General features: G+C 45.7%; 1 protein-coding gene across 1 annotated transcript; it reads right to left on the reverse strand.

Moving 5' to 3' along the window:
• Positions 1–3,075: 3,075 nt before the first annotated feature.
• Positions 3,076–53,814, reverse strand: Ngf (nerve growth factor). Its single transcript, XM_040752139.1, has 3 exons — positions 53,755–53,814; positions 9,728–9,851; positions 3,076–3,965 (listed from the first exon to the last, which is right to left on the reverse strand). Exon 3 carries the CDS (start codon positions 3,951–3,953, stop codon positions 3,228–3,230), a length of 726 nt encoding a protein of 241 aa, XP_040608073.1. The 5' UTR covers positions 3,954–3,965; positions 9,728–9,851; positions 53,755–53,814; the 3' UTR covers positions 3,076–3,227.
• Between the last annotated feature and the right edge of the window lie 18,275 nt (positions 53,815–72,089).

Raw genomic sequence — 72,089 nt, forward strand, 5'->3', positions numbered from 1 at the left:
ACTGAGGAGAGGGCTTCTCCATCCTGTCTGTACACCCTCCAGTAAACCAATATCCAGTGAGTGTTAGCGTGGCCACTCCTGTAAGTCAGCACAGGGTTACTCATAGCTGTGGCTTCTGACCCTTGCCCAGGACTTAACTGGTTTCATGGCTGTACTTCACGCTCACAGCCCTGTGATTATTTTCATTTCACAGCTGCCCAGCATAAAAAGAGCTGTGCTTTGCCAGCATTTACAGATAGGACTGAGGGTGCCAGCCCCAGGACTCGGCTCTGCTGTCAGCATCCCCGAACTTGTCCCATTACAGGGGGCTGCTTCTCTCCGCAATGGCAGCTGAAGACTGACTTTGTGTGGCCCAGTGCCTGCAACTGCTCTGTTCCTGCCTTTGGTAGGAAGATTATAAGGTCAACACTGATAGCAGGCCTCTGCTTCCAGATAACCTGTGCTACCTTCAGATAACCTGTGCTACCTTCAGATAACCTGTGCTTCCCCTTCGTTCTGCGTTTCTTGTCTATTTCTTTCTCACAGAATACAAAGCAGGCATCCCAGATGTGGCAGGACCTGCTTCTATCCTCTACTCCAGGTCTGAGGCAGGTGTCCCCCACAAGGCTTAAAATTTTGGACACACGCCTGTGATCCACAGGAATTAGCCTAGCCATTTGGTGGTGCTGAAGACCCGTGACTATCTCTGCCTTCTGTTAGGAGTGGGAGAAGCTCATGGTCTGCCTAGAGGTGGGGAAATCCAAGAGGCAAACAGGACTCTAACCATGATGAGAACACCCAAAGCTGTCTGCTGCTCCTGGAACCAGGAGCAGTGCCAAAAAAGGATCTTGGAGAGGGAGGCTGGACTGGGTCAGCAGAGGGGACAGCGGGTTTATGCTAGTTTTCTGTGGCAGGTTGGAGGATGTCTTCAGATGGAAGAAGGTGCCAAGGAGAAGAGGGAAACCGAGGTAGAAAAATCTTAGGAAGAAAGGGAGGGCAAACATGGGATGGGCCACTGCTTCGCCAGGAACACAATGAGCTATTTGGAGCTGCCTTTTGCTTATGCTCAAGAGGTTGGGACCCTGGCCATGTAGTGACCTCTCAGGAAAGCCAAGATAGACTGCTAGCTGGAACTCCCCACACACAGGGGAAGAGTTCAAGCTGTGGAGATGTCCTGGCCTGGGGTGGGTTTGGACTGCTTACACCCTGACCAGCCAAACTGATAGCCCCTTGCGCTGTGTGAAAACACTGGCTTCTGCATTGTGACTGCAGTGTTTATCTAGAGAGCAGTTCGCTGTTGGGGGAGCCGTGGTGCTGTGGTGGCAGGGGCCTGTTTCTACCAGTAACTGTAGAACGTCTTTCCTGAGAATGGGGTGCCCTCAACGGCTCTTCGTTAGAGACTGAGGTGCCACGTAGGCCAGGGGAGCCAATGGCGCTCTTTAGATATCCCAAAGAGTCTGACAGCACTGGGCATGGCTCTCTACGTGTGGCTTTGCTAGTGTAGCCACTTAGAGGCACAGCTGCTCTGCCTAGAAGCTTCCAGAGTGCCTTCCTCACCATCACTGACTTCACATCGAGGACTTAGCACGTCTGCATGCCCCTAAGAGAAAGACTTATATAATCTATCTGTTCACAAGAGGGGCCTGGGACTTCTGAGGCCATGGAACAGGAATCCTGCAAAACCCACAGACACAGGCCAGAGGGAGGACTCCCTTTATCTGACAAAGCGTCTCAGCACAGAATGTTCTGGTTTGTGTTTCTTGAACTTAAATCTTTATTCCAATTGCAGTAGCTGTGATAGGAAAGACCAGCCTATTTCATCACACTTTTACCCTAATCAAATGGTTCTCATTCCAAAGCTCTCTGGGTTTCCAACTCGCCCTGGTTGAATGAGAGTGGAGGTGGGGCAGGACAGTGATGGTTGCAGAGGAAATGAATGCAACCTGTTCCTTTCATAGTCAATGGACAATTTGGGATTAATTTTAAAACCCAGAGTAGGCATTATCAGTTTTGGAGGAGAGGTATGGTCAAACATCCCTGTGTGATGTTTTCTATACTAGGGACAAAAGTGAGGCTTGAGGGAAGCAATAACAACAGCAAAACAGGATGAAGGAGATGGTGACTACATAGACCTGGGCCGTACCAGTGGTCTTGAGCACATTCTGTCTTTCTGTTTCCTATTTGAGGAGCAGAAAGCAGCTTGCCCACCCGACTTGGTCCCTCTCATCTCCATCTTCCTGGGCTTATTTGTGTTAGTCTTACTACTTTTGTCTTTGCTCTACACCAACCCCATCTCTACAGGTCTTGTGGTCCCAGCTAGTTCTGATCACGTGTGGAAAACATCTCAGGAAGAATGAAAGTTTTCAAAAGTTCACTTTTGACCGGTTACTGGCTTTCTAGTTGGAAGCAGATGCTGGGGTGCTAGGCCACCGACAGTTGCTGCTCGAGCTGTTGGTGGGTGGTAAGAAGTTTGGAAGCCTTACCGCTTTCTGGGGGTAGGGATGCCTTTCTGCAGGAAGTCACAGGGGAATAGCGGAGAAGCAGCCATCATGCTAAGGTAATCTTAACATGAAATCAGATCTGCCATGACAGGCCTCAGGAGATGATTTTGTTACAGCTCCTTCAGACTGCTCACCTGACAGTAAGCAGCCAGAAGGCCTTCCAAGAGGCCTCCACTTACCCACACAGGGAGTCCCCAGTATCCTCTGAAGACCAGCCTGGTCCTCTCAGAGGTGGGAGGCGGCCTGTGCACATAGCAACCTGCTTTCTGACCAATCTCAACTACCCTCCCTCCTCAAGCTCCTCCAGGTAATCAAGGCTCATGGGTCCATGCTGTGCAGCAGATAATCCCAGGATTTGGTAGACTTGGCTCTGGAATGCAGACCAGAGCCTGCAGGCCAACTTCCCTTGCTAATCATGCTGCACACAGGGTAGTGTCTGAAACCAGTTAGCCTGCCCTGGAGCAGTGCTGGCTGGGAGTAAGGGTTACAAATGGGCTTTGGAGCCAGGAGAGGCTGGGGACAGTTCATTCGGCACTCTCCCAAAACCTGTGGGTGTTCTTACTGAGAAAAGGAACTCACGTGTAGGTACACAGGATGCTTTGAAAATTTAATAAATAATGATTTTTAAAATTGTATAAACGATAAATTACCATGCAGTCCTTATAATTTAAAATAATTTACAGGCTGAGGTAGGGAGGGGCCCAGGAGGGTGTGGAGGGGCAGGTGGGGAAGGGGGCTGCAGGCAGGTCAACCTCTTCTTGCAGCCTTTCTGCTGAGCACACACACACAGGCTGTGTCTATCCGGATGAACCTCCAAGCAGCCTGCTTGTCGTCTGTGGTCAACGCCTTGACAAAAGTGTGGGTTGTGGTGCAGTATGAGTTCCAGTGCTTGGAGTCAATGCCCCGGCATCCACTCTCAACGGGATTGGGGGCTCGGCACTTGGTCTCAAAAAAGTACTGTTTGAATACACTGTTGTTAATGTTCACCTCGCCCAGTACTGTCACCTCCTTGCCTTTGATGTCCGTGGCTGTGGTCTTATCCCCAACCCACACACTGACACTGTCACACACCGAGAACTCCCCCATGTGGAAGACCGGGTGGGAGGATGAGCGCTTGCTCCTGTGAGTCCTGTTGAAGGAGATTGTACCATGGGCCTGGAAGTCCAGATCCAGAGTGTCCGCAGAGGTGGGTGGGGGCTGGGTGCTAAACAGCACACGGGGTGAACGGAGTCTCCGTTTCTTAAACAGTCTGGGGTCCACAGTGATGTTGCGGGTCTGCCCGGTCACACGGGCCGCTATTGATGCAGCAGGGGCGCTGCGGGCTCTGCGGAGGGCTGTGTCAAGGGAATGCTGAAGTTTAGTCCAGTGGGCTTGGGGGACGGAGTCTCCTTCTGGGACATTGCTGTCTGTGTATGGTTCTGCCTGTACGCCGATCAAAAAAGCTGTGATCAGAGTGTAGAACAACATGGACATTACGCTATGCACCTGGAATGACAAAGACAGATAGGTTACTCGGGAGCAGCCTAAGCACTGTCAGGATAGCATGGGGCTCCCTTGCTGGGGCCCTCCCAAGAGGATGCCAGGATGCTGCCCTGGTGGGATACTGGTGAGGAGATCTGGAAGCATAAGTATAGCACTTGGGAGAGGGAGAAGGCATGTTGGCAGCATCACACTGGCATGACTGGCATTAGCCAGAGCAGCCTGTGTGGTGGTTCTGTTCTGAGAAGCATCAGGGCCCTTGAAATCCTGCCTAAGAACTTGGAGTCTCCCTCACAGAGTCCTTTGGGCTCTCTGACTGCCAGCTGTTGCCTGCATCCTGAATGTGATTCCCTTGGGAAGGTTCTGGAAGCACTGCAGGGAACATGTCCCGAAGCCCCAGCACTGATTTTTTTTTTTTTTTTACCTTCACACAGCAGCTCTGAACCAGAAGACTAGGTACTTTTCCAAAAAGTACCACACTGAACTGAAGACGCTGGGGACCATTCTGGTTAGGAACTGCCATCTTTCTTTCACATATAAGGAAGCCACCCACAGGGAATCAACTAACAGGCTTAAAGCCACGCCAGAAGGTAGACCAGAAGGAGGATCCAAAAGATCCCTCACCAAGCTATTCTGCTCGTCTTCCATCCTCCTTCCATTAGCTCTTTCAGTTTTTAAGCAAGTCCTCTCTTTATTGCTTGCTTTTGGGTGAGCAGAGAACAAACGCCAGGCTCTCCCGGGCTCACCCTGGGCAGTACTAGAGTCAGCTCTGCTCTGGGGACTAGTATCCTTCCCATGCTGAGCACCAATCCACATCTGCAGATGCAGATCACAGGTGACCTCCTCTGTGAAGCTCCTCCAGATCCCGGTTGACCCAGAGCAGTCTCCTATACAGTGACTTCCAAGCCCCCAATTCTATCCTTTCTCTCATCTTCCTGCACTGATGGGTCATTTTGCTTCCTCCTCTATGCTTTCAGCCTAGTTTGTATATTTCCCACTTCTTGAAGCTTTCTCTGATAACTCTAGCATAAATGTTCTGTCTGTCTGTCTGTCTGCCTGCCTCTGTCTCTCTATGTGGGTATGTATGTGTCTGCATGCATGTGTGTCTATTCTTTCCTGCTAAATCTATAAAATGAGCAAAGAGCCTTAGCATCAGATCTGAAAAAACTTTGGATATCCAGCCCAAATACTTGTTAGCAGGAAAAAAAAGCCATTTAATCTATTGCACCCTGGTTTCCTTGTGGGCATTAAACACTATTTTCCAGGTTGTGTTGATTCTCTCTTTAAGACAAGGACTTTGTCTTTTTCAGTTCTACTGCTGGCCGCTCACTCTCCGAGCACCTCCCATGCCTGGGCCTTCATAACATATTGCTCTTCCTCTCTCAGACTTCTTTACAGCGTGATTTGGGCTTGTCCACTTCCTGGCTGTGCAGTCTTAGAGGGCAGAGCCATATCTAACCCACCTGGGTGGCAGGTTTCTCCATCACTATGTGAACATCTTTCTCATCTCCCACGCCATACTGTGTTACCTTCACCTGGTGACATGGGTATTCATTCACATGACTTCCATTTCAGGCACTGCATGACCATGTGAAATGCCTGGAATGTTACAGCTTCTCAAGAAACATAAGGAGGACGAGGACAATATTGAATGGAGGTGTCAGAGAAACTCCCCCCTTTGTTTGCTTTCTGCTATAGACACAGGTCCTTTTGAGGGTGCCCAAGGCTACACACGGCCGGCCTTCCAGTCAGCATTCAGCCAGTAAATTCCATACGATACTGTGCTTCTTGGTGGGATCCAAGAAGGAAACAACCACATTCTTTTCCGTTGGGTTCGTTTGAAGAATGTTTTTGTCCCTCCACTTCTCCAGCCACCCGTGCAGAGGATGGGGCACTACACCTGAGTTTTTGATTCCCCTATCACATCTGGTGGCCAAAGGTCTGGCTGATAATTGTCTTGCCAACTCTTAGAGGATTGATCATTCTTTTGGCAGCTAATCCAGCCTTTTATGTTTGCTCCTTTTCCTGTCTCACTCCTTTCTTCTCAGTACACGTTATCTTTCATCAGGTGAGTTAAGGCAGAAGACACAGAACTGAAATCCATACTTTTATACGCAAATTGCTAACACCTGTTAGAACTGGATCGGGAACTGAAAGAAAGTTGACTAGAGGGTAGGGTTTCAATAGAAATAAAGCCTGCCTTGCTCTGCTCCATGGTTCCAATGGTCTCCTCCTGCAGACTTCCATGGTTCCCATGATCTCCTCCTGCGGCCTCTGCTGGGGAAGCTCATCCTCTCCTGAGGGGACTGCTGATGCCTGTAGCTACATCTCTGGACCCCCACCTTCCTGACAGTACCTCTCCATAGATATTGGCAGTCTCAGTACAAGACATGGCTGAACAAAGTCTTCATGCTCCATCCGGCCATCATCCCATCTTTGTCTTCTGTATCAATTGTAGCAGCCCAGTGTTGGACCACTTTGTGCCTTCCAAAATAGTTCTACAGTCACTCTCTCCATTGCTCCTGTTTCTTGTTCTCATAAATAGATCTTCACATTTTGCTTTTATAAATACTAGGACCATTTTGCCTTCATTTGCCAGCTACAAACCTTGGCTCATCCTGCACTGTGTTCCTAGCCCTTCACCTTGTCTTCTGAGTGGTCTTTTGAGTTCTCCGGAGTAGCATTCCTTGAGATTTCCCATCTCACTTCTGTGTCCCTGGTTCAGGGTGTGGGACCTCCTACCTGATGTTCTGGATCTTCATCTCTCTTATTCCAGTGCTGTCTCCCCTGACTTCCCTTAATGGGAAGTCTTAACGCTTCTTAATGCGTTGCTCTGGCCTCATGACCTTGATCAAAGCAACCAGTGGTGAGCCCTTGTCTATGGATCTGAATGGATGGCTGAGCCTGGCAACAGCCCCACCTCCTTCAGTTACATCACCTTTCTTCATTCCAGGCACAAGAGCTCCGGGCCTACTCCCGCCCTGTGCTAAGCCACCATTGCCCTCACTTTGGGCTCCTCCCTCCATGTATGCTCCTTCTGTACCCACTGGACCCTTTGTGCTCCCCATATCTTCTGTCAGAATCCATCCTGTTGTCTCCCAATATCCATCTCTCCAATAGCACCTGACTCTAGGCAGGGAACCCAGTATACTGTCTTATGGTAGATGTGTTCTCTTCTCTGATAGCGGTGGGGAGAGGGGACCTCATAGACAGAAAACTGTCTGCTCATTGCTCTTTTCTATGGCATCTCCACCTCCAGAAACCACCAGGTGTGGTGATGCCTCTTTCTTCTGAGTTCCTTCTCGACATTTAAGGTGTCTATAAACCCTGACTTTGAAGGAATTATCAAGTTTTCTACTCTGTTTAGCAGTGCCCATTCTACATAACAGACTCTGTGATGTTTTAAGGTCTAATGATATCTGTGCATTTGCTGTTGGGCCACCATGTGGTACCCATGATCCTTCAATGGCAATAGAGATTTGCATTCTGGACAGACAGTTCATTAAGAGTTGAAAATGTCTCAAGTAGATCTGTTTATTAAAATGCAATTTAGGGAAACCATATTGATTTACTTATAATGCTGTGTTCCTATAATCTTTAGAAATCATTAGAAAAGTCTTATAGTCATCAGTAAATACACAATTCCCATTCCAGCGACACAATGCACAGGGTAGGAAGGAGCATTCTCTTCTTGAATGAATTGAGCCACCCCGGGGGGTTGATTTATTTATATCAACCTGTAAAGACTGTGTCCTGAGCAGATGACAACCCTCCAAGTAGCTTCATGGCACATGTCCAAGTGGGACATTGAGCTGGGGAGAGCAGCTAGGGCTCACGTGAAGAACATGTTCAGGTGTAAATGTTCTTCATTTTGTCACACTCCTATCCATAATGGAAGGTAAGTGATTGGGAAAGAAGAGACTGTCCTCAGGGTGACTTTGACGCAGCCTCCATCAGGACCCTGTCTCTGGCAAGCAGAATGTTCTGTGGATTAACAGCATTCACCCTCATGGTAGGAGATGTTCCTATACAGGAGAATAATCTTTACACAGGTCTGGCCCTACGTGACTAGGTGATGAAGCTGCCAGACAGAGCTGAATAGTTGATCCTAACTAGTCCTTGTCTCCAGTTGCTAGGAGGCCTGCCAACCAGTCAGGCCTGCAGGGTATGTTATAGACGGGAGGAAGGTAAATCTGTCTTAGAGAAAGGTGTCAAGAGCTAATCACAGTTTCTGGGCTAGAAATCAGATCTGTGAACCTGGTTCACCAGTTGTTGGCCAGAGAGGAAATTCTTTTGACCTAGGAAATCCAGCCTCCTCCATCTTGCTGGTTACAATCTGACAGGGAGTCAGGAGGTTGCTTCTTGCTTTATGCTTAGCCTCTACTCTAAATGTAAATTGGCTTCCAGCCTCTACATTAAGACTTAGGAGTTCTCAGCTGTTGGAGCCTGCATGGAGTTTAAAAGGAATTCTGTGCCTCCATAACTCCCTAGGGAGGGATCCCTGAAGTGTCCTGGGATGAACACAGGCGAGCAGTGACAAAACAGAGTTCTGGCATGGCCCACGCAGCACTCATGAGGAGAAGGCACAGATTGGAAATGACATCAGATACTGAAGTCTAGGCCATCAAACTTCCAGGCATCATATGCACCTGGAGGTCTGTTAAACTGGACAGCTTCGTCTACTTGTGGAATTGTTGATTCTCTAGACTTAGGGGTAGAAGAAACATGTTAGACAAGTGACAGATGATTGGTGCTGATCTGGAGGACACATTTTGAGTTACTAGACTAGCCTTAGGGAGGCTGATTGATTTGGGGTAATGTAGCCAGTATGTACCAGGATCACCCTGTTGTTCAGCCATTGCATCTTTTTGAGGAGGGGGGCTTCAGACAACTTACACTTGGTGATTGATAGGGCATCCTGAGATGCACATACTCTCTCAAATGAAATTATCAGATTATGAGCTCTGCCTCCAAGGTACCACAAATCTGGACACAAGGGAGCACCCTGATGTTTGACTGTGTTTATGCCTGGCATCTCAGGGTTCCCAGCGTCATGCAGATATCTGTGATCCTGATCCAAGCAAGTCTTTGTCAAAAAGTGTATCATATGGCCATGATGGTGACATGTGGCCAGAGAGTTTTAGAAAGCTCTAGACCCTGTGGTTAGCTGGCATTCTTCAGGGCAGGTGTGTGAACTATGGGCATGGGGGAGAGAATGTGCTGGCCTGAGTTCCAGAGTCACATTTTATGTCTCATCAGTCATCAAAACCACCCGAGAGAGGGGCTGTGCTCACTCCATTTTATGGCTGAGGGAACAGAAGACATGGGGATCACATCACTTGGTCCTGGACACCTGGTAAAGTAGAATGTAGAGCCAGGCCTGCCAGTGTCCAGTATAGAACTCTTCCCTGCACTTCCCAGTCAGGCACAAAGAGTGACCACAGACTTTCTACCTTACAAGGTCACCTGCTTGGACTACTCTAGGGAGTGTTTGGAGGGTCTGTCTGATGTTGTCTGTCTACTCAAGTGCTTGTGTTATGTGACTCTTAATGTGTCCCTATAAGCCACAGAGCAAAAGGACTCCTTTGAAAAGCTCCAACTGTAGCAGTGTCACTAAGAGCCTTGGCCTTGGCCCTTCTGCCCCATCAGGTCTGATTCCCCTTCCACAACCTATGAAGATTTTCCAGCCATGTTTCCCTGGGAGCTCCCAAGCATAGCAGTTGCAGAGCTAGAAGCTCCAGGAATGTGGCTGTCCCATAGACACTTACCTCAGAGTGGCCAGGATAGAAAGCTGTGTCCTTGGCAAAGCCTTTAGTGGGCCCAGACACTGAGGTGAGCTTGGGTCCAGCATGCCATCCAGGCCCCTGGACTGCACGACCACAGGCCAGAACTCTGTGGGGGGAGAGCTGACATTAGACAACTTACCAGACTCCCTAGCACATAGGTAGACACTTGAATCCCACACACAGGGGAAGGAATGTACCAATATAGCAAGCTCTATTTCCATAATTCCACTATTTTAGCAACATTGGTGATCAAGAAGGAGCAACAGTCCAGTGGCCAAGATATCCAGAGCCCTGGGCTTACATAGCTCTAGTCTCACATGGCCCTGCAGTGATACTTTTACTAGTTTCCACCTGGACACAGTCCACAGTGGAACTGCCCCTAGTGTAGTAGCTTCCAGATCCATACTGGAGTTCTGCTCCAGTGATGCCTAAATTAAAGTAAAAATTATTTTGCACACAGTCTAAGCACAGCTCCATCCAGCTTTGGTGATGCAATATGATAAATGCAAAGGTCCCGGCAGTTCAAAAACAAGCCAATTCTGTGACAGAAATACAAGATAAGCAGTGGGAATGGGACAAACTGACTACTTGACACATCACTTGGATCTCTCACTGAGACACGTCAGGGGTCTTAGGGTACTGCATTGAAAGTCAAATTTCAGAAATCAGAAGCTATAGCAATAACACAACGAGAAAAAAAATATTATGCTTAATTTATAGCTTCTAGAGCCACTGTTTTCCTCTTACTTCTGTCAACCTGATAGATGCAGGTGCTCCATCCATCCATCCATCCATCCACCCATTTCCTGAGCATCTACTATGTGCCAAACACTATTCTTGGTGCCAGAGACACAGCAGTAAATAAAATGGGCAGTTCTTGACCTCTCTTGTGGACTTCACACTCTGATATAAGTAACTTCAGACTCTGCCCATGGAGAGAACAGGTATGGTGTGGAGAGAAAGATGGGAGTATAAGAAGCCACGTAGACAGCCTGCTAAGTGAAGAGTTCCTTGAGGAAGCTGCCCTCAAGCTGGCAAGGAGTGGAAGGCAGAACATTCCAGGTGGAAGCAAGAGTGAATGCCAAAGCCTTAGAGAGAGGTCAAAGCAACTGCGCTGAAAAAACCAGATCTGGGAAGGGAGCTGGGACAATCTGAGCATTGGGATAAAGCCAGGAGCTACAGTTGCATCCCTGGGGCTGATAGGGAGGGAGTGGGGGCCTTGAGCGGGTCAGTGACGAGGCCATTGTGAAGGATGAATGGATAAGTGACTAAGTCTATGAAGCAAGTTTATAAAGAAAGTTCAAGAATTACACGTTTGCCCTTATTGTCTGTGCTTTTTCAAGTCACACAAACCCTTCTTCGAGCCATGCTTTGCTCCACTGCTCCCTTTTTACCCTGTCAGGAGACATCACAGAAGCCCCTCCCCCAAAGCCACCTGATTGGGAAGACAGGGCAGGGAGCAGCGGAGGTAGGAGGGGCCCTGGGGTAGCTTCTGTGTTGTTGGAAAGCATTTTTCTGGGATGTTTCCATTCCTCTTCCCTCCCCACCCTGCTCAACACACCCCTTTGTGTTTCAAAACTAACAGAAAAACCTTTTCACAACTGAGAATTAAGGCATCGAGAAAGCCTGACTCTAATGCTCTTCAACAGAGATTCTGTGACAAATGATATCTCAATGCCCTCCAGGGTTGAGCTCAGTATAGGGGAAGGAGAGTTGCTTGTGCTCTGGGGTTTGGAGGTGAGGTTACTGGCCTCATCCCTCAAGGGGAAGCTCATCTATTCCCACTCTTCTGCTGGGGGCTTGGCTGAACTACACAGGTTGCAAGATTGGAAGCCATAGTCCCATGTCCTGACCCAATTCCTTCCAATTCTTGATAAGACATCACTCTGCATGTCTCTGTTTTTCACCTAAAGGAAAAACTGCTGGAACAGATGACAACTCAGGTCGCTCTGACTTTAGTTCTCTGCAATTCTAAGACAGTATGAGTAAGCGATGTTTTTTCCTACCCTTACATTGAAGTTCATTAGTTTCATCGATTAAACACTGAAATTTCAGGCCCTGTGGCAGACACTGTGCTAGGCTCTAGAGACATGGAGAGAAATAAGACACAATATTTCCTATAGCAAATCATCTAGAGGGGAGGAAGGGCTGGCAGAAGCTAAGTATTTAAATTAGTGTGACAATCAGGGTGTACATTACCTACGATAGGGAAGCAGAGTGGACCTGGGACCCCATATTGTTCCTTCAGGCTGGTCAGAGTCACACACTGCGAAGGAGGTAACATCTGAGCAGGATGCTTTGGCATCTGAGCAGGATGCTTTGGCATGAGTAGGAGGGTATTGCAGAAGAGTGGAGAGAAAAACCACTACACAGCCTTTGGGATCAAGGGCTGGCTGGAGGTCTAGCAAACGTTAGAGTGTTGGGGAGAGTGACAGGAGTGTGTGACAGTCCTTTATATCAGCAGAGGGCAGCAAGTTTGGTGATCCCACTGCTGTGGCCTGCCCACTTGCTTCCCACAACACACACACACACACACACACACACACACACACACACACACACACACACACACAAACTTTTACTCCACGAAACAACCAGAAAAGAAAAAGTATCTTTCTGTAATTATTCTAGATTCTCCACTATTGGATGCTTCTAATCTAAGTGATTGAAAGCGAGATGTTGCCAATCTAAATTACATATAGTCCACAGCTCCTCAGACTTGCCATCTTGGGGAATGGAGTACACATGACCACACGTTTCCCAGCCACATATCCACAGTTGCTTGCCCAGGTAACCTCGGTGCACACCAGTCTCCTCACCACACATAGTGGTGCCTAACGGCTTTACTTGAGGCTCCTTCCAGAATCTTCCATGCCCCGGGTCTTCTCTCATACATTGCTGGTACAGCAGTTTGCTGCTGGAAAGAGAATTTCCTGCCAAGAATACTGACTGATTTTCATAGGTGCTGTTGCTATAGTCTCATCCTAGGAAAGGCTGGAGCTCTAAAATTAAATCCAATTTAAATATTGCCAGTTTCTAATGTGAATACACCAGGGACAAACAAAGTACACGAACGCCTATTTTTAAACCCCTAACTGTTCTCATAATTACTTATGGAGACATCAGATGGCTCTCACACTTTTGAGAAATGTATGGAAATAGATCACAGCTCATCTATAGAGCACCATATGCTCCTTCTTATAGAACACAGTGAAATACTATTGAAATCAGGTATGCTTCTGCTAGACCCTGGCATGGTCTGATGCATTAAAGCGAGGTACTTGCAATATTAAAAAACTTGTTAAAAATGCAAAATACTGGGCCACGTGCTGAGTGCTAGAAACAAGACAGCTTGTGATTTAATAGCCCTGTTTATTGCATTATTATTTATCATCTAAGTTTAAGAATGATCAGGTTGCATGCTGGCCTCCCTCTATCTCCAACCTGTCTGGATGAAAGTCACCTGGGAGATTGAAATGTTCCTCTGGGTGCCATTGTGAGGGGATTTCTAGAGAGGATTAATTGATGCAGGAGATTTGTTCTTAATAGGGGTGGCACTTATCTAGAGTGGGCCCAGATATGAAGAGGTTCAGGAAACAGCAGCTGGGAAGACCTGCCTTCCTTTCCCCTTTCAGGGCAAGTGTGTCTATCACGGCCACGTGCCCTCTGCTGACTTCAGATGTTGGCCTCTACATGGATTCTGTAGCAGTGGCTCTCCAGGGAACTTCCCTACTTTCTGGCTTGAAGTCCAAGCTTCATGGACCGAGCAGTTACTGGATTCTTTACCTCTCTTGCAAACAGGCATCGTTGGGTTACCCAGCACCTATTGTGTAAACCAATCTAACAAAATCCCCCATAAATAGGACTATTTATATACTATTTATCCTGTCCCACTAGGGAACCCTGCCTAAAGTACTCCCCATAGAGTGAGAGACCCAAGCCAAAGAGGACAAACTCAGAGATGGTCTGCTGCTGTGGACTGCACCTTTCCAGAGGACTCCTCACCTTAGAACTCATGAGCACCCAGCCCAGAATCTTCTAGAGCTGGAGGGTGGAAGGACTCTGCTGAAGATCCTTGGAAATAAGGTTGTTTATCTGGTTCTCTGATCATTGCTGTCCCCGTCTCCCTACCCTCACCCTTGTCATTACCTTTAAGTCTCAAAAGTATTTCAGTCATTTCTCATCAGGAAGTTTAGATCAATGGCAAACTGTTAAAGTCCAATCAAAATGTAATTGAGGACAACTTTGCTTCTGTTGATAATTCATGGGGAGTGGCAGATGTCCCCTGAGGTCCTTCATACTCGACTTTTATGGAAAACTCCATCTAGCCCCTGGTTTCTACTTTCTACTGTGCTCTGGTTCTCTGCAGCAGTGATTCCAACCCTGACCACAGCTGACTCATCAGACCAACTTGACAAACCCACCATGCTGCCTGCATGCTGTCTCTAGGGAGCCTGTTTCACTGGCTTGCAGTGTTGCTTGCCCACAAGGCGTTTGCAAGGCTCCCTAGGAGATCCAGATATAAAGCCAGAGCCAAAGCCACTGATGCACAGGAGGAAGAGGAGGCTTGGCAGTGACTTTGATGAGCCGACTAAGAGCAATTCAGTATCAGGAAACTAATATACCTTAGAGAATATCAGGTGCAGGCACAGTTACCTCATAAGCAACAAGGGAGCATGAGACTATACCAAGCAGATTAGGGGAACGCAGTCTTTACAACCCTCACTGTCTAGATATAAGCTGAGAATTGGAAGGCCTTCTTTTTTACTTTTTGTGGAGCCGCTTTAGAAAAATCTTCAGTGTTGGAGCTATAGTGGAACTGAAAAGTTCAAGATCTGTTGGCTAACACTTTTCATTTCCAAAGATTTTTTTGGGGCAGTTAACATAAAGGACCATACATCTCATGTGCTCCAAAGAAGCAGTGACCAGTTCCTAGAGCAGCTTACACTGTTCCAAGATGCCAGGGACAGCATCCAGCTTCCTTCATCCTCCACCTGGTGGAGTTCTGAGCAAGAAAATCTCCTTTAAGGTCAAGCATTAAGAACATGTTGTGATTTTTTTGTAACTATAACCATTTTTCTTAATTTTATCCACTGTCCATCATTTCTTATGCTGAGCCCACATACAAAGCGAGGAGAGCTGGAGGTCTTTTATGCTGTAAATCTGTTTTCCTAATTCTTAGCCCAATCAGACATTTTCTAGGAAGGAATATAACTGTAAGGTTTGCTGACTAGGAGTTCATTTGTTCTTTTTTTTTCTTCTTTTTTAAACAAATTTCAGTTTGGGCCACTTTGAGACGACTTGATGTCTTTTAACTATTTAGTGGTTTTGGCAGATCCAATAGGAAAATAGTGCATCTGGCACCAAGGACTTAGGAAGACATCAAGGTTCAGCAGAACTGTTATTCTTTTCCATCAAATGGCCTGATGTTGACAATTCTCAAGTGTCTTGTCACATTTCTTAAGGAGAACTGGCCCTTTGGCTCACTGGGAGATGTTGAAGTAAATTACAAAATCTGTCTCAGCATTTCCCCAGAGCCAAAGCAGATCAAAGAAGATGTCATTGTGGTCTGCTGCCCTTCAGCTTTGGCATGAAAAAAACATTTGCTGTGACTGTGAGTGGCCTTCTATGGTGTGCAGCTGCCCACAGCCTGCATCGCGTTCACCTGACTGTAGTAATTCATGAGCTCTGTAATGCACAATGCCTCAGAGAGGCTTTCAAAGTGCAACCAATTACAGGGGCATTAGTGTGGTAGATAAGCTATCTAAACACAAAGCAGCCTTATAGGTCAGAAAGCTCAGGGCAGAATAGTGTTACAAGAAAGGACGGCAAAATATGGTCCATATAGCCTAGCCCATTGGCTTGGTAATACTAATAATATATCTATAATCTATGTTTGAGCGCCAAAAACAATCCAATGGTTTTGCAAACTTCGCTGCAACCTTAAGAAAACATCTCTTTGGTTCCAACTGGCTGATCCTTAAACCACAAGAAAAAGATCTATTTCAGCTATGCTTTTGGTCTTTTCCTGGTCTGTTCCACGGTTCTAACTATGCACAGGCAGCAGCATTTGGAATACAGAGGGCTCTGGTTGCTTGGAGTCTAAATTCATATTCAATAATAACAGTCTCTGGGTCACCACAGATCATGGATGACAACCTGGGACAGAAGATGCGAATGAAATCTAACGGGACCAGCGACTGTTAACTCAGACTGGACCCCTTTATTCTGCTTTCTTTATAGGAGCCCACGTCCTCACTTCTTCTCCAGCTAGTCTTTTCCTCTCAGTGTGTGGCATGTTTTCCAAGCAGTAGGATGAGAAATGTTACAACACATGACTCTCTAATGCAAGTCAGATGTAACTCCAGGAATTAAGCTAAATATCCATAGCTCTGCAAAGATCAGGAAAGATCTGGGCTTAAGAGATACACAGGGAGGGTTCTAAGTCCTTTAAAAGACCAGGCAGCCCTCCCTTCAATCAGGCAAGGATAGTGGAGAGCCAGGATCCTTAGATGTGTGAATTCTAGCAAAATGCCACCTTAACAGGTAAAGTATCTGTGTGAGGGCATTTCCATTTAAGAAACTGGACTGTGGGGTTCACTGCAAGAATGATTAAAATTAGTTACCCCATATTCAAGAAAGCAGGGGTCACAAATGCCCAGGACCAAATACATCACAGTGGACACTTCCAAACAACTCTGGAGTGACAGCTGCCACTGATCCTGAACCCCTCACTCTTCTGCACAGACATTTCCTGGCTTGTCTGCTGACTTCACACCCAGAAAATCCCACTCATGGCATGAAATAGATAACGGCCAGGCCTGCCTAGGCCTGCCACCCATGAAGCGCCTCAGTTACCCCAGGCTAAGAAAGCACTCGAAATGAAGAATTGATTCCCGGGTGTGTTTGGTGGTGTTGGGAGTGGGGTGTGGGGGTGCTGTTTCAGCCATTTCCTGTGTCTGGCTTCAACACCAGTCCCAAGTTGTGAATGGTTTATACTGGAGAAGGGCTCTTGGGCATCCTTGGGCTGTGTTAAGGAGATTCATCTAACTCGGGGTCTCGGGAAGCAAGGTCAGGGGTGATGAAAATCTGCTGCCTGCTGAAGTCACTTGACTCTCATCTAATTATGTTTCAGAATAGTTCCCATATTCTAGTGTTTCTCTTTTTAGGGTTTATTTGACCATGACAACATGCGCAAAAGGAAAACTCCACTGAGGAAATTCACTCCAGAACTAACAAGAGAGCCACAGACAGCATCTGTCTCCAGAGACCCAGAGCATTGTGGGTAATTAGAAATTCCAGAGAGGAGGGCAGTTTTCCACACTCCATCTAAACAGATGCATATGCACGTGCGTGTACACACACACACACACACACACACACACACACACACACACACACTTATCTTAATGCTCCTAAGGAGCTAGTTTGTGTGATTAAGATTCAGAGAAATGGAAACTAACTTACTCTAGCATCTGTGTAAGTCTGTAGCCTTAGCTGCAAAGGGAGGCAAAAGCCTCGAGTTCACTTTTCTTGAGAGACCCGAGGCTGGTTTCCTCTCAGTGCTACCAGAAAAAAGAATCAGAATAAATATCACTTCCACCATGAGTGGAGAGTATTAACAGAATAAATACTTAGCCCACTGCACAACACTAGTTAGTACTACAAATATTACTTAGTCTTCTTTCTAACATTACTAATGACACTTGGCCCAACGGAGTTTGGGCAGATCTAGGTGTAGAAATGATGTGGAGTGTCCATTCTATGTCCCTATCTGGCCCTCTCCTGAGGGGGACAGTTGTGACTGGGGCGGCTGGCCGTGTGTATGCTCAGTGGAACTGAGAGACCACAGAGCAGTATTTGCAGCTGCGTGGCAGTGAGTGGCAGTCAGTCATCTGCCAACAGGAAGGACGCTTAGTAAGAAACGGAAACACTTGCTTTCAGAATGATGCCTTTTCCTCAGCTCTGTCCCAGTCAGTGGGAGGAAGCTGCTTCAGTCACTGCTGCAGTTCCGTGAACAAGGTGACCTGGGATGATTGCTAGAACGTGCCTGACATGGTATGGTTAGGAATATCTTTGCTTGGGGTAATTGCTGCCTTAGAGGGAAAGTGAGTCACAGGAGAAGGCACCAGAGAGAGTCATGGTCAGAGTCACAGTCATTAGAGGCTTGGGACAAATTTAGGCTCCTGCTGAGTTACCAACTTCTTGAGAGTTTAGGTGTATTTTTATCCACAGGGATGTCCTATAGGCATTTAATGAATGTTTATTGAACATAATGGAAAACTCTTCACACAGCTGCTCTAGTTTGTTCAACCAAAGTGAATCATTTTACATTATATTGAGAAATACAATGTGGTCTGAACCCACAATTTCTGGGTATGGTGCACTCTGGTGATACGCACTCAGAAGCATGTCACATTTGTGGGCTGGCATGTGTAGCGCTGAGGAGCTAGGACACAGGCCCTCCTGCCTCCCCTGCAGAAGCGTACACAGGTGCTGTGCAAAGCAAGCCCCTCTCTTATTTCCAGTGTGCTTATTGTTCTTGTCCAGCATTTCGTGGAGAAGGTTGTACTTCAATCTAGCCACTGGTTATGTTATGCAACCCAGGGGGGTGAGCAATTGTCTCATTGTTTAGTTATAACCCAGGAGACGATGAAGAAAGGAGAGAGAAAGACCAGCACACATGTATGTATGCTAGTGGCGATTGTATGAGGGTGGGGATTGTACACTGGTAATGGAAACCAGTTGCTAGCGTTTCACTCCTTTCTCTGTGAATTAGCCAAATTCCTGGTACGAGGCCTGTCTGCTAAGAGAGCTGCACCTCTAAGGCCTTCCACTCATGCCCCATGTCTGGTTTAAGGAGTGTCACCCTGGTCCCCAGGAAGGTAGGCACTTTAAGGACTTTTGAACTGTTTTTACCTTTTCTTCTTCTCACAGACCTGATTTCTGCACCTCAAAAATAAAGGTTTAGGGTTTTCATGGAGGGGGGCATAAAAAAATGAAGAAAATTGAAAAGTCAAACAAAATCTCAACAAAGTTCCAGAATCTTAACAACTAGAAGAACAGTGCACGCTTAAGCATGTTTATTTTGCCTACATTGTCCCTGAGAGGAATTATCTCAACAGATACATGAGGTGGGTCCACACAGAGAACTGTGCTGAAAATTCTGTGCCATTGTGCCTGTCAAGTTCTAAGACCCAAGTGATCCCCCTTTCTCTATTCACTTCTCAAACATATCACACCATTTATGTAAATAAAGTCCCTTATTTAGATTCACAGAGCATAGCGGCACTATTTCCTATAGCTAAGCTAATTGTGACCACCAACATCACTACCATGATCATCGCACATGACTACTATGGTCCTCCCAGCATCACCACATGATCACCTCAACATCACCACCATGATCATCACACATCACCACTATGATCATCTCAGCATCACCACATGATCATCTCAGCATCACCACATGATCACCCCAGCATCACCACATGATCACCCCAGCATCACCACAAGATCTTCCCACATGATCACCATGATAATCCTACATGACCACCAGTAGCTGGGAGGTGGTGGTACATGTCTTTAATCCCAGCACTTGGGGGAACAGAGACAGGTGGATCTCTGTGAGTTTGAGGCCAGCCTGGTCTACAGTGTGAGTTTCAGGACAGCCAGGACTGTAACACAGAGAAACCTTGTCTAGGAAACAAAACAAAACCACATATTATCCCAGCATCCCCACATGGTCATCCGAGCATCACCACCACCAACCCAAACAATTCTTGACTACCATCAGCCATTCATTATCACTGTGCTATCTAATCCCAATTTATTAACATGCCAGGGCACACAATCATCTAGGAGACAAGCTTTAAACTTGCCGTGGGGGATTAGCAAGATTAGGTTAATTGAAAGGTGAGGAGATCTGCCCACTGTGGGTGGCATCATTCCATTGGCTAGGATCCCAGGTTGCACAAAGAAAACACAATTTCAGCATAAGCATTTATCTCTCTCTCCTACCTGACTAAAGAGACAAAGTGACCAGCTGTCTCATGTACCTGCCACCAGGACCTCCCTGCCCTGAGGGACCCTATTCTGAAATGTAAGACAAAAAACACCGTTTCCCACCTTAAGTTGCTTTTGTCGGTGTTTTGTTACAACAATGAGAAATGTCACCAAGACAACCACTGCTCAAGACTTTAACCATTTTGCTATCACTATTTCTAATGCCACCAACAACAGCTCTGTCACGGTTATGACCATCATCACCATCACTATTGTCAGCCTCACCATCTCCCCCCAAATGAAGAAGCCTTTGGAGCTATCCAATTCTGATAGAGGTTCCCCGTGGCCTTCTGTTAGGCCACGCCCTTCCATCTTCATGTGTGCTGTGGCCAGCCAGCTGCCACAGGAGGAGACCCTTTTCTGTCATTTATTCCATCTGATCACTATGATGAGTGTACCAAACTTGGGTCTGGATTGGGACTTGTGGGAAGAGTGTACAGGGAGGGGACAGAGATCCCACAGAGTCACTGAAGACCTACAGCTTAATTGTAAGTGTAAGAATCGAGGTAATGCAGAGTGGTGTGTTAACATGTTAAGTGCCTCACTGGCATAAACTGTGGGTTACAAGGAAGCACATCTAAACTACTAGGAATAATTTCTGTGTATTATCTGCCAATACACAAGGGCTTCCTATGTAAGAATAGTAAAAACTTTTCTGAGGTCAACGTTTTTCCCATTCTACAGAAGAAGAAGCTCATGCTGTCTCTCACTGGTAGCCTCTGGCTGCCATGCCACACCCTCTGGCTGCCATGCCACACCCTCTTGCTGCCATGCCACATCCTGTTTCCACATCTGGACAACTCAGAAGAGTGTAGGTTTCTACAGAGTGTTGATTTCTGCTTCTGTGATATGGATAATGGATAAGTTGGATTTTGTATATTTTCTTTCTTTAAATTTACACGACTTTTAAACAAACAACGTAGAGCAGGTTTATAGAAACCTGTAATTGCACCATTTCTCTGTCATGGGTTTTTCCTTGAGGGAGCCCAGAGTACAAAACCCCCCTTAAACTACCAGAAATAGGGTGTGGGAGGACCCACTATTCTGATAGAATCACAGTCATGGAAGACTGGTGACTTAGAAATGTTCAGTTGCTCTTTACTGAGGATATTATAGAAATTAGAATGTAGCTATTTCATTTACTCCTACATTTTTTTAAAAAACAAAATTCCCTTTCTGTGTCCTTCAAGAGAAACCACAGACAAGATGGGAGCTACTTGCTCTGGGCTGGAGATGTGACTTTCTGTTGGTTGGCTTTTTGGGTGTGAAGATGAAGTTAGAGACTGGAGCCAAGCAGAGTCTGCTAATATTTCCATTCATGGACATGCAATAGCAAACCACTTCATACATTTACAGGAAAGCATCAAATACAATATCTTTGGTGTGCTTAATCAGAACCAGAGTAGAATTCCAGGCGACAAGAATAGAAATTCATCCTAATGATTTCATTTTTAGTCCAAAACATACAGTTTCCTCCCTCTGTTTGTCACTTTCTAAAACAAGAAAGCACCAAGCAGTGTCTTTGGCTTGACGGGTGAGGGGAAAGCAAGAACAGAACAGAGCACAGCATGGAGATGACATGGAACGGCAAACAGCAAAGCAGAAATGGGACAATCTGGATTGCTGAGTTTACTCCCTCTGTCCAGGTGAAGCACTTAATCAGGAGTCAATTGTCCAGGCTTCGTGCTCTCCACAGGTGAGACCCCCTTTAACAGAAGTAAGCAACAAAGCAAAAAGAAGTGTTCAGTTCCCAGCAGGATTTTTTTTTCAAGGAAGATGTAGATGCTTTCAATATTAGCAGGTGGAATACCCTTTTCCACAAAGATTAAGAATCGCATACCCTGAAAAACACACAGCCCACTGAACAGAAGGTGCTTCCTTTTGACTTGCCATATTGGATTGTGTGGATGGCTTTATGTTAGAGATCCCATTGTTAAGCACACAGCAGATCGGTAGGGGTCATTGCAAGCATTTGCCTTGTAAAAAGCAGAAGTTCAGCTAGCCCACCAACTCGCTGCTTCTAGAAACTCACCAAAAGAGATTTTGTAATGGTCTTCTTTTGGAATCCCAAGCATAGTGAATACAAAGGTGCCAACATAAGGCTCTTTGGCATCGAGAAATGACTGTTACCTACAGAGTAACAAATGGCATGTTGGCAACCACACCAGAAAGATACACGCTGGTCGTTAGCCATACAGCTTGGCCCTGTCTCACAAGCACCATGGGATATCTGACTAATGCTGGCACTGGAGATGGCCCTGCCCCTGGTACTGGATCTGCCGATTTTAATTAGTGGTCAGGTTAGTTGGGGCTGATTCCATATCAGAGCTGGAGGGAGAGTTGCCCATCTCATTCCCCATCAGCTTGGAGCCTGATGAGTGTCTCGGTGAGAATGGATGAGTCCTGATCAGATGGAATCAGATCAACCTGGCACTTGATATTTGGCCTTCCCCCTAGGAAATATGATGTCATCATAGAAGGAAACTGAAGAGCAAGGAAGAGCAGGATGGAGCTACAGTAAGAGGCAATCAAGAGATACGGGAAAATATTCCTTCAGTAAAGTGTAAGCACACGCATGTGAACATGAGCTTGGATCCACAGCACTCAAATAAAAACCCCTGTGCATTATTGTATGTGCCTAAAATCCTAGTGCTGTGGGAGGTAGAGACAGGAGGATCTCTGGGATTTGCTGGCCAGCCAGTCTAGCCAATTGGTGAACTCCATGTTCAGTGAGAAAGCTTCTCTCAAAATAAAAGGTAGAGAGCAATTGAGGAAGACACCCTGACATGCATCTCTGGCCTCTACATATTTGTGCATAGATATGCATGTACACACACACACACACACATACACACACACACACACACACACACACACACACACCCTGACATGCATCTCTGGCCTCTACATATTTGTGCATAGATATGCATGTACACACAAACACACACACACAGGCATGCACGCACACACGGACCAATTAAAAAGGATGAGACGAGAGAGCAACACCAAGGGCAATGAGAGGAGAGGCAAAGGGAGTGAGTAACTCCACAGAAGGGTGGAGAAGGAGATCCAAACGTCTTGTTTTCTTGTTTGAGGGGCAGGACCAGAAGGAAGACAATTATCCTGGAAGAACCGCCAGAGAAATGGTGAATCAAGAGTATGGGATAGGCTGAGAAAAGACTTTGAAGATGACAGGGGAAAACAACTTCACAAACTACAAACAGATCCACACTCCTTAGCCTGTAAGATGTGATTTCTGAATGTCCCCTAGAGAAAAGGTCCAAAGAGTAGGTTATCATAGCCATTCATAATAAGTAACAACTCTCCCAATAAAACCAAGTTTTGTTGAATAAGCTTCTGGTAACCTTACAAGACAATCTTGGTGATGTTTCCATGAACGGTCAGTCTATCACAGTGTGAGCTCTGCTGGAAAAATTCCAAATCTGAACCCAAACCCAGTGACAGCATTGCCTTGGCAGACTGACTTCATCACACAGGTTAGGGGCAAGGCCACATCCCAGACACACAGCGAGTCCAACATAAAAGCCTTTCATCCCAGGACCGCCGGGCTGGATGAGCCAGACTGGCCCCTAAAATAAATGAGATTGTATGATCTCACCATTATCTGCTTCAGAGAGAATGCTTTGGAAAGAACTCATGAGCGGAAAGGACAGGAGGACATCAGGGGAATTGGGGTTTCCCGCTGATGCTTGGGTCCAGCTGGACTTGGTTATAGTGTAAACTTTGTTTAATCAAATCCACTGTCATTAATAAAACTCAAAACCAAATCCAAACATAGATAGATGAGGATGTACTTGGATTTCACATTGGGTTTGCATCACTGTTTCACCAGATGCCATCCATAAATCTGGGATGCGGGCTGCCGGAGCGGGGGGGGCTGGGGGCTGCCGAGAGGCCATCACAGGAACCTTCCACCATGTTTCTGAACCACTGTCATCTCCATGTCCCTATCCCTGTTGCTCAGGGTTGAGGGAAGCTCAGGATCTTCTCAAGATCCCTTGTTCTTATTTCCCAGAGTGATGAGTGTCAGTGGACAACCAGGAAGTTGTGATGACTGGAAGGCTGGGACAAACATGGCTGGGATTGGGGATGTTACATGTTCAGCAAGCTGTGCACAAGGCAAGGGAGAGGAGCTTCTCTCCATTGTTACAGGAGATGCATCTGGGATGGGTGGGCACAGCTACGAGGGAGGCAGGTGCTACCTCAACTCCATTGACATTCAGCTAAAGGAGTAGTGAACACCTGTGTGAGATGGACAACATCTCTGTTCACAGAATCAACCCTGTGTGCACACAACTACGTGGAATCATAAAGAATAAACATGAAGAGTGGAAGAGGAAAGAAAGAAGAAGGAGGGATGGGAGAAAAGGAGGGAGAGAGGGAAAGGGAAAGAAAATGAATAACATGCCATTCCATCAAATGTTGAAGGCAGAGACTTGAATATGCAAATGTACATTATTCATATAATACATTCTTCCATTAGAGTGATTCCCATTAAACCTCCATCCTGTCTGATACTGTGATTCACGATTAGTATGTTTTAGACAACATGGTTTCTTTTTACGTCAGCTGGTGCTCAGCTGAAAAACTGGTCCTTTCCCATAATGGAGATAAAGTGAACAGGTTGGACTTACAATGCTGTGCCCCAGGCTGGACCCTCCTGATGAGTGTGCAAGGTAACTCAGGCTGCACTTCGCAGACCTCTTCTATTCTGACTGTGAGTGCGGCCTGGCCACACTCTGTAGAATGGGGCGACTAGAGATGTCCTGTTGGCGGGGAGGATGGGTAGATGGCATGCAACAAAAAGACAGGAGACTGCATGTGTGGAAGAGCTCCAATAGCCCACAGCCACCCACCCTTTGCACTCTAACAAGACCACTTTACTTTGCTAAATAGATCTGCTCGCTGACTGCCTTGTAGACCGGTGAGCTCTGCAGCTTAACCCTAGCCTTGAAAACTAAATTTAGATAGATGCATATGGAAAAGATGGACTTGGCGAGAAAAAGTCAATAGTTAATGAAAAAAACTGGAAAGAAATGAAGTTAATGGTTGAATTAAAGGACCATGAGTAAATTTCTATTTCTTATGCTTTTCTATATTTCACATATATTTCATTGTAATATCCCATAATTAGTTTTTATAATTCAAACAATATCTTTAAAAAGTAACTTTATAATTTCATATTTAAGCTATAAATGTTTGTGTTTTTTTTCTGCTAGCCCCATCTTTGATATTTTTGTCTTTCAGTGGAGGAAAGTTTCACTCCTTTGTCTTTTTTCTCCACTAGAAAATTTAAATTGCGGAAACCAGACATTAATTCTTCACTCAAAGGACAGGTAGTTACTTTGTGGAAAATCTTTTTTCATGAGCACCTGTGCAGTCATTAAAACTGAATTATGAAAACTGTGAGGACAATGAGCACAAGGGGGCACTTTTAATCTAGTACAGAGTCAAGAGCATAGAGGAGAATATGTGTGAAATCATGGTAGCCAAGCAAATCATAGGCACATAGGATTAGGCCTCGAAGTCGCTGTATAAATGAAAACAGTTGTCCCGGGTGTGAGAGCTCTGGATGAGCCCCACCCTTCATCCCTCCCTCTTTCTCCAAGTGTAGTAATGTTGTTATAATGCCTTCATAATGAAAATAAGGTTCATAAGCCTTTCCATATGTCTTCTCTCTGGGTCCCCCAGGCTCAGGACTATACCAAATACGTTTCCACCTTTAGCCTTGGCCGCATGGTGCCTAGTTGGGGCTGCTTCATTTTGTAAAGGCTCAGACAGTTTTGCTGAGTAAGTCACCAGGTCTATTTGGTGACTTAAAATGGGTTTGGGTGGAAGACATTCTTACACCTCTGTTTAGGCAAGTTACAATCTTATCACATTGAGTACAGAATGAGCCATTAAATAACAGCTGCAACGTGTGTGGATTCATTCCTTACATTATAGTGTTCTTGATTGCGTGAGTGAAAAGGGCTGTGGGCGCACACTTTCATTATCTATTGCTGACTTAGGCTGTTCTGTTCTCCAAAGCTCACATAAGGTTTGGATATAATACTAGCTCCTGCAGATCTGTTCTCTAGAAGGGAAAATTGGAAATAAACCACCAAGACATTTGTAGAACATAGAATTCGGCTGTGTTCATTCCAGACATCAGGGGCAGGGCTGCAGGGGAAAGGAAGGTAGCAGGAGGAGGAGGGGCGGAGGACCTGAGTACTTAATGCATGCCTTCTATTTCCCAAGCATTATTCTAGAACGTTTCTTTTAGGCTTGGCTCACTACTGCTTGCCGTGGCTGTGGAGAAGGCATTTCACCTATCATATAGATTGGGGGGCTGTGCTTTGGGAAGACAGATAGCTTGACCCAAGCCACAAAGACTAGAAAGAGAGATTCATCTGGTTCTAAAGCATTCAAAACAAAACTCTCCATTCTTTCAGCACAAAACCAATGGCTCATCCATAGAGTGAGAACTTCACACTATTGGTCTAGAACAGACTTTAATTACTAGGATTTCTTTTGTGATTCTCAATCAAGAGAGATTTCCCCCATTTTTTCTCACCCCAGGGGACATTTTACAATGTCTGGAGACATTCTTTCAGGCCAGGTAGCTGGTATGCTAGAGGCAGCCAGTGGGTAGGGCTAAGGATACCACAGAATTCCTCTAACACCCAGAGAACTTTTTACTATAGAGAATCATCTAACCCCACATGTCAGCAGCACAGACAATATAAACGCCATATTGCCCTTTCATAAGGGAACCCAATGGAAACAATTCCCCTCTAAATTTACTTCCTCATTCACTTATGAAATTAAATTTTTGTGGCTGTGAGGAATCCTCGAGTCATTAAAGCATCAGAGGTGCTTAGTGGCTGTACAATTAGAAACTACCCAGCGTATATAAATCAAATAAATGTGCATAAAATCTGCATGACAATGCCAAGTACAAATCTGAAATTTATGTAGGGAGTTTGCAGTGAAATTGCCAGTAAGAAATTAACAACTCCCCAAGTGTTACCAATTGTGGCTAACCCTAATCTGTACTAAATTCTACAATGAATAACTAAATGTTCACTTAATTCCCTAGATGCCCATATGTAAAATCAGAAGCTTGGCTACTCTCTGGTTACAAGGTCAAGTTGACTATGCACTCTAAGTTCTAACACTTTAGTTGTGCCCATGGCAGAGTAATTGCTTCCGTTTGCTGTGGTTTGTCCTCTGGAGGGATAGTGGTACATTGGTTTTGTTACTTCTGTGCATTAAGATGATTCTAGAAAAGTAGAACCAATGAATTACTTAATAATTCTGTAGTCCACCATCGTCTTGTATGCACAGGACTGTGGCAATATTTGAGAAGGACTCATCATTTCAAAACTTAAAATAGACCATTCTGTTCAGTGGTTTAGTCTCGAATCAAGCAATAAGGATCCATTAGCCATCATATTATACAGCTATTCCAGGCTAAGAACATGAGGGAACAGGGACAAGTGCAGGTATGAGTCTTGCACTTAGGAATAAACAACAGGGGGCCAGGTAAGAGAAAACACATAGGAATGGTTAGCAAACCACTTAGGTTGTAAATGAAGAGGTCAGAAAAGTCTGTATCATATGATAGTGCAGCTACTGTGTAAATTTTCGTCTTTCCCATTACACTAATAGCTACCAGCAAACCAGGACTTTGATATTTCTCTCTCTCTCTCTCTCTCTCTCTCTCTCTCTCTCTCTCTCTCTCTCTCTTTCTCTCTCTCTCTTTTTCTTTCTTTCTTCTCTTTAATTCTTCTTGGTGTCTAGACAGATCTGGCTGGTAGAAGCTAAGAAATGTTCATGTAACAAGTCAATAAATGAACAACAGAAAGTGGGCACTGCAGGAATGTCTACCCAGTATTTCCCATGCTTGGAATAATAAAGAAAAGTTTTGCTGAGGCAAAAGTTCTGTTAAGGTTTTCATATGAAGCATCTTCCACAAGGACTCACATGCTGAAGACATGGTTCCTAATGGACAGTTCAATCGTTGAGAGATAACTAAACCATGAAGGCTCTGTCTCCATGAATGGATTAATCCATAAATGGAATCATAAATTGATGAAACTATTAGTAGGTATAGAAAGTTCTGCATACAGAACCTAGTTGGAAGGAACAGGTCACCAGAGGTATGTTCTTGAAGGTTAAGGCTTGTCTTGATCCCTTCTCTGCTTCCTGACTACCTTGTCCTCCACACCCTTTCACCTCCATGACATCTTTGCCTCGGCTCTAAGGCGATGGCTCTAACTACCTTGGAATTCATTTTTGAAATCTTGAGATCACACTTCCCTGTGAACGGTGTATGTCAGGTATTTTATCACAGAAATTAAGGGTTTGCTAACACTGGCTCCATAGTCCAACACAGTTAGGAATTCCTGGGCTAGAGGTAGCTTTCACTGCTCAGAGCCTCCCATATATCAGCTACCACCGGCCTCTTTAAGATTTCATTTACTTGAAGTCAAACCTATTTCACTGTGGGGTCACCTTATTTATTGATGAGATATTGGAAATGCATACTTGAATCAATACACCAAGAAATTCACTTTGGCAATAATCTAAATCATCCAAGAAAAATGGTTTTCTGCATTGACCAGAGCTTGGGATAAAATATAGACATACACAAAATTGCAATCTTGGGATTTTCTGGAGAGAGGGAGAAAATCTGTCCCCCTCAGCCAGGTCTGTATGAAGAACAGACAAATACTTTTCCTGCGTCCCTTAAGCAGATTTGGTAGAATGTCTTCTTTCTGCTTTAGAGAGCTCTGCTTTAGCCTGTTGCAACGATTTGAGACCTTGATGCATATTTTTAAAAATTATGTTCAAATCTTTTCTTAATATTCTCACTGAGCTTACAGTTTTGTTTTTAAAATGTCATTAGCCCTAAACCACTGGGCTTAAGTTCTCAGCAGAACACTGGCCCCAGACCTCTCAGTGATCCAAGACAACTGCAGTTTGTTATTCTGTAACTCTGCCTGCACTCACTTTGATTCTGGTGGGCTTCTTGGCAGTTTCCAACGATAAGGGTCAGGGGTGGGCAGTGACCCACTTAGTAAAAGTAAAACTCCCTATCATGTCAAGTTTCTTTGCCTTATTCTCTCTCTCTCTCTCTCTCTCTCTCTCTCTCTCTCTCTCTCTCTCTCTCTCTGTGTCTCTCTCTCTGTATTTTAGTTTCATTTGTCTTTCAAATGTACAATTATGTTTTCTTTCTTTTTTTCCCTTTGATCAACTTTTGAAACAAGTCTTCCAAATGCCAAAGGGCTTTTATTAAAAGACAAATCTGTCCCCCAAATAACTGATGGTGATGTGGAGAGTCAAAAACATTCTATTGTTATTAGGAGAAAATATAAACAGACAGTGACACATTTTGTGAATTATTTCTATTTAAGTATTTGAGCCTGAGGGAAAAATATGAGCTAAGTCATATTTTTTTTACAAGAAGCTTTGATTTTAAGATAAATTTGTGAAATGATTCAGAGTACATTGCGTTGTGTTCTAGCTCCACTCACAACCCTGAGTTCTTTGTAACTTTCCTCCTTCCAAAGGAACCAGTTAGCTGGACAGACCCTATTACAGAACAATCTCCCCAACACCAGGTGTAAGTCCCAAGGACGGCACTGTGGGAAACCTCACTAATCACACAGATGGGTGTGAGTCTCCAAATTGAGGGACCGAGTTGTCTAACTCTAGTCAAGTGCAGCAGAACTGGACAGGAGCAGAACTCTCTGTGTATCTGACTCACTGTGGTTTGTCTACATGGTTCTGTGGCAGACAAATGACATAAACTTCCCTCTATGACAGACCCTTTGACCTTGGCTGCTCAGACCCAATCAACTCTTTGGTCACATTGGCTTCTGTCTCTTTCCCCAGAGGTTGGCTGTGCATGTTCAGGCTCAGCAAAAGGTCACTGCAGACAGCCGTAGCTATTGGTGCAACACAGCTGTCTCCTACTTTTTCAATCACATGACCAGCTGTTTGTGCTGTTCCTTTTCTCAAGAGCTGTGTCCCATGTTCTAATGGAACCCAGGAACTATTTTTTAAAAAATTAACCCTTGGGTACGATGCTTCCTGCAGATGAAGTGTGTCCTGGCTAGTTTTTTTGTCAACTCAACACAAGCTAGAGTCATTGAAAGGAGGGAACCTCATTTGAGAAAATGTGTCTGTAAAATCCAGCTGCAAGGCATTTTCTTAATCAGTGATTGATTGATGGAAGAGGGCCCAGCTCATAGTGGGTGGTGTTACCCCTGGGTTGGTGGTCCTGGGTTCTATAAGAAAGCAGGCTGAACAAGCCGTGGAGAGCAAGCCAGTAAGCAGCACCCCTCCATGGCCTCTGCATCAGCTCCTGCCTGGAGGTTCCTGCCCTGTTTGAGTTCCTGGCCTGCCTTGCTTCAGTGACTGACTACGATGTGGAAGTGTAAGCAAAATAAACCCTTTCCTCCCCAGGCTGCCTTGGTCATGTGTTTCATTATAGTAATAGTAACCCAAAGTGTACTGACTGAAGTCACAAAATTTGTGACTAGTACTTGACGACTATTTGATATAATCTAACACTAATGTAAGAAGCACCCGTTGTCCTGCAGGTGCTCAAAGTTTGCTGCCACAGGGATGACAGGTTAACGATGTGGACGTAAGGGGAGGGGGAGCACACTCATTCAAGTGAAGCATGGTAGGAAGGTACATTGCTGACTCACTCTCCCATCATTTCCATTCTAAGCACCTACTATGTGCCAAGGCATTCTACTAGAGATGGCATACAGGTATGAGCAGAGCAGAAGAGTCTTTTGATCTCAAGGAGCTTAAATTCTAGCAAACAACATCAAACAGTAGACAGCAAAATACTAGCTAGCGATATAGTTGGAAAAGGCGGAAAAGGCCAAGTAGAGGAAGCTTGTTAGGATTACAAACTGGGAAAGTGCTAATTTGGTTTTTCTGTGCCGTAATGGTTACTAGGAAGCCCAAGTGAAAATCTGGGAGGGAGCAAAGACAATGACTGAGAACCTTAGGCATTCCTCTAAGGCTCAGGCAGAGTGGTCAGAGGTCAGATCTGATGGACAAGTAGGACTGGCTCTTACAGGGAACTGTAGTCCTGAGTTTGGACCTTATTATGAAGGAGCTAAGAAAGGCCCGAGAAGGTCCTGAGCAAGACCATGGCTCAGCCTGGAGTATTTTAAAGGGAGCACTTCAACTGAGCATGTAGAAGGGGAGCAAAGGATGGCCGCATCAGCTCCTGCAAAGATCTCAGTGGACAGCGACTGCAGTCTGTGCTGCAATGACACTGTAGGTGAAGAAGAGAACATTGCCCATGGGATATTTTGGAGGAAGAAGTCCAGTGGGAGGTTCTGATGGACTGTGATGTGCAGGGAAGAGAAACTGAAGGGAACAAGATACTCAAGTATTCCAGCATCTAGATGGAAGGCATATCCACAGAGGTGGAAATCACTGGGGAATGAGCAGTGTTGAGAGGCAGAGATAGGATTGGACAGGTTAAATCCAAAAGCTTATACATTCACATGTCCACATTTGAGATAGCTCATGGTGGACATGTGAATGTGAGGAGGTGGCTGATACAGAAATTTGGAGTTAAAGTTAATGCACAACATTAACTTTATCTGGGGGAAGAAGCCTGAAGTACGAGTTCTCTGGGGCTCACTGGGCAATTCCTTTCTCACGATTTTCATCTGTAAATTAAAGTAATAAGTCTCCCCTCCCTAAAATTCCCACACCCCTGCTGTGCCTTCCCTGGTAAGTGTCTGGGAATGTTTTGAGGGCAAGGACTCTGTTATTAAGCTTCCAATTTACACTGTTCAGCGTTTACTTGGCACATCAGAGGACCGATCAAGCCATTACAGTACCTGCTGTAGACCTGGTGGGGGGGCACTACTGCCCATGTGGCATCATGAGATCACCTAGAAAGTCAACATCATTAGAGATTATCCAGAAGCAAGACCATCTGTCAGAGTGGAAAAAGGGAGAAGCATCAAGGACTGAGGCCAGTCCTGTCTTCGTTTCCTGTGACACTGGGCGGGAAGGGTGTCTGTAAAATGATCTCGGCTGATATAAGTCTTTTCTAGTCCTCACTACCTGCCATCTTAGCATAACAAAGGGTAGCTAGGAAGAATGTTAACAGCTGGAAGACCTTGGCTGGGGCCTGGATGCTTCTTTTGCATTCACATTTATCTCATAGACTCTGAAAATAAGACAATTGAACCACCCCACCCTGTCTCCTTCTCTTAAACATTTCTTAGGCAGTTGGGGGGAAATCAGTGGGTTGTGTTGACCATGCAGGCATGAGGACCTAAGTTCAGATTCCCAGAACACAAGCAAAGATGGACGAGGTAGCACATATCTCTAGTCCAGTGCTCCTACAACAAGACAAGAGATGGAGACAGGAGAATCTCTGGTAGCTTCTGGGCCAGTGATCCTAGTGTGCACAGCAGAGAGCAGCAAGAGAGACTGTCTTAAACAAGGTGTAAGGTAACTGACACCCATGGTTATCCTCAGACCTCCACAATGTGCATGCCTACACTCACAGATGGGTAGACACACACACACACACACACACACACACCATACAACACATCATATACATATATTTTAAAAATCAGATCTTGCTGTTATCTTTGACATAAGGTAAAATATTAAACATATGTTGAATACACACACATATATGCATATGAAGAGCAAGACAGAAAGAATGTAAGATGATAGCTATGTGTTAGTTGCTATGGTAAATATTTTAGATGTATTATCTGACTTGATGCTCACAGTGGGCCTGAGCTATTTACTTTTCACGAAAAAGACAAAACTAATGGATTTCCTTATGTAAATCTCCAATCCCAATCACTTAGTAAACTTATTCTAACAACCTTTTACCCAATTGCCATACTTTTAATTTAGAAAAAGCAAAAGAAATTCGAAAGGATCTAGATTAAAATATAAAATGCAGAACCACTGAATTAGTTTGTTACTTCTCTAAGATAAAATTTTCTTAAAATTAAATTGAAATATTGGAATAAAATACTTCATGTATTTCTACGCACCCTCACAATGATTTAAGGGTAAATTACATATTTGATGGTTAAATGTAAATTTCTCCATTAGCCTTATTGTCGTTCATTCCAATACCATATTGATTTTACTTCCAATCCCTTCTATAAGGAGATAACTAGCCAGGCGGTGGTGGCGCACGCCTTTAATCCCAGCACTCGGGAGGCAGAGGCAGGTGGAGCTCTGTGAGTTCGAGACCAAGCCTGGTCTACCAAGCGAGTTCCAGGACAGGCTCCAAAACAATACAGAGAAACCCTGTCTCGGAAAAAAAAAAAGGAGATAACTAGTAATAGCATTTAGGACACATCCTTCTAGAATTATCTATCATATTCAAGTTTTTATTCAGTAATCATCCTTTATCAATTCTGAGACCCCCCCATAGCCTGAAACATTGGTAATGCTGAACCCATCTATATACTATGCTTTTCCTATTCTTACATAACTATGAAAATGTTTAACTTATAAATTAAGTCAGTAGGAGACTAACAATAACTAAAAATAAAATAGAAAGCTATAACAATATAGTATGATAAATTTCTGTGTGTGTGTATGTGTGTGTGTGTGTGTGCACACGCACATGTGCTGTACTCACACTTCTTGTGATGCTGTGATAAAAGGCCTGCATGATGATTTGAGAGATGAAGTGAGTGACCCAGGTATTGTGACACAACATCAGGCTTCTCTGTACTCAACATACTCATGGCAGTACCTCAAAAGTAATCGATAATCAATTCAGTTACCAGGTGACTAACAGGTACGAGTAGTCCATACGGTGTAAATACGCCAGGCAAAAAAGGTGATTAATGTCCTGGCAGGATGAAGCGGGATTTTTATCGAGCCACTCAGAACAGCATGCAATTTACAACTGAGTTGTTTATTTTTGGAATTTTCCATTGAATACTTTCAGAAGACTGTGGTTGACCACAGATGACTGAAACCGTGGAAAGCGAAACCAGATTAAGGGGCAAAGGTGCTGCTACAGCTATCTACAAGTGTTCAGTTTGACAGAGGTCTTGCCCCTCACACAGTGCGCCCAGAGAAGGGAAGAAGGCCTTTCTTCATTGTGCTTGCCTGCTTAAAAAAACACAGTTGTCAGAGCATTTGAAGATGGAGGCACAGCTCTTGAAATTTTCTGATGGTGCTTGCATGGAGTCACCATCTGTTTGTAGGGCACTTCTGAGTGTCGTGCATCTGATTTCAATAAGCCAGAAGAATAGTTCCATCCTCCAGCGCATTAGCAGGAGGCACATCTGCTCTGCCTCATGCCGCAGAAGCCAAGAGAGAGCTGGTCTGGTGGAGCCTGTGGTCCAACTTGACAACAGAAGACAGTAGTTGCTGTTGGATCCTCTCCAATCCCCCTGGAGGTCACGTTTTGACCCTGAGCCTTTGGGATCATGGAAGCCAGGCTGGTATTGTTCTTTATCATTAGTCGTGTTGTCTTGATCAGAAAAAAATAAAAAAAGAAAACCTCTGAAGTCTGGACGCAGAATTCTCAAGTCTGGAATTTCTCCCACACATGGAAAACAAGACTCAGTCAAGGAAACAATGCCACTGTGTGTGTCACCCACGCGTTTCGCCGTTTAGGGATCTGACCACAGAGAATAATTTGCTCTTTATCAGCGCGATCCTCACCTGGAACTGATAAGGAGTCATTGCTGAGCCACAGCTCAGGGATGCCAGCCAGGTGACTATGTGGCAATAAAGAAAACACTCTGGCTTTCTGTGTAATTGGAGATGCATCCCTGGCCCTGGCAGGAGTCCCCCATTTGCTGTAATGTTTGGATAATTATCAGCAATAAGATGTTTTATTGAACAATATTTGGACAAGGAAGACAGTAAACTAAACAAGCTAATTATTTCGATGTCAGTAAGGGAAGCACCCCTTCATCTTCAGACCATGAACATTTCAGCTGTCCCTAGGCAATACTGGAAAGCTGGTAACAAGAGTGTCACCTTCCTTTCACCAAAGGCTGGCCTCCCCCAGATACCAGTGAGAACTCAAGTTCTTCTTCTCAGGACCACACAGAATCACTTCGTGGATTCGAAGGGCCCTTTTGCCAGGCAGGTTCAGTCCATGCCAGGGGCACGGTTTAGAGAGCAGATCTTTTCGTGTCCCTTTGGTTTGATGCCTTGACAGTCTGCACGACCGTGATGTGTGATGGGATTCTACTCTGTCTCTCCATTATTGATGGGAAAGTGCTTTCCCTCCAGCCCATCTTGCTGACTTCTTCTCATGTCTGAACCGGGAACCTCCGATAAGTGAACTTTGCTAAAAGAGTCAGTGATGCCTGTGGATCGCAGGGGAGGGTCAGTAAAGGATGCCTCAGGGCATTGTGGTAGACCACCAGTGCAGCACAGCAGGGAGGGAGCCTGGGAAGGTGGGGTGGTATGCCTATCCATTGGCCTGCCTGCCTGGCTCACTGCCACCCCTGTGCAATCTCCTTTCCTATAGATTCTAGGCTCTCTAGCCAAACTGTCTTCCTTGTTGTCTCCTACAAGAACACAGAATCCCCAAACCATCATTGCATCTAATCCCCAAGCCACCATAGCAGATCACCGCTGCCCCTTACTCACCCAACAGCTCCTGTGTTGGGGAGATTTCCCCCTCTACCCTGAAGCATGAAGGCTCATGCTTTATGATCGGAAGAGACCACCTTCAAGACCAGGTGTTAGAAGCTGAAAGAGCTGCCCTGACTATTCTGTGAATTTGCTTGAGTGGAAGCCTACTGGAAATGCACAAGGAAACAAAATACTAACATGCACATGTCTGTACATGTGTATGCACACATACTTGTACACATAGGCAAGTGACACACACACACACACACACACACACACCCCTCATAGGTACCATGTCACTTTAAAACAAAGGCATTGCCATTGCAAAACGTGAACCTTGGGGATGGCTGCCCATTCTTATTTCCTGATAGTCTTCATTAAGAACTCAAAATTGGTATTTCTTTTGGGAAATCCCTCTATAGCGCTATGACCGTGGTGGGTATACACAGGTGTAGACTGTTTCTAAAACTTTGTTATCACAGGTTCTCTAACCTGTAGCACCCACTCACGCGGGGCTACTTGTGATGAGGGACAAAGTGGCAAACAACAGCTGTGCCCTCTCCTGTCCTGTGTCCCCAGCTGGGCTCCCAGCCCTGACTCTTGTGCCTCAAAAGCCCATGTTATTATATCAAGGAAGAACAATGTCGGCCTCGAAGTCGTAGCCAGGTCCGAATTCCTCAGGGGTCACAGCCAGATTCGAGATTGGCCTGGCTAAGTGTCTCACACAGAACTGGGCAGGCGTGGGTGGTTGATAAATATCATTAGATGGCAAGGGGGTGACGAAGACCACGAGAACAGGCCCTTTCTTAGCAGCTTGGTACGAACTTGTTAGGATGTCCTGGATTCTAGTAGAAGCCAGATGGCCCAGGATCTGGAATAAACAGCCCCAAGGCCAAAGGCACTTGTTGACAAGAACAAGCACTTGGTGGTTTCGAAGGGAGGGAGATCAGGCCTTTGGCTTAAAGGGCAGTGTTTGTGCTGCCTACAGGCAGGTGGTGCAGATAAAGCCTATGGAGTGCTGGTAAGCACCTTCCCAAACCCTGAGGAGGAGGAGGAGCTTGAGTTTGTGACGTCTGCAGCTTTTTGTGGTGCATCCACTGAGGCCAATTTCAAGTTACCAGGTGACCTTGCAAAGCCTGGAGATGGTAGAGCATGAGCAGGTGTGAGCCTCAGGACTGCACTCCACAAGAAAATGTTTCCTGGGTGAGGAAGGGGATTTCCCTTCATCGTTGGAGCAGCTGTCCGTCTTCTGCCTCCTTCTGCCCACCTGTCGGTTATTAGTGAATCGTGTCTTCTTTCAGGAAATCTGCTGCCATCGGAAAGGACACTTTGGGTTTCTTTGTGGCATTGATAATCATAGATTGCCCTCTAGACTGGTCTCCAAATCCCATCAGGAGGGCAGGAACTGCATGACTTTGTCCACCAACGTCATAGGTACCCAGATGAGCTCTCAACACAAAGTAATTGATGAAAAACTGAATGAAGAAGTACGCTGAGACCTAGTGTGGATCTGCTACTCACACTGGCTTTAGGCCAGGCATTTTTTCCCCACTAGCTTAGGCTTTTTTTTTCTTTGAGAAAGGTAAGGAGCACCCACATACATCAAGAGCACTGGGCAGGTATTAAACACTGTTAAAATTGCTATTTGTGTTAATGACAGGTTCTTATTGCAAGCACTTCTTCTGCAATTTATTGTCCTACGATGGGACAATTTGACTCCTTATTAGTAACTATTGGACTTGTCCTTGCTGCCCTATTGCTGCAAAAGGCCTACCAGTCTGACTGTTAACTGTGACAATCTAGAACACTCTATGGTCATCTTGAGATAACTATGCACAGATGGCCTGATCACCCAGGTTCCTGTTGACGAAGCCCCAGTCAGGGCTGTTAGCAACAGTTTGTATCAGATTTTCTGTTATGGCAAGCCTTCACTGTCGATTTCTCTGTAACTATTTCCACCTTGGCTAGAGGAGAGAGCACTTCCCCTAGTAGCCTAAAAGGCAGGGCTCTGACTTGTTCAGGAAATGACTGTGATTGGTCCAAACATCCATCGATCATTATGTTATAAAAGCAGGCTCTTCAGCTGCCATACCAGAAGTTCAGAAGAGCATTCATTCATCCTACTACTCACTGAGTGAACTTCTCTCAAGTGTCTTCTCTTGTCTACCTTCAGAAACGTGTGTTGAATTCATAACGTAAGAAGCAGCAGAAACAGCACAGAGGGGTAGCAATGGCAGCAGTGCAGGCCACACTGTCAAAGCTGCAAGGCAGATGACAGCAAAAGCTGTCCTTCAGTGGTTAGGGGGGTGGCAGCACTCCATTGATTTCCCCAGCTCTCAACATCTTAACTCTTGAGCAATATGGTGGGTACCTTAGTGCCTGACTTTGAAGCCACCTGCCAGGCATCCTGGATCTTAAGTAGAACCACCTCCTGAGTGACTCCAGCAGGTGTCCCAGACCATCCCAGCCACAGCTGAGTTGTAGAGGTTAAGCAAGCAGCGTCCTGCAGGAGCAACACAGTCCTCAAGGTGAAGAGTTTGAGGCCAGGGGCATAGTTCTTTAATACTGGCTGCTTTCTGATACCCAGGACTCTAGGGAACTGCAATACTAGGGGGCGCCACTTAAACTGCTTCTGCCTTCAGGCAGTAGTTGTCTGCTACCAGGAATAGAAGGAAAACAAAGTTGCCAGACGCCAGCCCTGAAAGAGCATCTCCTTACATACCCATGATTCCTTTATGGCTAGAGCCAAAGAACTTTCAGACATTATTTTTTCCCTACCTGTGAGCAAGAGAACTTGGTGGTTTCTTCTGATTCTTTCAACACTATAATTCCATTGACTTTTGAGTTGAAAGTATTGCAATTCTTCAGTGTTTGCAGTTGTCTCTATGATAGATGATTGATAGACAGATAGACAGACAGATAGATAGATAGCTAGATAGGGGACAGCAGCAACTAAAGTGTTTTTTCCCACTGTTTTTATTCTTCATGGAAGAATCTACCTGATGCCCAGTCCTGTGGTATTAGTTTTTTGTCTTGGTGATTCTTTCTCTCAAATTTGATGTCTTCCTTGGAATTAAAGTAAACATAAGAAGTGCCAATCAGATGAAAAATTCTTTAGTCCTTTCTAGGCAGGTGCAAGTCTTGAATGCCCGTTTGATGTTTAAAGCCCAGAGAGGAATGAGGAGTGAGGGCTAGGAGATCAACCTCAAAAGAAAGGGGAAAGGCTACAGGGCGTCCCATCGTTGTTCCATGTGGCAAAGCCACTTGGAGGTAGGTGGTCTCTATAGCTCTACGAGGATTTGGGTGGATAAAAATGCCCTGGGAAAGGAAGAGACCCTTGGAGTAGAGGCTGTATGATCTCTACCTATGTGCTGAACCCGGACAAAGAGGTGGCTGAGGGTCTAGGTGTAATAACAGCCTCAAGAACAGGAGAGAAGCTCTTTGTTGAAGCTACTGTACTAAGCTAACCATTTTCTAGTAATTGTTGTCCTTATTCATCACAGCAATATTATGATGTCCATCTTACAAGTCATGTGTTGAAACATGGATACAAACCTTCTACAATCCTTATTTCCCATTCCATTTATTTCCTTTACCTTAAAAAAATACCTCTAGCTACAAAGTCTTTTCGAGACTGATGTCTGCCTTCACTTCCCGAGATTTTATGAATATAATGAGGAAGGCAGTCATTTGTTGAACAGCTTTTATTCGACAAGTACTAGGCTGAGTGTTACGTGACCCCTCTCCTTTAATCATTTTATATAGGAAGTATTGTGATTAATGCACTTCCACTGCTCAGGAAATGAGATTCAAGGAGTTTATATAATTCATTTAATGGTACACAGGAAAAAAAGAGACTAATATCGGCCTGCTGGCTGCCCTGCCAGGGAATGGCTTGAAGCAATTCTAATGGTGAGAATGTGGTGGCTGCTTACAGCATGTTCCCCTGGCTCTCCAAGCCTTTATCAGCCAAATTCCTAGTATGAATGGAGGCTCAGAGGTTGTACGTTGATGGAGAAGTTTGAGAGTATCAAACTCGTGTGCACCAAGAAGGAGACAGCCCAGTGACAAGCTGACAGATGGGTTCTTGTGAATGAGAGGCCACAGTGATGCATCAGGCTCTGGAGAAGCAGAGATGGATAGTTGTCCCGAGGGGTAGGGCCTGTACCTTCTGAGCCTGAGGGTGACAGACAACCTAATTGTCCAGTCCTGCAAGGCACACGGTGCCCAGGCAACTATGAGACCATGTCTGAGGGAAAAATCCATATTTCTATGGACTGAGTCAGGACTAAATTAAACATGAGTCTTCCAACACATCTGAATTTCATCACCATTATATCACTCTTTAGACCTTGTAAATTTTCATAAGAATATTTTTGATAGGTTGGAGTAAGCTGTCTCCATCTGAAGTATGTTGCTTTAAATCTACATTAACAGACCAATAAAACAAGGTGTTGGCCAGCTAATCCCACACAGTCATCTCCTCCTCAGAAGTATCCTGGCAACAAAATGAACCAGTCATGAGTACATGTCCCAAGGTGGCCCTGCAAGCACAGACCCTGACCACACAATTTCTTGGATAAGATTTTGGGATGGCTGGCCTGTGCCTGTGGCTAGCAGTGGAGACCCTACTAATTGTCAACCAGAGAATCTGCCTCCCCTAGAATTTGGGCTCTTCGGCATGTAAGCTTGAACGACTCTTTTTCCAACTTTATCTTCCACGAGTGTCATCACTGTGAGTAAATTCAGGGAACTGACCTAGGTGGAAGGGGAGACACTCTACCCATCATTGGCGAGGTCCCCACCACCCCACATGGTGTTACTGTAACAGCTGTCACACTCAAGCCAAGTGTTGGACAATGGGTCTAAGCATTTGGAACTGTCTTTCATATAATAATTCCATGTGCTACCAACTCTGTGGAGACCAGGGTGACTGTATAGGGCAGATCTCTGTCTGGATACCCTCTCCTCTTCTGCCTTCCTAGTGTCTCAGCTCCAAACCATTCCCTTCATCTGACTCCTTGCAGACTGGCATCAGAAACACCTCCATCCTTTCTGTGATCCTGGAACAATAAACCAGACACTGTTCCCTAGAGACACATGCTCTTCGCTGGGACCCTCTCTTCCCTCTTTCCTAGCCACGCAGAGCTGAGATTGCCCCTGCTAGTTCTGATTTGCCTCCACCCATTTACAGAGTCCTCTCTCCAATGGTGTCATATACCTTCAGCCTCCAGCTTAGCTTTTCAGCCTTTTAAAGGTTCAAGTACACTGCCTCTAACTTATAAGAGAGCTGTCCACAGACATGGTATCCGAGGGGGATATGGTTATGAAGTCCTGTTCCATTTTAGGACATTGCATCTAGAGGGAAAGATGACCCAAGAACTTGCAGTACCATCCATGGCCACCTTCTCAAGCAGCGGGAGATTACTATCACTAATTCCTTCCAACTGTGCCATGCTTACCAATTATTTGTTTAAAACTCATCTGGAAAATACGTTTTGAGGTCCTACCATGTGATGAACTCTGATGAATACAGCAAACCCCACACTCTCATTCTATACTCTTTTGGAAGGAGCAGTAAAAGGAGGAAATAAATTCTAAGAGTACTATGAAATAAAGCAAATGGCAGAAGGGAGTAGCTGGATTTGGTGGGGGATGGAGACAGATTTCAGATTAGAGAGGTTAGCGGGTGACATCTAGGTAGACCTGAATAATGAGCAAAGCTACCATATACAGATGAGTCGGTATGAGTGACCCCAGGGGCAGGAAAGTCACCTACCAGGATCCTGAGATGGCTACACACAGTGTATTAAGTCACAGCATGATCATTGTAGTTGTGGTGTGGCAGATAAAGTCAGGACTGACAGGAGATGCTGGGGACAGTCAGTCTAGCTCATTTAGACACCATTTCTTCCCACCAGCATTACTGGCATTTGGAGTCAGACCCTTCTTTATTTGGGAGGACTGTCCTGGGCACCTGGGCTATGACTACTTAGCCCTGTCTCTGGTCTCTATCTAATGGATGTAGTAGAATTCCTATTTTGTGGACACCTAGACTGTTTCCAAGTATTGTCAAATGTCCCTCTGGGAAGAAAATGACCTCCAGTGAAGGAGCCCTGAGACAAGGTCATGGCAAAGATATGGCTTTGAGACAAGGTCATGCAGCTTCAGGTGGCTACAAACAAACTATGTAATCAAAGATGACCTTGAACTCCTGACCCAACTGCCTTGACCTCCCAAGTTTGGGGATTGCCAGTGTGCACCAAGAATGTGGATTTTAGTCTTTGTATATGGAAAGTGATTGGAGACTGAAAAAGACCGCAGCATAATTTCCACCAGCAAGGGGTTGTGTTGGCTGCTTCTAGGTAAAAATGATGTATTCAGGGGAGTAAGAGCAACAGAGGGGGCCTACTAGGGGTGAGCAGCAGTGGCGGTTCAGACTAAATTGTCAGCGGCAGTGACAAGAAGTGGCCAGACTTTGAGGGTGATCTAGCGAGACTTATGGGTTAACTGAATAGGAACAGTGAGGAGGCAAATAGAATTGAGGACAATTTCTAGATTATTCTGTGGGAATAAAATAAGACTGGGGGGGCAAAAATTCTATATTTGAGATGTCCGTTAGCTAGCCAAGTGGCTGTGCCTGTAAAACAGAAGAGCCTAGGGCCCAGGGGAGAGGTCCGGAGCGGAAACAGATATCCAGGATCTTAGGTTGTGTTTAATGATGGGCAGGATGATATCATCCTGGAAGAGAATGATCTGGAAAATAAAAAGGACCCTGAAGCAAGCTCCAGGGACTCACATGTAGAGGTCAGGAAGAGCCAGAGAAGGCATAAAAGGAAACACAGGAGGAGACCCATGAAGGATGAGGGACGATAGTGCTTCCTGTCTCCAGGGCACCCTGGCACCATGGTCTCATCTGCCAGGCCACCAGGTACTTAGGGAATTCCTCACACTCATCTTCATTCTGCATCCGTGTCACACCACTGTAGTGTGCAGCAGCCATGCGGCAGAGCCTTAAGTGACTGTCGGTGGCCTCTCTTAACCCTTACCTGAAGGAGTCATGTGTACTAGTAGCCTACTGTATGTGTGGGGACAGTGACAAGCAGGCAGCTGCAGCAATGTATGTCCATCATGGGCATCTCAAGCCCCGCCCCTGGAACTAGAACCTGGAGACTCTGGTTCCTTCTTACGGCCTTTCCTTTGGGGTCCCTGAACTCTGGCTCCCAGGGCCTGCTTAATGTCTAGCACATTAGCAAGGCTCCACCCAACCACCGCCAGAACACCCCACTACTTCCCGGGCTCCTGGAGGTGCTTCCACAGCTGCTTCTGCTGTCGAGAAGGACACTTGCTCATCTGGGCATAGTGACACCCAACCACGAGCAGAGTCAGTGTCTACTGGAGTCCCACTCGCCCCATCCAGGCCTTCACTTCGGGCCTCTGTGTTTGTAGCTTAGTTTTGTATATCCATAGTGAGGCTCCAGGACTGCTAGTAAATAATATCTTCATTCCTTGGATTAGGAAGCAGGCTTATAGAAGTCCTGTGATTTGCCCCATTTAGATGGCATGTAAATTTATGAAAAAGAATAAGCGCTAACCTCTAATCACGTATATGTGTTATCAAACTCAGATTATATCAGAAATTTTATTTCATATATAAAATCTTTCCCAACACATAAAGAAAATGCTACAGGCAAGTTTGCTGACTTTTCTACAGCATCCATGATGCAGGTCAAAATTCTACCATCATCTGTAAATCTATGATTGAAAATCATCAACAGAGTTGGAATGGCCAGAAAGTGAGCATTGTGCATGCTGTAGTGACTTAAAATGACTTTTTTCCCTTAACAAAGACACTTTTTAAAGAGTGTTTTGACACTTATTTGCTTTGTTATAGGATCCATGCTTCCTTACACATCTTGATCTTTTTTGGAGAAATTCAAAATCAAGGCCACATTAAAAAAGAAAATAACCCATCCCTAACATATTTTCTTTCATTTCCAAGATCCAGGAGTGCTGACGCATGGGCATAACATTCAGAGTTGGACTTTTGGCGTCTGACCTCTTCAGAGGGGAAACGGAAAGATTGCCCAGGGTTCGCACTTCCACTGTGGACAGCTCAGAAACAACACCCTTGAATCCAGATCAAAAAGAAAGGTAATTTGTTTCATTCTCGGTGGCATGTCGTTTCTGGGACAAGTAATTCCATTTGTCATTGCAAGTTTTAGACAAGGCAGAAATATACTTTTTATGTCCTCCTTGTGGCACAGAAGACATCAGACGGCAATTGTTTTACACTCAACTCTGGTGCAGCACCAAGGAACTGAAACTCGTCTTTCTGGCCTGGCCCACTCCACTCCAGCTCCCCTTGGTATTATCCACCTGCTGGGGGAGGATCTGGACCCGATGAGCTATGATTCTCACTTAAAATGGGTCTTTGCTACTGCCATTGGTTTTGCAGGGACTGATGTGTGAGTTGGGTACCCTGATGGAAGTCAAAATTACCCCAAGGACCAGTCTGCCTCCTTCCTCCTGGCTGCCCTATTGTCCTGCAACCTCAAACTGCTCCGAAAGAGTCAGTGTCTGGGCTGGACAGGAATGCAACCTTCGAAATGTCACAAATAACCCTCCTTGAGTCTTGGAGCTGAAAACAGTGCCTAGAGGAAGAACATTTTACTAGAAGAGCTGGAATGAGCCCCAGGGGAGCAAAGAGGGGGAGCCAAAGGAGGGAGCTTCCATAAACAAAGAGCCAGGCAGTCTGTCACCACCCATCTGCCCTCAGGGCCACATCTGCCAGGCTCTCAAGGAAATTGTGACAGTCACCTTCTTGACTCAAGAGTCCAATCCCAATAAGGGTCACTCTCTCCTGTGCCCTCCACTGCCAGTTGGGCTGAGGGTGAGGTTAGTTTTGTCTTACCTGAAGATGTCCAGTGTCCACATCGACCTTCCAGCTGCTTCTATTGGGAGAGAAACCTAAACCCTCCAAGTGGGTCACGAGAAAATCTGCAGTCCTCTGTCCTGGTCAGGGATTTCTTTAGAAATTGACAACTACCAACATTGCAATGGTACTTCAGTCCTGTTATCGTTTAAATATATGCATGGAGGCAAGAGATGCATCTGAAGTCACTTCACCCACACCAGGACCAGAGTGAACATCCCTCTGACCATTACCAGTGACAGAGACAGGGGCCTGGTGTCTCTTGTATGATCACGGTCGTGGTCACATTTAGGGGAACAGAGTCAGAGTAAGATGGCTCTGCCCATGTGAGACGGAGTAGCGGGAAGGAGGTGAGGTTATCTTTGCTAGGTTTGCAGGTGACACGCAAAGCTCAGGGGTAAAAACATCACAGCGCTGACGAAGATGAGTGGTCTTAAAGCAGAAGACAAAGCAAAGCATAGAGGAGGGTGTGGAGGAAGAGACAGGAGATGGAGGGGAGGAGGAGGCAAAGGAGAGGATGAATGGAAAAGAGGAGGAGGTGCTGAGCTACACAAGCTTCTGCCTTGCCAGGGACAAGCACAGCACCAGGCACTTGGTTTACTTTTGGCCCAATCTATGCAGCATCTCTGTGATGGGGCAATTATTCTACCTTATAGGAGACAGCGACACTTAGAGAAGCAAGGTTACCCAAGACCATACAATGAGCGCAAATGAACCCCAAAACTGTTTCAGAGCCCTGACCTTTTCTGTAATTCTACACTGTCTTCTATACCTGCAGCTTTCTATGGCTTTCTTTTTTAAAAACTGTAGCTCATAGTTTAAATAGAAAGTATTTCCCATTATTAGTCAATCTGAAGACTTCCACATGTACAGGAACACAGAATTGAATAGCAATGATGCTATTTCCAATGTGTCAGTTTTTAAATCTTTTACCCAAATCTATCTGTCCATCCTTCCCCCCTCCCTGCCTTCCTTTCTCTCTTTCTCCTTTTCTTCTCCTCTCCCTCTCATCTCTCCCTACCTCCCTTCACATGAGAATAGTACTACTAAATTTATCTCGCAGTCTGCTAACAGGTCTCACCCTGTATTTTGAAAACATTCTCCTTCCTCTAGTTGATCTGGACTGTTTCTAAGCCTTTTGCTGGTCTGGGTGGGTGTGGGCAGGGACCCACTGAAGCACATTGCTAATTGTGTACTCTGACCATTCCTCTGCCAAGGGGACATCATTAATCAAACATCTCAGAAATTAGAAATATCTGACAAAGCCACTGCTGGGAAGAGCATCAGCGCAGGAAGCCGTCCAGAGGACACAATTGCTGATCGCAGGCTCCAGTGAATGGTATTTTAGGCAGTTGATATGTGCTTTCTTTTCTGCAAAAGAGACTGTTTCCTCTGCTTTCAGAAACTGAAGAATTCATCTGCTCTACCAGGCCATGTGCGGTCACCACCTAACAATAAATGCTAAAGGACAAGAAAATGCCAGGGTTGAGGGACTCTGTTCTTCCACAGCAAGAATAGAATTGTCTCTTTCCATTCCCAGCATCTGAAATTGGGCTGTTTTTAGGGGTGTGCCCCTCCCACCCTGGCTTAGGATTTGGGGATGATTCTGTCTGATGCTGAGGGTCAGTGTCTGGGTTGGCTGAATCAGATTAAGTCATGGAAAGTGAACTCCAGGTCAGGTGTGGCTGAGCGCTAGTCAGGCCCGATGAGCTGGGGACTGGTGACTTCACTTTAAGAAATGTGCGCAGTAATTGAGAAAACATGTTCCTGTGATGTCCTCACGCAAATATCCAGATTTGCGAATTTTTTTTTATTCCTAAGAATTCCTTGAATATTTTCTGTGCGTGTCTGTACAGAGTCCCGGGCAGAACTTCTAACTTAGTATAGTACATATATATGTTTTCCTGCAGTGGCCTGGCTTTTAAGGGGTAGGATTCTGATGGGGGGCATTGGGCAAGCAGCCACAGGCCTGGAGAGAAGCAGGAAAGGGGAAGAGCGCCTATACCTCTTGGGTCTCGGGAAAGCAGCTGGCTGAATTCTGGATGCTGAGAGGGAACTTTCTGAGTCAAGCCAGCCCTGTCTTCACACCACCCTCAGGATCTAACAGTTGCCCCAACACAAGCATCAGCAGCAAGACGCTGATGTGAAAGGCTTTGTCGCTGATGCCTGCCCTCTGTGGCTAGTACTCTGATCGCTCCTCACAGATGAGGAAACTGAGACTCACTGTGGTTATGTGATGTAGTCATAGAACCCAGAGAAGTTGGAGCAATACAAAGCCCATTGTGGATCCTGGACTTCCATAAAACCCCACAGGCCCTCCAGAACCTTGATATCTCCTGGCCCTTCACCTCTTTTCCCTTCTGGAGTTAGGATCACACAATTTGTACTTCTTTGGGTGAAGGTAACTACTCCAAAGGTGAGAGCTTTGATCAGAAGATCTCACAGATTTTGTTTGAGCCACCAGACTTATTTTACCCCCTAGGACTGGAGACTGAACCTAAGGCCTGGCTCTGACCTCTAACCACCCTTTACACATTATTTTGAGTCAAGTTGCCCTGGCTGGCCTTGAGTTCATTCTGTAGCCCAACCAGGTCTTGAGCCTTTGGTTCTAGTGTTTCAGCCTCCCTAATGGCTGAAATCGCAGGCCTATGCCATCAGGCCCCGTGTGGTGGTTTGAATGAGAATGTCCCCCATAGGCACAGATGTTTGTTTACTTGGTCCCCAGCTGGTGGTGCTCTTTGGGTCAGTTTAGAAGATAATGGCCTTTCTGGAAGAACTATGTCACTGGCAATGGGATTTGGGGTTTAAGAGGCACACACCAATCCCAGATCACTCTCTGTTTCCTGATTGCTGTTGAAGATGTGAGCTCTCAGCTGCTGCTACTATGTCTGCTGCCTGCTGCCACTATCATGACAGATGGACTCTTATTCCCCTAGAACCATATGCCAAAAAAAACTCTTCTATAAGTTGTCTTGATAATGGTATTTTATGACAGCAACAGAAAGGTAACAAATACAGCAGGCTTTGTGGGGACATTTTGACAAAGAGAACATGATACATTTAAACCCAAAGTTTTGATTATCCAAACAGTTGTAAATTTTGGCTCCACTGGACCTACAATCCTGCAAAATAGTAGGTGTCCTGTCCCCTCACAGTGGGCTTGTTGCTTGTAACTTTCTGTGGTTCCTAGTCCTGTGAGGCCTGACTCCTGTGTATGACATGGTGAGTCTCAGGAGCAGTTTTCTCTTGATCTTTGTGACAGAATTATGTGACTGTCACACATCCCCCACAGGGCCCTGCTGTGAGGAGCATATTAACAGAAAAGCCAGCTGAGAGAATGAAATCAAATGGTGGCTGTGGAGGCAGCAGCTGTCTACCCTGGCCAACATCTGGGAGCATGTGCTCAGCTGCCATGTCCTTCTTCCCCTTGTAAATGTGACAAGATACTTAGGGTCTTAAACATGCAGAGGAGTTGTTACGCAGTGAGGGAAACAAAAACACTCCTAAAACTGCCAGAAAACATGGCAAGTCTCAAAAAAAGCCTTATTTCAAGAGAACAGTCTAACATTTTCTGACAGCAAAGTCTGAGAAGTTTGGCTCCAAAGGAAAATTCCAAACAAATGCCCACCAGCCTCTTTTTGCCCAGATATGATGAGGAAGACAGAATTCAGAAGATGAAATGCTTGGTTGAAATTCCATCAAAGTGAGAATGTTAATTACTCAAGGTCCCAAAGACACAAATGAGCAAATTCCTAGAGAAGACTTCAAGGCCATCAAAAGATTTCTTGCCCCCAACACGGCAGAGTGTTATAACTACAGAGACACATGAAGCTCAAAGAAGATGCTGCCCAAACTACTCAAATGAAGGCACCACAGAGGCAGGTCTGTCTCCCAAGAGTCCAGACTCTTCACCCCCCACAGGGAGAGGAGAAAGAGCTCAGGGAGGGGAGCTCCTGCTGTGCCAGGCTCTTTGGTGTTCCAGCCACACCATCCCAGCAGGGCAAGGCAGCCAGACCACAGCAATGTGGGCTTTGTCCACAGGGGAGGAAACTGGTCCTTTGGGCCTCTGCTGTCCATAGAGTGCTGCCTCCTTTGAGCATCTTCAGGCAGTGAGAAACCAGTATGATATCTTTCTTCTTTAAGTGGATGTGTGTGTGTGTGTGTGTGTGTAATTATTTATATTTTTTTTGTTAAACTCATGATCATAATGCAGAGGGAAGCTCTCCCTCCTGACATCTCCCACTTGCCATGGAGGATTCAACACACGGTTATTTACACTAATGAGGCAGTACCTCCATCAGTTGACCTGAGTGGGGTCTCCTCAGATCCAAACATGGGGTATCATTTCACCAGACTGAGAAGAGAAGAGTTGCAGGTCACATCATGAGTAACGGTGCTTAAACTACAGAGCTGGCTATGAGCCACAGGACTGATGTGACACTCTCCCCTTCTCTAACATGGGCAAGCTGAGTCCTTGCCTCCACCAGAAGGGACTGTTGCCCCTGAGCTTTCCGAGGAACAGCATGTAGAGTACCAACCCTCACTACTGAAGGAACAGCCAAAAGAAACAGGAAAAATTGACCTTGGCCATGCATTAATGTTCTCTCCCATTTCAATGACTTAGAGGTGAGCAGCGAGTATGTGCTTCTATAATATCCTCCAAGACAGCAAATACCTTGTGGTTACTGGGAAACTATTCCAGTAGCAGTGGGTTGTAACTGCTCAGCATGGGATAGCTTCTGGGCCAAACTTGGGCTATGCATTCCAGTCAACTTCATAGCCAGATTCAGCCACTCATCGGGATTCCACCTGCAAAAGGCACCCAGGCCGTGCCAAAGCTACTCAGGCTGCTAGCTTTTCACGGAAGTCCTGACTGTCTGAGTCTGACTCACACCCCTACCAATAAAAAGACTTGCTGCACGTGTAAAAGGTTTGCCAAACTCTTGGGCAATTCAGAAAGCATTGTAGGTAGCCCTACCTGACAGATTTTGTCATCAGCTTAGCCTCATTTGTCATCCTTTAAATACCCCATACCCCACCACCCCGTGTGTGTGTGTGTGTGTGTGTGTGTGTGTGTGCACCAGTGTGCACACACATGCACATGCATACATGTGTGCAATGGTAATGTCAGATGTTTTCATCTTCCCTCTTCACCTAAGGTTTTGAAGCAGGGTGTTTCACTGAACCTGGAGGTCACCTGTTTGACTAGACTAAAGCAGCCAGCATGGTCTAAGGATTCACTTGTTTCTGCCTCCCTCGTGCTAGAATTCCAGGCTCATGTCACCACACCTGGCTTTTGAGATGGGTACTGGAGATTTGAACTTTAGTCCTCATGCTTGCACAGCAAGCACTTTTCCGACTGCACCACCCATCTCCCAGTCCTTCTGCTCCTCTTTTGCTCTCATTAAGAATTGACCCTGAAGTCTAAGCAGCTCCACACTCATTTTCTCTTCTGGTTCTACTGAGTTTGAGGTAAACAGTAAATGTGTGATCCAGTACATCCCCCCAATGTTCCTTTTACCCATTCGAACTGTGAAAAAACAAGAGGTTCTATTTCTTTGTTCCCAAGTGCAATCCCGGGACAGAGGTGATGAGAAAGTGAGCTGTCCTATTTGAGAATGTCACCAGGCCTTAAGCAGCACCCCTCCATGCAGCATCGTTGATTCTCATTCATCCTCACAGTGTGGCCAGGTGTACTCATTTGCTATCAACATATGCTCATTTTGTATTATGTGCTGTCCGTGTCAGGGGCAAGGGGGCAAGGCTTCCTGCTTTAGGGAGGGCACCTCCTACTGCCAAAGCATAATCCCTTTGACAAGGAAGGGAAGGATTTTCTTTAGTTCTGGGATCTCCCTGAGCAGGCAGTCTGTCTGTGCTTTGGGTGGCATATGGGTGAGGAGGACGGTGCCCTGTCCTGATGCTCCCCATCTTTCCCCCATTCTTCCTGCTGTTCTTCTCCATTTGCAGTGAAGTTTCAGTCACAGAGACAGAGGGTGACACTGACGGGATCATAACACTGAGGTCCCTTTCGATGGAGGCACCAAGTCTGATATACTGATTGATACTCAGAGGACAAAGACTAGGGCTTTCTAACGTCCCAATTCTCTGACTGCATCATAGATGCCTCAACAGAAGGGCCTGGAAGCATGACCTTTATTCCATTCCCAAGGGAAGTCTTAACTGGAAGCACCATTCACACATGCAGGCAAACCCAGCTGCCATCATGACTTCTGACATTTAGTAGGTAAGGCAGGGACACTGAACTTCCTGTGTGTGTAGAGTGGTCACACTTAACCAAGAATTGCCCTGATGTCTCAATGGGTCCATTGACAACTGGCATCATGCAATACCCTAGTCAGATTTCATGAGGTTAATGACTCGCTCACAGTCACACTGCTGCCTTTCCTTCTCTCAACTGTAAAACCTCCATTGGAAGGTTACTCAAGGTTAATCAAGAGACCATCTCAACCTTTAGATTTGATTCTCCCCATATCACAGTCAAAGGCCAACGATCTACAGAAATTCCTCAAAAATAAAAACCATTATATTTTCCACAGAAGAGCAATGAAAACACAATAGCCCCAAGCAACTGTCCTCTATGGTGGATTCTCATTTCTCCAATGCTGTCTAAACTGTGTGACTGAAGGTCTATTCCCTTTAGCTCAGACAGGAACATCTCCACATTATGCACACTGTCCTTGGAAGTGATTCCCAGAGCCTCATTTTCTCTTTTTTGTACAGTGGTCTCAGAGCCATCTTAGTCTCTCTACTTGTGATTGAAAATCATAACCATATCCCCACTGTTAAGAAGCAAACATCGCAGGAGACGGTTAGGAAGGATCTTTCTTTCCTCTTTATTTATCTGGCTGACATCACTATGACACAACACTAATTCCCTCAGAGTTAATCTTAGAACTGGCTAAGCTTGAGAGCAACAGTGTGTAAGATCAAAAGTGCCAGTCAAAGAAAGAAAAGAGACACTTTCTGGAAACACAGGACCGTGGCTTCTCAGATAACCAGAAACTTTGTGTATACTCTCAGCAAACCTTCTTCTACTTCCCGACTGTGGACGGCCTGGAAGTTCTTATTAGGAGAAGGCAAATGGCCAGGTCTCTGGCTCAGTCTGTTAGGGCTGTGTGGCGTGTAGGCACAGCTCGGTTACATTCCTAGCAAAGAAGAGCAGTAGCTGTATTCTCTGTGGTTTCCCCCACAGCTCGGAGACCCTGTGCTCCACAAGTGAGCAGCTGTCATGCTCAACTTTCGTTTCGAAGTGTGTGATTGTCTCATCAGCTGAATCTCATGAATGATGAGAAACTTCCCTGGGGCTTCAGCCCTGCCCTGCCCTGCCCTAGTCTCCATGCTGATGTTGGCAGCTGGGGCCCCTTTCTGGTCCAGGCACAGAGTTCTCCCTGGAGGAGAATGGAGTGTGGGGTCCCCTCAGGAAATGGGGACTGTGAGGTAGGTAAGAGGAGAAAGTGGAAGCCTAATCTTTGCTAAAGGTTAAAAGAATTGACAGCCACTAACATCAGCATGACTGTCCTAAATAAATAACTTTCCATTATCTGGGCTGTCCAGGGATGACACTGATTTTAGCTGGCTATCAAACCCTCTGAGTCACTCTCTGTCAAATCATGTGCCGATGCCCCAGAGACCCTGACTTCCTATACGTGGAACCCCTTAACGCTTTCTCTTGGAGGCTTCTCTCTCCTTTTTTCCCACCTGCCTAAAAATGGGGAAAATGATGAGGGACAGAAGAGAAGAGGGTAGCATTAACTCCATCCTCCTTCAACTACCCAGTACAAGGAACATGCAAGTACCAGCCGTGCTGGCCTCATCCCCCAGACCATGCTCCTCTCCATCTGCTTGTCCCCTGTCAACCTCTGGGAATACTGTCTATGATGAATTCGTATTCAGATGGCCAGGCTGACGCATGCCTTACTCAACAGATGAAACCCATCAGGCTTAATGTGGCCTGTGACTCGCAGAGAGGGAAAGTTTCATTAGATAGGGAACCATAACACCAGTCAAGAAGGGTGCCGGGGGCAAAACTGTACAGACCTTTTCAACCGATATAACACAGTTTCAGGAGTTCGAGACCCTAGGGAGAAGACCTCAGGGCTCCATGGCCCTCCACATCAGTTGAGCTTGCAAAGTTCGGCTGGCTATGCCTGTACGGAGAGTGGATTGGCACCAGCAGAGAGAGTATGGATGCAGGGCAATACAAGTGCCTTTTCTCCAGGGCTTCCACTGACCTGCCATGACAGGGCAGAGGCACCCAGGAGAGCAATATTTTGGTTTGCAGCTGGGAATGTGCACTGAGTTTCCTTTAATACCCACAGCACCCAAAAGACTTCGCTGTAATACACTTTAATGCACAAAACACCCATAAATTATCCTTCAAACTGCTACAATTTCCAGCCTGGAACAACTTGGAAAAACCAGCCTAGCAAGCAGGCACTTCTTGAATCTCTGAAGTAAACCTGACGAAAAAGGTCAAGCCCAAAAACACCTTCCTTAAGAATTTCAGAAAGTTTTATGAAAGCAAGAGCACTGTAATCAAAAGGAGCTAACTATGCCACATGTTTACGTTGGCTTCAAGTTGCAACACCCTGACCCCGGAGTCCTCTCTCTCCCTCCCCTGCAGCTTCTCTGCCTAAACCAAGGGCGCCCACTGCCCTTCCTTATGCCGAGGTGCCAGCCTCTGCCACACCTGGCAAGAGACAGCTGAATGTACTGGGTGACCCGAGCACTGGGGGGTGAACCTTGAGATGCCTAGCAGGCCCCACCAAGGGACCTGGACACTTGGAACCCAAGCTCCCTGAATCAACCCCGGCACCCACAATCTATACTGTGAGCCTTGCCACAAGCGCCGAGTCTAGTGCGCCGTGGGCGCCGTGGGCGACTGGTCCTTTTACCTGAGGGCAGCGTGGCACTCTGGGGACTCTGCGCACTCCCCAGCCTGCGCGCTATGCACTCACCCTCCACCGCGCGGGACTACTGCTCGGCCACCCTAGCGCGCTAGTAGCGCGCGCATCCCTCTCTCCAGGCTCTCTTGAGCGCTGTCCCCTTCTAGCCCGAGAGCTCAGGCAAGGCAGTGCTGCTTCTGCAGGCGCTAGTGTTGACTTTGGGACTTCTAGACATCCTGGGACAGGGAATTTTACGACCAGAGAGACCCTCACTCCCTTCGTCTCCCTTGCTTGCCTATGATCTCGCGTCCCTACATCTACTCCGAACACTTCTTTCAGGGTTTCAACCCACGAAGATCTCGCCAGACAGTGATCCATGCACACCATTCCAAGGAGCCCAGCAACCCGGCCCGCCGCACCGCGTTGCACCCCTGTCGGGTTCCGCTCAGAGCAGCCTGACTCACCGATCTGCTCCCCTCCGGCTCCCGGCGCTCTCTGCTGTGCTGGAGCAGAGAGCTGCTGTAACAGGCTTCGTGAATGTATTTAGCCCCTCCTCCCTGGCTCGAGTCACACCCTCTCCAAATCCTGCCCCCCACCCCCACCCACCCCTCCCTCCTTGCCCCACCCCCACTCTCAGCCCCGCACCTGCTGTGACTGGACCCAAGGTGCCAGACTGCAGGGGTCCTGGGGACAAGGGATGGATAGCTCCAGGAGGGCTGGTGGGACCCAGCCAGGAAAAGACTGTCAGGCCAGGAAGGATTCAAACCTTCTGAGGACAAACGAAAATGCATCGGGTTCGCAGTGGCAGAGGGAGATTTTCTAGGGCACCAGGCAGGGTAGCTGGTCCCTGCACACCAATGGGCAGACAGACTGGGCAGGGCAGAGTTGCTTTGCCGAGTTAGAAGAGTCTCTTCACCTTCTGCCCTGGCTCACAGCCTTGCTAGCCTTCTGGGTTGGCTTAGGTCTCCTTTGGTGATTGGACATCAGGTGCTCCTCTCCCTGCAAATCTGAGAGCTGAAGGAACACCCAGGAAGCTCCCAGTATTGGCAAGTACTAGCTGGTTGTCTGAAACCAGGCAGAAGCAGAATTAAGTATAATGACCAGATAGGGGTGTATCTGCCTGGAGTCAAAGGGAAGAGGGCCTTGGGTATCCAGATACCCACTTCCACAGCCAGCACAGGAGCTCAAATCCCTCTAATAGTGGAGATGGAACTGTGTCTGTGTGTGATGCCCACATTTTTCTAGATCTTTCATCAGTTTTGAAGAATTGGTAAGTACAGCCTTAGAAGGCTAAGCCTTCTGTCCACCCCATACTTCACCCCAATTCCCTTTCATCCCCTCTATCTACTTACTTAAGGTGGTCTCCAGAATTTCTTGGAACTGATAGATTCAGGAGCTGGTGGGGGCCTGACCGAATTAGACCTCCCCATTCCTGGTATATTTCCACCTCATTTCTTCTCCAAACCAGTAAGGCAGAAATATACCTAAAGTCAGATTTTTCACCAACTGTGCATGAGAAATTGTAATAAAGACCTTTGGAAATTCACACACACACACACACACACACACACACACACACACACACACACACACCCCTTTTGCTGTTTGAACTTTCGAAATGACTTTTCTTCCTTTGAAAATTTTTGATTATATTCTGTTGGCATACTCTAGTTTAATAGGTTTTTTTGTTTGTTTTGTTTTTGCCAACTCTAACTAGATCTGCTTGTGTTCCTGAATTTGAAGGATCTTGAGCAGGTAAGACTATGTAAACAGCAAACAATGGTTTACTCTGTGCTGCATACCAGAAATGGCTGTGACACCTGCTGCCACAGTTGTTCCCATGATGGCTTGATTATTAAATCCTGATCACACTGTTAATCTCCCTGGGACCAAGCATAGGGCCCAGATATGCGTGTTGGATCCAAAAACAGGGAGAGCCATTTGCAGGTGTCATATAATCCATCCATACTGGGTTGGTTTCCAGCAGTTTTATAATAGGTCAGCCTCTATTCTAATGACCATAGTCAAGGGCCTTCTCTTTTTGCTTTTTCCATTTTCATGAAAGACTCCAACAGAAGCATCCTCATGGGTCGCTGCGAGAGGGACCTTAAGGTCTGGACCAGTTACATTTATAGGAATGAAAACCAGCTGAGAGGGCAGTGGCCAGAAGGCATGGTGCCACAGGCAGAGAATGAAAATGTTTTGATGTACTAGATTTTCTCGAAAGAGCTTTTTATCCAGGGTATCAAAATAACCAGCAGCTGATGCATTTGCTAACTTGGAGGACAGCTTGTGGTGTGTACAGTAATTGTTGTTATTCTGAGGATGCAGGAGCCTGCTGCCATTGAGAACCTCATTAACAGCAACGCGGCCTGGCACAGACAGGCCTCCGCTTCTGCCCCTGCCTCCTGGCCGTCACACTCGCTCTTCCAGTGTCCTTGCCTGATTTCTAGATCTCAGTCAACCTTCATTGTTGACCTCCAGACACACTCCCTCAGTCGTCAGTGCCCATTATATGCACAGTGCTCACTCGCCGCTTGCCCAGCCACCTACATGGACATGAACTATGCTCATCTCAACTCTGACCCTCAAAGCCCCATCCACAATCCTTCTTCTTCTGTTTTTGTTGCTCTTTGTTTTTTTAAGCTAGAGTCTGGTGTCACCCAGGCAGATCCCCCATTCACTACATTGCTGAGAATGACCTTAAATTTCTGATTCTCCTGTCTCTACCTCCCTAGTTCTAGGCTTATATACAAATCCATTAACACCCAGCTTATGCAATATTGGAGATCAAAACCAGGACTTCATGCATGCTAGGCAAGCCCTGCACATCCTTTATCCCTTATCACTGCAGCATCTCATCATGGGATGCTCCTGGGCTGGGAACAGGTCAGTTCCACTCTTGTCCTGTAGGGGCACTGTGGCTCAGAAAACCATCACCTTAAGACCAGGCAAGTTTTGGACCATTGATGTGACCTTGGGAGAAAGATCTAACCTGTTAGGGCGGTAATAATTATAATCTACTGGTTCTTTCTCAACCTTCCTAATGCTGCAGCCCTTCAATACACTCCCTCAACTATAAAATTATTTCTTTGCTACTTCATAACTTTAACTTTGCATTGTAATGTAAATCTCTGATATTTGATCCCTGTGGGGGGGGTTGTGACTCACTGGTTGAGAACCACTGCTTGTAGTGATTAATAATCACTATATAACTATAATTACATTGATTACATGTATTAAATTAGTAATTTTTGAGCACCTTTTTTGCCTAGTCCCATTCTAGGCACTGAAGATTTGGCCAGAGAATAAAGCTGCCTTTAGAATTTAGACATGGAATTTTAGTTCTAAAAATCCCCATCGTCTATTTAACATTTGACAAATGTAAATCGCTGAATGTGCATTATGAGTCAGGAGAGCACAAGAAAGGACAGGTGGCCACGTTAGAGGCCAGAGGTAGTAAGTACCATTACTTGTGAAAAGAACTGGGAAAGAAAACCCCCAAGGCCAGAGCTAGAGCAAAGCAAAGCAAATAGCAAAGAGAAGGATAGAGGGACAGGTGACACAGAGCCCCCAAAGTCTCCTCAGGCACAAAGAGAGTCACGTGTGTCCCTGAGGATCAAACCCTGTCCATGACTGTGAGTTTTCACCTTCTCCGTCTTGATCCACTCTGCTCCCTCAAAGATTCCTAGTGACTCCTGGCTGCCACGTAGACCACCTAGATCAGGTGCTGACGTCCCTGGTGCTGTCTTCAGAGGTCTCCACATGTGTAACAGGTCCTTGGTGTCTCTTAGGAGGCTGTGGTCCAAACAAGTATGCCTCTATCCAGGTCCTGAGTGGGGCGATTCCTGTGGGGCTACCACAGAGGTGTGTCCATGATAGGACCTAATGCCACAACCCTAGAAATCCAGGTCAACATATTTCACAAAGTCTTGTTCTGGTGCAAGACTTACATAAAGGGAAACGGATCAAGACGGAGTGGAAGCCCCCACTATGTAGTGCGAAAACAGACCAATAAATGAACGGGAAACCTGTGGAAAGATGTGAACACTCAAGGGACACAGAACTTGACCAGCTTCGAGCTTTGATGAGCCTTCATTATTGTCCTACCTGTCCTTAGCCTATATTCCATTTTCTTTGAGGAGACTGTGGGAGCTCTGTGTCACCCGTCCCTCTGTCCTCCTCTTTGCTATTTGCTTTGCTCTAGCTCTGGCCTTGGCAGTTTTCTTTTTCAGTTCATTTCACAAGTACTGGCACTACCTCTGGCCCCTAGATGTGTTTGTTCACAAGGGGGTTCGTGTGGTGGTGGTCTGTGGAGCGTTTTATGGGGCATGTGTGACATTACAATGTATGCATAATAGAAAAGTAGGAGATTTACTAGCAATGTCAAGGCCAGTACTCTCTTCATACTGCACGTAGGCTGAAGTAAATGGTCTAAACACTGTCTCCAAATCTATGCTGAAGGCTCACCTCCTGACAAAGCTATACTGTCCCTCCGCTACTGGTGGTAGTGCCAAACTAACTATGAGACATCTCCCAGAGGTCAGAGGTCAGAGCTCAGGGAAACAGATCACTTGCTTGTGCTCTCTGCTTTCCTCCTACCTGGCTCTTCCTGTAATTCTCAACCCCACGTAGGGGTGTATGCCAAAGACAAGGAAAATGAGGACCCTGGCACCTGTCCCATTCTTTCCATTCTAGACTTCTCTCTGGGCTCACAGGAAGGTCTTTCTCCTGTTCTTTGAAACTAGAACCTTCCTAATTAACATCTTGACCTCTTTCTGCCCCAGGTTTACAGTAAGACTCTATGATCAAATCCTTCAAGTTTCACTTTTTTGTTGTCATTGTTTTGTGAGACAGGGTTTCTCTGTGGCTTTGAAGGCTGTCCTGGAACTTGCTCTGTAGACCAGGCTGGCCTCGAACTCACAGAGATCCACCTGCCTCTGCCTCCTGAGTGCTGGGATTAAAGGCGTGCACCACCACCAGGCATCAAGCTTCACTCTTGATACTTTCTGTGAGCTAAAAGAATTTGGAAAGCTTGTTTTTCTTTTTACTTGTGAACGCTTGGCTTTCAAAAGCATTGTCTTGCTGTGGACTCAGAAATTCTATTCTTGATGTGGAAAGATGAATATTGGCTCTTTCTCTCTGTGTTCCAACTGCAGGAGTCCTAAAAGCAGTCTATGAAAACCACATGCTTCTGGAAGAATGAAAAGTAAGAGAGAATATGCATACATCTTATTATGCCCACACAGTAGGAAGGCTAATTTTCTCTGTCTCTGTCTCTCTCTCTCTCTCTGTCTTTCTTTCTCTCTTTCTCCTTACTTCTTTCTCTCTGTCCTTATCCTCCCTCCCCATTCCTTTCTCTTTTTTGAGCCATGCTCTCCCACTATAACCTAGGGTGACTTTGAACTCACAGCAGTCCGCTTTCCTAAGCCTTCCAAGTGCTGAGACCACAAGAACAAGCCACCAGGCCCAGCAGTAGAGCACTTTCTCTACTAAACTCGAAAGCCCTTAAGACTTTCAGACTCCCAGTAGCCATCATACCACCTGGATGGAGTGTGTGTGATACATCTTCAGCAAGTGCGCATTCTATAAAAGAGTGGGCGATACCCACAGGGTTGACCAAGTAGCTTAAAACTCACCAGCAAACCATCAAAGGCTATTCTGTTGGTCTCCACAGCCTATAAGTTGCCCTTGACAGACACTATCTCTTACTAACTAATATTTGGGGTGATCCTTATAGAACCAGTCAAGAGTCAGGTGTCTCAAATCAGGTTTTGCCAGCATGGTAGAAAAAGAGAAGGGTCCACCTCTAAGTTCCACTTATCTGGGGCTCTCTGTATTCTCAGTAGCCGCTGTAGGCAGCATTCCTGGATTCCTCTAATTCATTGGCAGTGTGTCTCCTTGGTGAAAAGTTGTGAGGTTAGCTGATGCACTGCAGATGGCGAGTGTATATTATTCCTCCAGGTGACAAGAGGCCTCGTTCAAACAGAACTTCACCCTCTGCCAGATTCTTATTCTGGCAGAAGCCCCCTTGGTCCAGGGAACCTCAGCCATGCTGCAGCAGAGCCTCAATTAATTCTACTCGCAGAAAACAGTCTTGGATCATCCATTGGTTTCTCAGGGCAAATGTATTTCAGGGGACAGGGGGTCAGAGCTGACTTCAAAAGGTGAGAGAACTAACATGTAAATTGAGTGGAGATGTTTGGGCATTGCAAGATTAAGGGGTAGAACACTAAAACTGATTTGTATACGTTTTAAAATTGCTCACAGGGAAACTACATTGATTCTCTCTCCCTCCCTCCTTCCCCCCCCCCCCCGTGCCTTTGCACATGTCCTTCCTCTCCTCCTGGGTCAGTCACTCTTGTCTAGGCCTCCTTCAGCTATGCCTTACCCTTAAGCAGACACAACCTCCAAAGGTAGCCCAACTGTCTTGGTCTAAGTTAGGGGTCCTCTATCTCTGCGAGACCACATTCCTTAAATGGGACCTCCATAGCATTCCAGACTCTGTTATAAAGTCCTATGTGCTTTTCTGTCTCCCCAAACCCAGCAAGCTCCCCTGTGCACAGTAGCCACAATCCCGGAACCATGCCTGCACACAGTAGGTACATGCCTGCACACAGTAGGTTTCCCATTCTTAGCTGCTGAACTGTCTGTTGGCATGTGTGCTCTCTAGTGCCATCTTGAATTTTTTGCTGGCTGTGAGAGAAAAAGTTACAATCAGACTTTCTTCTTGGCATATAACCTACTCTGAGAGAACATAGAAAGTCTAGGCCTTAGAACCAGGAAACTTGTGGAGCCTGGCCCCTGTAAATTAAAACCAAGCCTTCTCCCAAGGCCTATGGGAGAATTTAGAGGCTGCTGCATAGAGGCAGGTTCATTGCCCCCTCCCTAAACTCCCAGGCACACATGACCCTTGCATATACTGTCCCACTCCACTCCCAGTACCCCGGCACAGGCTGTGTCTAATTGGCCGTAGCAGGACTTGGGCAGATGCAAATGGGTTGAGTGACCATATCAAGTGGACAAGTAGGCCCAAGGTGCTTGGGAAGAACCGAAGGCGAGAACTCAGGCTGGAGCTCTCCTTCCCCAGCTCTCAGCTCCTGGGCTGTGGGTGTCCTGGGCTTCTTTTTGCCCTCATTCTACAAGCCTAAAAGGGTGGGTATTTTTTGATTCGGCATGGAGATTCATTTATCATCATTCTAATTTTAAAAGCTCCCCATGTGCAGAGATGACTTTGATCTTCATCAGGAGTTTATTTCTCCCTATTAGCATCCCATTATACAATCCCTGACAGATTAATCACAGCTATTGTTGTGCTGTTTATTCTACACACTGTATAATTTTACTTTCAAAATGTTACTTTAATTAAGAAGGAAGTGAGTTAGGGAAGGCATTTTCCTGACAGACGGGCTTCTCTGGGCCTACCAAGGAGGTGTATGCTTCTTACTTGCAATAGCGTTGTCTCCAGCAAGGCACTGGAGGCCCAGCACCAGGAAGTGAGTGCTGGGGTTCTATGAGGCAGCCTCCTGAATATGAATAACTATGTATAACTCATTGACGTGGACTTATGCACTTTCCAACAATGTTTCTTCTTTGTGTTTAAAACAAATAGTATGTGTTTTTTTTGTGTGGTTAGAAAATGTGGGAAATCATAAAAGACATAGGTTGAGTCCATGGTCTTCTGTTTTATCTAAGGCCTGAATTCACCCAACCTCCGCCATTTGTGTCTTTACACAAATTATTGAATATCTTCGGCATCACCTTCTCAGAGAAGGAGGATGCCTATATGAGTTCACATGGGTTGTTGAAAGCTTTAACCAAGACATGCATAGTGTGTGCTTGGTAGAGGGCTCTTTATTCAGCTCCAGCTTGATGCTTGCCCTCTGCTCAGACAAGACAGAGGTGCCCAGAGAGAAGTGCCGTGACAGAAGAGGTTGGCTGTGCCGCATTTTGCAGAGGACCCGTCTTAGTTTGGAAAGAGAAACCACTTTGAAACCACAAAACCCAGAAACACATTACGATTTCACCATTTACCCTCAAGCTCTGCACCCAGAGCCAGATACCAAGTAGTTGGAGCAACAAGTTCATTTTTTTTTTAGAAAAACATTTTGTGGTGAGGGAAAATATGCTTGCACAAGAGGCCCAAAAAAGGAAAGCTCCCACATGTGATGTATGGACAGTGAGCAGAGATGAAGTGATTTTGTCACCCAAATGGGACAGAGACCCGGACAAAAGTTTATATGTCATGTACACTTTAGCGCCAGTCAATCCTGATTCATTTGTATGATGTCAGTGCCAGTGTCCTATGGTGAGACCTGACTGGCAGCTTGGAGTGACCAGAACATTTTTTTTTTCTGCTTTTGAAACTTAGCCTATTGTAATGCAGAGCACAGGCTCAAGGTAAAAGACTTCTATCCTGCTGCTAGATCCTAGGAGCACTGACCAAGAAAGAGCTGCAAAAACACAAGAAGAGAGTAAGTAACAATGCTCAAAAATTCCTACGGGTGAAACCGCCATCCCCACTTGCCACCCTACATTAGGTCCCATCTGAACAAAGTTCAAGGGATAACCACAGCTCTTTGTTGTGTTGGAATTTTGTCATTTCAAATACCGAGCCCTCTGAGATTGAGGGCTCAGCTCTTTTCATGTCTGCATCAGCAGAACCAAATACAGGAGTTGGAAGAATTGTCTTCAAAAATAGTCATTAAAATTGAACTGAGTAAAATTATTTGAAGAAACGGGCCATTGTTTAGATCATTCATTGTAGAGAAGTCTTTGTTGTAATGCGGGCTTAAACTGTGTTCTTTAATAACAGCTGGGATCAGTTAGGCTAGAATAAAGGTATAAATGGGGGGGGCGAAAAACTGAAGACGGCACATATGGCTTTGCCATTAATGGAGTTTAGCATGCAGTTAATATATGAAACAGGCTGTGTCCAGGAACAGCCCACTGTCGCATGGTTCCAAGTGTGGCTTTAGAGATCTATCCACACTCATTGCACGTGTGCGTGGAAAGACAAAATTGCATTGGAAGAAAGAGAGGCTTAGCCAGCACATCAAGTCCAGTATTTGCAGAGGAATGGAGCACAGAGCATGCCTTTTTATGGGGACATCTCTTTTCCAATGAAAGCGAACTCACTGGAAACACCCTGCCATAGTTAGCATTTTTATAGACTTCCATGCACTTTTCGGCACTTTTATGTAACACAGATATTTGTCTAAACTTCAGAGGGGAAAGTTAACACAGTTTTAGTTTATCCTACACGTTTTTTCAAACACTGAGGCCGGGTGCACTTTGCAAATGCTGTCCCTCCAGCTGCTGATGTCTCTGAGGTGGCTACTTGGCCTCCAGGGCTGTGATCTCTGTGGCTGTGTTTTTCTCTTCGGGGGATTCTTTTGCCAGCATCTCAGAAGAGGAGATTGTGATCTTAGCCTCTTGCTCACCACTCTGCTACCCTGGGGTCTTGCCAATCTACCTAAAATGGTAGTTTGGCTCCCCTCAACTCCAGAACAGGTCTATGACAAACAAAAGTGCCTGGGCCTGGGCATTGCCCAAGGTTTGCAAAACATCAGAGAAGATTTCTAATTTAATGATTTCAAATTGATGTTTTAAAAGGTACAATGAATAATAAAAATCCAATAAAAATCACAGTCGGGCACTTTTCAGATTTGAAGTATGACACAGCGATGCATAATCCAAATGATCCTAGTTGGTGCACTCAGAGACAGTATACTAGGAGACGGAGAGGCGGCTGCCACTGTCTGTTTTTAGCTATGCCCGACCCATGGGGAGCAGGGCAGAGAATGCTCTGCAAAAAAGAATAGCACAAAGCTGTCAGCCAGGAAAACACCACACAGGACACAGTAAAGAAGGGGCTTGAATGCGTCCCAGGCCTTTTGATGTCAGAAACATGCCAAAAAGGCAGAATGTATTTTTTTCTAGTTCCTTTTATAATAACTTTTCTTCTCTGATTTGGCCATTGGATCAGAACCAGTGAACTCAAATAGTGGAACTGAAGGTGCTCCCTGAGCTCTGTTTGAGGCTGATCTACGTAAAACAGTAAAGGCAGGGACTCCTTACTTGCTTCCCCTTTGTGCATTCCTGGGGAAACTCAAACCCAGTCCAGGGCACCCTTATCTGGTTTGGGCATGGTGTAGGAAGAAAGCCCTGCTGAGCTAGGAGCGGCTTCTCTGGAACTCAGTTATGTTTCTCCCTGAACCTGTACAAGATCACTTGCTTCTGTGGACCATGGCTTCTTCAAATTAAACAAGAGATGCCGGCCAGGGTATCTTGGAATTGCAAGTGGCTAAAATGAATTGGTCCCTGTGTGGGCAATCCCTCTATTGAAGGGATTTTCACTTCAAAATACAACATCTAAGAAAGGTAATGCTGAGTCAAGAGGAATGACTCTTGAGTGGTGAAACTTAGGTCATTTTGCCTGCCACATCAAAAAAATTGTCTTTTTTTAAAATAGAGAATGGACGTGGAGGGATATGGCTGGAGAACTGAGGGCTTTTCATCTTCAGGAGAAGCTCTGGGGCCGTCTTTGTCTCCTGTCCTCACCATGCATATGTAAATTGTTGTCAAACCCTTTCCATCCCATCTCACATGTAGAATGTGCTCTACCCTCGGCACGTCCATTGCTGCTACCTCTCCTTGGATTATGGCAGTACTGTCAACCTTGTCCAAGCTTGACTCTTCTCAGCCAGAGCTTAGCAGCAGCTGCTTCCAGAATGAAGCAGCTGAAGCCCCACTTCCCCGCAACCTGCTCTTGGACTCCATGTCAGTCATCTGGGACTAGAGCATGTTGAGCTAGCGGCACCATAGTCTCAGTGGTTTAAGCCAACAGAAACTACTTCTCATTCAAACAGCATAGTCCAGTGGGACTGGCTGAAGGGAGTCTGTTCATGGTGGTCACTGGGTGTCTGCCTAAGACAGCCTTCCTCAGTCACCCAAATGGGGACAGAGATGGGGCAATTCACAACTACCTGTGCTTCCATTCTGTTGGGAGAACACATGTCTTTCAATGGGGACCAGGAAGGACAATCCTATCACGTGGCATGGGGATTAGAAATATTTTTTTAAAAATCATGATGGAGACTTACAGCTTTGTGCCTTGCTTAGAAGATACCCCATGGGTTGAGGCTGCTCTGGGATCCTGCACAATAACACCCTCCAGCCCCATCACCACTCTGAACTCATTGCATCCTGCTTCCCCTTCCTATTAACTTCAGCTTCCTAGACACTCCTCAGGACATTTGCACTTGCTGCCCAGTCACTGGGTGCTCTTCCGCCAATTGTTTGCATCGCTGCATCCATTCCTTCTTAGAGTTCCTGCTCAGTGTCCTAGTGTGAGGACTTTCCTTACCACCATAATTAAATCTGAACACTACCCTCTGCCCTACACAGGCCCACAGCCCCTCTCCTGCTTCTTACCTTTGATTACCACTGATATGACGTGGCAGAGTGTAACTCGGAAGCCTAGGCTTTGCCCTGCTTAGGTTCAAGTCCACAACTCTGCTTCCTAGCTGACAACCTTAGGGAGGCCACATGCTTTTTCTCTTCCTCAGTTTCCTTGTCTATAAAGTGGGTTCATCATGGTGACTATCTTCCAGCATGGCGATGAAGGTGAAATGCATAGAGTCTGGAGAACAGGCTGTGTTGTCTGAATCAACACACTGGGACATGAGTTCCACGGGGCATTGACTTTTGATCTTTTCAATACTAAGCCCCAGAGTGGTGCCTAGTCTACAGCAGACTGCAGAAGCACTTACTGCATGAATGAGTGATTGACACGTAGGTTGGACAAGCTGGCCAGCACTCACTATCCTCTGGCTTCTATCCATGATGTCTCCAGGCTTCAGGATGGGGAAGACTGCAGAGTAGCCCTCTCTCCCATCAGGCCAAACTGTACAGAGTCTCTAAAGCACCTGCTGGGGTGTTTCCCCTGATGTAACAGTGTATGATGGGCAGCATGGCTCCATCCTATCAGGAAGGATCGTGCTTTACTTTGAATCTGAGCACAAAATGGACCCAGATGGCAGGTGAAACCAGAGTGTTTTGCAGTGACAAGTGCCTCGCTGGCTGCCCAGCCTCAGTTTCAGCCGTGGACCTGTGATGTGTTCCAGTGGATCAGGTATGTCTGTTCCTACTGCAAATTGGGCACTTACTAATGTTGGAATTTGTCTGGAATCTGTCCCCTGTGGAGAGCATGAGAGTCCAGCAGACTTTGGTGGGCTAGGCACATAGCAGTTTCTTGCTAAATGACTGAACTGATGGTTTTTAAGAAGTCTATCAAATAGAAGTCAAATAGCACACAGCCCATCTCTAGTATGTTGAAAGGAGTTTTGATCACCTGTAGTGTGGGAAACGGCAAGGAGAGCTATCAGAGACCGTTTGCCCTGTGCAGTTAGATCAATGCATTTAATAGCACAGACATGAAATGTGTTAACAAAGAGCATCTGTAATCCTGGGACCTTGTGATGCTGTGCAGACAGCCTATGAGACCTTCACAGGTGGGTCAGCTGCCTGAGGGACCTCAGTGAGTTCAGCAGCTTCCCGATTCTAAGCTGACTGGAGCTTCTGATTGTGAAAGCGCCTCAGGATCACAAAGTAAAGCATAGATATCACAGGGGATCCCTGGCAGAAGGCTTGTGTGGTGTTTCATGTTCTTTAATATGCGGCAAACGCAGTCCCTCAGGTGAGCAGTGGGGAGAGGAGAGCCAGGGAGAGTATCAGGTGCCTTCACTCTCAGATCTGGATTTGATTTCATTTGCTAACCCCAGGCTCCGGGCAAGGCCCAGGGGTTATCGCTTTCCTGTTTGCTGCTACTCAGCCTTCAAGGCTTCAATGTAAACACTCTCTAGGATGGATTCACAGCCATGACTGACAGGCGGTAAGGAGGGAGGATCATATGGTTGCTTCCTTTTCTCCTTGGAACCTGGCGTGGGAAAATGCTCCTTGTCTTGCTTACTCATATGGGTGCAGAGCTGGTACCTCACTAGTTGGGAACCCTCCACCCCACCCCACCCCATCCCTATTTGGGCCCCCTTTTTCTTCTTAAAAAATACTCACACAGAGATAGTTATGTTTGCGACTCGTTCTGGAGCTTAGGTCTCACAGCAATTGTGGACTGAATAAAGCCTACCCATTCACACACTTTTTCTGTCTCTTTGCATCTTCAAACCTTGCCTGACCTAAGCAATGTTTGTGTCCCAGTTTCCTCATCTTTAAAATGTTGTATGGATGGTAGTGTGCTCAGACTTTAAAAGGAAATGAAGAAGTCCTAGGGAGGTTCTTCATGGCATTGTTATGAGCAATTACTCTGTGAACAGAACGCCAAACGCATAGGAAACAAAGAAGAACTCGAAAAACAGGATCACATCTGCTACAGCACAGAAGCAAGTCAACAAAGCAAAGACACAGCTGGAAGAACGAGAGCAAACCTGTGCCAGCTCCTCGCTGGACAGAGAGGATTACTATCTAGAATACATAAAGAACTCAGAAATCTTAACAAAAATAAACGATCCAATCAAATCTGGGCAAATAATCTAAATAGCCACTCCTTAAAATAATAAATACAGCAGCCAATAGCTGTGTGAAAAGGTGCTTGATAGCATGCCATTAGGGAAATGCAAATCTAAGATGCAATCAGATACCATCTCACTCCAATTACAATGGCTGTAATTAAAGAAACAAATCAAAACAGAAAAGTAATTGCTTGCTTAAAAAGCTATCTTTGAAAAAAGGGTGGGAATATAAATTAGTCCAGGCATCCTGGAAAGAGTTCCCACAATGCAATGAACATGAGATTTATACCTGTCTTTCTGTGCCTGCTTTATTTTTGCTTAACACAATGACCTCTGGTTCTAGCCACCTTGCTGCAAATGGAATGATTTCACATTTCCTCATGACTGAAAATATGCTGTTGCATGTATGTCATATCTTTTACATTCATTCACCTCATGGAAACAAAGAGGGATGGGGAAGAAACCTGAGAAGTAGTTACTAGGTGCTGGGACTGTCGGCCACTTAGTGTGTATAATGAGCGTGTGCTAGTGGTGTGGACATCTAAACAGCATTGATATCCATACTTGGAACATGAGACGAGAGAGTTCTGTAATGCTTGTCTAGTGCTCTGATATTGCCTATCAGAAAGGAGTCCATCCTTTCTGATGGACCCCACGCTTGCTTTCTTAGGGCCATTGCCTTGTGACTCTGTGGGAAGAGCTTCGGCATCCAGCAGGCAGTTAGGGAGATAAGCTGGATTTGAGTCTTAAGTGCCCTTTAAGCACATAGAGTAGGGTGTCCTGATACCTCCAGGAAAGACCATCCATTTCATGAAGGAATGCTTGGGGAGGGGAAATAAAGATTAACATGCCATTTACAATGTGCCCTATCCCTTCCCATATAGATTGAACATCCAATCTTGTTATCCTGCTTTGAGGCATTTATGTCAAGGTCAGAGTCAGGAGGCCCAAAAGTTAAGTGGGAGCACTCTGTTCTCAAGAGGTTGCATGCATTCTCCCAGATGACAGACACTCTGAGTTTCAAGCCTGTTGCCCAATTCCTAATAAGCACAGCTTCAGGTATAAAGTGATTGGCTATCAGAGTTTTAAATATATATTAAAAGGGAATTTATTAGACTGGTTTATAAGATTCAATCCAGGTAGTCCAACAATGACTGCCTCAAATTGGAGAGGCCAAGAATCCAGTACTTGTTCAGTCTACAAGGCTAACAGTCTCAGCAGTCTTATTCTAACACTGAAAGACTGGAGGTTTTGTGGAGACCTGTAGGTCTTCCGTCTACATTGGAATCCTGAAGAAGATGCTAATAGTATTGATGAAGAAATGCCACTGCAACAGCATACATGAACTTGCCAGAGAGAGTGAGGACAAACATGCAAAAACCAAGTTTCTTCTTCATGTCCTTTAATCTGGGCTGCTGCCACACTCTGGGTGGGTCTAACTGCTCCAAATACTCTGATCAAGAAAAATCCTTCACAAGAGTGCCCCAGCGGATTATGTTTTAGTTGATTCTAGACATTGTCAAGGTGACAAACCAAGATACTTCCCTTTGGGTGTGACACACAGTGGCTATTTCCAAATCAACAATTATTTGAATGGTGGTAAGGGGGAGGGAGTGGCTCCTACATCCACACTGGGTTATGGCTTGCAGGTCATGAGGTGAAAGTAAGACTGCCTGACTCTGCCCCATGCCAGCGAGCCCCAGTTATAACTGGACAAAGAGCAAGGAGGGGACAGGAGACTGGAGAATTCCTCCTGCTATTCTGAGCTGAAAAATCAGCTTTAACCAACAAACTCAACACCATTCCCAATCAGTGCTTCAGGACAGCCACAGGAAGCGACTCCTTTGGCCAAAACGCTTTAGGCTCCATGATGAAATCTGCCTCACTTAGCAGGACTTGCTACCACTGATATGGTCAAGAGGCCAAACTTTGATTGTGTGAAGACAGATATTGAAAAGAATTTTGTTTGTTTTCTCAGAGATGGTTGGTTGCTGGCATCTTTCTGCTGTTGAGTTGCTGGAAGGCTATTTGTTTATGGAATTTGTTGTCAGAAGGAACAGTCTGGGCAAGTGAACTTAAGGAGGTTCACTCCCACAAGGGTAGACTCAGACAGGAAATAAATTGCTGATGGAAAGCTTCTTTTGCTTTGCAGGTACTGTTATGCAGCCTATTTGTTGTTTTGTTGCTGCTACTGGTGGTGGTGGTGGTGTGTGTGCACACGTATGAGTGCACGTGTATGTGTGTGTATGTGTGTGTGTGTAAAGACCCCAACAGATTCCACTTTACAAAAACAAACAAAACAAAACTAAATTAAAACAATAGGCCACAACCCAGATTGAAAGAGAAAATAAAATTTCATTTTCATACCACAGATGGATTTTGGAATGCCTTTCTGTGCCACAAATTTGAAAAAAAAAGCAAACAACAACAAACCCTTAAATTCAGTTCACACAGTGTTTCAGGACTAGGATGCCGTGTAAAGAGAGGCCCACCTGCAAGCTATTTGGTTAGGAAGCTGGTCCCTGGGATAAAGCAACACTTGCAGATCCCGAGGTGCTGAATCTGGAACTAGAGACATAAGGAAGGAATTTTCATATTATCCTTTTCCTTTCAACTTACGGTTTAGTGTCAAATATTTCAAGCCTTGATCACAAACTTGGCATACCAGCTATTGAAACAGATCGGCCTGCTACTTGCCAATGTCCCTCTGTTTATCCTGTCTTGCTCTTAGCTCTGGGGACTATATTTGAGATGTAGCTTGCCCCTGGTTCAATCCCAGTAAAACTGTCTGGTCATCATGATGTTTTTCTGCCTCAAGCACCCACTCCCACCACTGTCACTTGGTGATTTAATGCCCTCTCTTCATTCACATCCGGTGAGCTATGTGGTCTGAACATAGGAAATCAATACATCACATACCTGGTCACTTATTAGTTCATGAATGGTAATGACCCCATACAGCCAATGAGATGGCACTGGGAATTCTGAGATGAGAGGAAATGCATCTACCTAGAATGCTCTTCTAGCCTGACCTTGAGGCAATGTACCCCAGAACTATTTGGTTTGATAGGGCACGATATCTTCTAACAGTAGAGCCCTGAAAGAGTAAGGTGAGCTTGGAATCCTCCTTAGCCAGTCATGCCCAAGGTAAGGTAAAGTTTGATCTGCTTTGGTTTCTATTAAAAAAATCATATAGACCTGGTAGCTTAAGAGACAGAGAGTTATTTATCATGATTTTGAAGTCTAGAAAGTCCGAGACCAGTGTGCTGGTAAGGATGGGTTCTGGTGATGACCTCCTTCCTGCTTAGGAGATAGCTGCTGTCTAATCATGTCCTAGATGGGAAAGAATTGAAGGAACAAAAGAGAATGTAGACGAGACAGGAAACGGAGGCAGAAAGGAAGTGCTGGCTGCTTCCCATAAGGGCAAAGAACACTAACCCCACCGTGGGACTCTCCTCTCATATGCTCATCTAAATCCTAACTCTCTCCCCAAGGCCCCACATCCAAAGCTATCACATGTGGGGTAGGTTTTCAATGGCAATTTGAAGAAGACACACACATTCAAATTATAACACCTCCTCTTCAGGCTTGTGAGTTACAGGATCCATGAATTAATATTTTGCTTTTGACTAATTTAGGCTGAGTCCTTTGTTTGCCTGTAGCTGAGCCTTAACTCACAGAGATACCTATCTTGGAGACCAGCATGTTTGAGCCCCACCCATGAAGAGCTTCCATTTGTTCCAGCATTAAAGCCCGTTTCTTTTTCCTCCACCCCCTGTCTTCCCTCCCTCCCAAGCACAGGTGTGCCCCACATTGGAACATTCTGAATCAGTCTTAAGTAGCTTTGTACACTTGCTTCTTTGCTAGAAGCTAGCAAATGACTATAAGAGGAAGGCAGGGGAAGATTCAGACTAAGCTCTTTTCATTTCCCCCAGATCTTCCTCCACCATGGCTTTCATAATGGGTCTCCATATTCTTCAAGTTTATTTTGGGCCATAAGTGGTTCCATAGGGTTTGTCCCACAAACGCTGCCAGTACTTTCTGTCTTTCAGACTGTTTGGAATAAAGAAGAGAAGAGAAGGGAAGGGAAGGGAAGGGAAGGGAAGGGAAGGGAAGGGAAGGGAAGGGAAGGGAAGGGAAGGGAAGGAAAACCCAAGAGTAGTATGGTGACTAGACTGTGGTTCTTTTTTATCCAGATGGTACAACTTTGCAGGGCTGTTTGCATGTCTTAGTCAATAGCTCAAACTGTGACAACTGCTTCAGTTCAGGACCAGAGCCTTTGGCAGGCACTGCCAGTCTGTTTCCAGGGCAGATGGAGAACACGGGAGGCTTCTGACCTTGGACTTCGTGTGAGCCAATATAAAGATGTAACAGGTGGCAAAGTCAAATCTGAGCTCCAATTCCAAGTCAGCTGAGGAACCTTAGGCAAGTCACTCTGATTCTGCATCTATTCTGTGAGAATAATAACAATACTTCTGGAGTCAATGTTCTGATGTGTTTGCCCTTTCTAAGCAGTGCCCTACAAGTATACTTGGAGATAGTTTGCTCTTGCCTCCTCCATTACACTTTAAGACAATTGACCTGGAAATCAGTAGTGCCAATTCCAACCAGGGCTCCTCTCCTCACATCAATGATGTTGAACAAATCTGAGTTTGTTTGTTTGTTTGTTTGTTTTTTCAACTTAAAACAAAAGCAATGTCATTATCCTTGTTTTGTAGATGACAAAAATAAAGTTCAGAAACTTGGACAAAACAACTCATTAGTAGGTAGAATTGGGAAATGCATCCATTTTCTCTAAAGAGTATATATTTACTTATTCTCTTTCTATCAATCTGTTTTTTAAGTATATATGTTGTAGGTGTATGTACACATGTATGTGTGGTATATTCACCTCTACATGTGCATGTGGAGGTCAGAGGTTGGCATTAGATTCCCCTTTCTAATTTGATTACAAAGTTTTTCCTTTTGTTTCCTTTCCTACTTCAAATCCCTACCATATGCCCTCCCCATTCCTTCAGATTTATGACCTCTTCTTCCATTAAGTGTTATTACATGCACATATGTATGTATATATGTACATATATTTTCCAATATAACACGTGAGTCCATATAATACTACTTATGTGTACATGTGTTTTCAGGACTGGACCATTTGGCACTGGACAAACAATTGGTGTGCTCTACCCTGAGAGGACCACCTCTCCTGCTCCCAGATTTGCTGAGTTGCCTGTAGTGTAGGGTTGAGACCTCACAGGATTTTCCTCATCCAG

This window comes from Mesocricetus auratus, unplaced genomic scaffold (genome assembly GCF_017639785.1).
Source record: "Mesocricetus auratus isolate SY011 unplaced genomic scaffold, BCM_Maur_2.0 Super-Scaffold_100009, whole genome shotgun sequence".
Classification (NCBI taxonomy): Eukaryota; Metazoa; Chordata; class Mammalia; order Rodentia; family Cricetidae; genus Mesocricetus; species Mesocricetus auratus.

Bases quoted from the DNA above. Each gene is read 5' to 3' on its own strand.
- Ngf (XM_040752139.1), bottom strand. From the start codon at position 3,953: ATGTCCATGTTGTTCTACACTCTGATCACAGCTTTTTTGATCGGCGTA.